Genomic DNA, 72,089 nt, shown 5'->3' with positions numbered 1-72,089 from the left:
CCCGTTTTGATTTTCCTTCCTACCCAAGTGAGGGGCCGGCCACATCCTTGCTTGGTGCCCAAGCAAGGGGTCGGCCAAGCCTTGCTTGGTATCCAAGATGTGGGTCGGCCAAGCCATGCTTGGTGCCCAAGCATGGGGCCGACCATAATAGAAGAGAAAAGGAAATTTTTATTTAAAACAAAATTTTGTTAAAATCTTTCATTTTATAGCTTTCTACAAAGGATTAAAAGAGAGATTTTAATTTTGTTAAAATCTTTCCTTTTTGTAGTTTTCTACAATGGTTTAAAAGAGAGATTTTAATTTTGTTAAAATCTTTCCTTTTTTGTAACCAACCATTATAGGAATAAAAGGAAGATTTTGTTTAAAACAAAGTTTTGTTATAATCTTTCCTTTTATAGCTATTTACAATGGTTTAAAAAGGAGTTTTTAATCTTTTCTTTTTTGTAACAATCCACAATAGCAAATAAAAGGAAAAATTTATTAAAACTTTCCTTTTTAGCCGCTAGCAAAGAATATAAAAGCTGAGGAGGGTGGTGCCCAAAAACATAACCTAAGCTCTCTCTCTTTTATTCTCTTGTGTAGCCGACCCTCTTCTATTGTTTTCTTTCTCTTGAGGCCGGTGACACCTTGCTTCAATCTTTGTGGCCGGCGATGCTTGGAGGAGAAGAAGAAAAGGTTCGGGTGCTTTGTCTTGGTAGATCATCGCCCACACGACGTCCAAGAGGAGGAGAGGAATACAGCAGAAGATCAAGAGGTCTTTGTCTACGAAGAAAGGTACAACTAGTTATTTATTTCGCAATGAAACTAATTTAGTTTTCCTTTGTATGGATCCTGAAATACTAACACAAGAGGCTATCGATTTTGTGCTTCAATTGAGTTCTCTGTAGTTAAACCTAGGGTTTACTGTAAGGAGTTTAAATATTCAAATTCTTTGAAAGACTTTGTCTAGGAAGTGGTGGATGATCCCATAACCAAGAAGGTCGAGTACCTCGCCAACGACTTGGAAGGCAATCCTTGAAATAGATATTTAATTAACTTTTGTAATATGGTTTAACTTATGAAGAACACATGAGTTAAACTTGGATTAATAATGTTAAGTTTCATTTGCAATCCATGTTTAACTTTTGAAGAACACATGGGTTGCTAGGAAAAGTTCTGTACTTGTACAAATTTTTGTTCAGGGGAAATAGAACGAAATTTCGAGTAGCACCAACAATTGGTATCAGAGCTAGTTTTCTGCCTCTGTGTGTTTGGTTTTCAGTTAAATTATGCACTTTTCATACATAAATTTAGGCAAGATAATAGTAGGATGTGCAAATAGATTAACTTTATGGTTGCAGGCATCCTAGTTCTAACTATTATGGCCCAATTGTGTTTGTGTGTGCTTGGACCCTCGGGTATGTCGAGGGCATTTTATGTGTGTGCATGATTGTAATTATTAAATATAGCAGGAGCTGTATTAGTTTTTAGAATTTTACTTCTGTTCGATCTAAATTACATGTACATTCTCTTGCGGAATATAGGATTGATAAATATAAAATTTTATTTTGTCTCGGATCATATCCTTGTGAGGCATGATTCTATTTGAGGACCAGAGGCATAGCAGAAAAGGAAGCAAGATAGACGCGATGACATGACCCGTTGGCGGCGACTAGGGTTAGTGGCACACGGAGGACAACTATGGATGATGTCATAATAGTTGAAAAATTATTTTTCATATTTATTGCCTTTTATGCTGTTTATATGTGCTCTGTGTGTGTACATGTTAAAATTCCTCACTTTAAATAACTAAGTAGGAGAGGAATTATTTAAATTCCACGGTCTCCATTACTGGTTTGTAAGTGATGCATTCAAACTTGTGCATTTGTTTTGAGTGTAATTCTCCACATCGAATGAGTTTGTTTGCGGATCACTAGATCAAACTTCCTTTATTGATGATTATAGGAAATTATTTAGGTTTGTGTGATCTTCTCCATCTGAAGGGGCACAATCTTATTTAATGGACTAAGTATCAAGTAATGGTATACACTAAGGCACATTTAATAGTATCCTCCCCATCGGAGTCATTGCTATTATTTGTGTGACCGAAGAAAAATCAACTATTAATTTTATTTGTCATAAAATTAGGTTGACAAGATAATAAAATTAATGGGTAAAACCCCCTCTTACAAATGTTTGAATTTGTATACATCCACACTATCGTGGCATACAAAATTCACGGTGTTTTGAGGTGTTGGTGAATTTAAATGATATTGTTTGAAGAATCAATATTATTTTAAATTCTAAATTTTTGACCAAATATTTTATGGTTCTTAGGATTTTAAATGGCTTTCAATCCTCTTGCTGATATATTGAAAGAGAACAAACTTACTAATCACAATTACATTGATTGGAAACAAAACTTGGACTATCCTCGCAAAAGGGAGAACAATAAAGGTGTATCTTATTCATTAGTTGTTAAAACATGTTTAGCGGTATTATCTACCAGTACCTGGTGTGTAGATACAGGAGTCACTGACCATGCCTGCAATTCATTGCAGGGGTTCCAAGAAACTCGACAACTATATGAAGGAGAAATCACCATCTACATGGGCAATGCTATAAAAGTGGCGATTGTTGCAGTGGGAGATACTTATTTATCCTTTGATAGGAATAAAACATTGATTTTGAGAAATTATCTTTATGTACCAAGTTTTAGAAAGAACTTTATTTCAATTTTCAAACTATTTATGAATGAATATTTTGTTTCTTTTGACGACAAAGTAGTTGTCAAGAAAAATAGGGTAGCTATCTGTTCTGGTACATTGATTGACAATTTGTATACTCTAAATCCAATAACTTCCACGATGCAACAAATGGAAATTAATAACACATCTTCTAATTCAAATAAGAGAAAGCAGCCTTCGAAAATGAACCAAACATATCTTTGGCATCTAAGGTTAGGTCATATTAACTTGAATAGGATTCAAAGGTTAATAGCTGATGAACTTTTGGGTTCATTGGTGGTGGAAAACTTTCCAACCTGCGAGTCTTGCTTGGAAGGAAAAAAAACCAAGAGGCCTTTTAAGGCAAAGGGGTATAGAGCCAAAGAAGTATGGAATTGGTTCATTCTGATTTGTGTGGGTCTATGACTATCCAGGCAAGAGGTGGTTTCGAATATTTTGTCTCTTTTATTGACGACTATTCGAGATACGGGTACATTTACTTGATGCACCGCAAGTCTGAGTGCTTTGATAAGTTCAAAGAATACAAGATTGATGTGGAAAAATGTTATCATAAAGGTATCAAGACACTACGGTCTGATCGTGGTGGCGAGTACCTCTTAGGAGAGTTTATGAGTTACTTATCAGAGGTCGGGATTCAATCCCTACGAAGGAATAGGATTCTTATGAAAATGGTTAGATCAATGATGACTTATTTAGAATTACCAAATTCATTTTGGGGATATGCTCTGGAAACAGCAGTGTACATTCTGAACTTGGTATCTTCTAAGTTAGTACCCTCTACTCCCACAAAATTATGGAATGGGCGTCAGCCTTGTCTGAAACATATTCAGATTTGGGGTAGTCCAGCACAGGTGCTGAAGGGAGACACTGATAAGTTTGAATCATGTACAGAAGTTCGCTTGTTTGCGGGTTATCCTAAAGGAATGAAAGGTGGTTTATTTTATAGTCCTAAAGATCAGAAGGTCATTGTTAGCATCAATGGCCGATTTTTAGAAGAGGACTATGTAATGAACCACAAGCCTATGAGTAAAATTGTTCTTGAATAAATAAGAGAAGGCACGTCTACTTTAGTACCAACGGTATAAGATGAGATACCACAAGAAACTGCAACATGTGTCACAAATGATGCACAATTACAAGCAGTGACACGTCGTAGTGGGAGGGTTGTTCGGTAACCTGATAGATTCATGTTTTTGGGAGAATCTTTGGACTTGATCCCTGGTGAACATGAACCTGATCCCTGGATATATGATGAAGCACTCCAAGATAAAGATGCAGCATCTTGGCAAAGTGCAATGAACTCTGAAATAGAATCTATGTACTCTAATCAGGTCTAGGAGCTTGTAGAACCACCAAATGGTGTAAAAGCCATTGGATGTAAATGAGTCTACAAAAGAAAAAGAGGGACAGACGGGAAGGTGGAAACCTTCAAAGCAAGGCTTGTTGCAAAAGGGTATACTCAGAAAGAGGGAATTGATTATGAGGAAACCTTTTCGTCGGTAACCATGCTTAATACTATCCGGATTCTTTTATCTATTACTGCTCATATAGATTATGAGATTTGACAAATGGATGTCAAGACAGCTTTCCTTAATAGAAGTCTTGAAAAAAATATCCATATGAAGCAACTAGAGGGATTCATTGTGAAGGGCAAAGAGTATCTTGTATGTAAGCTCAATCAGTCTATCTATGGACTGAAGCAAGCTTCGAGATCTTGGAACATTCAATTTAATGAAGTGATCCAGTCTTATGGATTTATTCAGTGTCCGGATGAGTCTTGTGTATACAAGAAGAGTGACGAAAACGTGGTGATATTTCTTGTACTATACGTAGATAACATTTTGCTCATTGGCAACAATGTCAAAGTGTTGTCAGACGTAAGGGAATGGTTGTCCAAACAGTTTGATATGAAGGATTTGGGAGAATGTGGACATATTCTTGGGATCAAAGTAATAAGGACAAGAAAAGAATGTTGTGCTTATCTCAAGCTTCATACATCGATATTATCCTAGCTCGTTTTAGCATGCATAACTCCAAGAAAGGTTTTCTACCTTTTCGGTATGGAGTACCTTTATCTAAAGAGATGTGTCCTAAAACATCAAAGGAGATAGAGGACATGAAGGCAGTTCCTTATGCTTCGGCAGTAGGAAGCCTAATGTAGGCAATGCTATGTACGAGACCGGATATCTGTTTTACCGTGGGTATTGTTAGCAGATATCAAAGTAATTCAGGACAGGGACATTGGATTGCCATAAAGCATATATTGAAGTACCTGAGAAGGACTAGAGATTATATGTTGGTTTACCAGGCAGATGATTTGCTCCCTATGGGCTACACGGATTCAGATTTCTAATTAGATAGGGACAATAGTAAGTCGACCTCAGGGTATGTGTTTACTTTGGGAGGTGGAGCCATAGCATGGAGGAGTGTTAAGTAGAAATGTGTTTCGGACTCCACCATGGAAGCTGAGTATGTGGCAACCTCTGAGGTAGCCAAAGAAGTTGTATGACTTAGAAACTTCTTGATGGACTTAGATGTGATTCTTGGTTTGCCCAAAATTATCACAATTTATTGTGATAATAGTGGTGCAGTAGCAAACTCGAAGGAACCACGAGCCCATAAGGCAAGTAAACACATTGAGCGCAAGTACCACCTGATACAAGACATCGTAAAGAGAGGAGAAGTTGTTGTCACCAAGATTGCATCAGAAGATAACCTGGCAGATCCTTTCACTAAGGCCCTTCCGGTGAGAGCTTTTGATGGGCATGTTGAGGGAATGGGGATCAGATGTATGGCAGCGTATATGGTAGCATAGTCTTTTAGTATAAGTGGGAGATTGTTAGAATGTATACTAAAAGTCTAGCTTTTTGTATAAATATTTATTTTGAAATAAGAATCACATTGGTCAAATGTCTGCATTTAGTTAAATGCAGTTGTCCATTTAATTTATATTGTCGATAACATGGTGTGTGGTGTCACACAGAAGATCATGTTATCAGTGTAAGGAAATAGGTTGCTAAACACGCAAACGCGCAGCGGAAAAACCTATTTCCTCCAGAAGATCCATGTGAAGGGAGAAGAAAATATATACTATGTTTACATAGGAACATAACATGAGAGATTTATACCTTTATAGCGTGCTCACGGACTCCCGACAGCTCGGATCACAGCACGATCTCACGTTCACGCCTCTACAGTATCCATACGAACAAGCGTTCGTTTGTCTCATAAACTCACAAGATGGAGAAAGGTTGTGCTAGCAACCTATAGAGTGGATTTCGACCAAGAGGAGAGGAGCAATGAGAATGAAGAGAAATTTTGCCAAAATGAAGAGAAAAATACTTAAGTATTTACATCCAATGAAAACACTTAATTAGCATTAATAGCCTTAATGAGCATTTACACTCCATTAAGGACCACACACTTGTAACTCCTCATTTCAATTTTGAAAATTGAATCAAATGTATCATTAAATTTCAAAATTCAATGAATGTCTCATTAATCCTCACTTGAGTCTAACTCAAGTCTCCTTGCTTGAGTCTAACTCAAGTCTAATTCACTTGAGTTTAACTCAAGTCTAATTCAATTGAGTCTAACTCAAGTCTAATTCAATCGAGTCTTACTCAATTAATCTCATACAATTCAAATTCAATTAATCACATTTCATTAATTTGAATTGACTCCTTGAGTCTAGTTTGAATTGGACTTAATCCAACAATTAGATCCAATTGAGTCTAACTCAATAAGTCCAATTCGAATAAGACTTAATCCAATGATTCATCATATGAACCCATCTCCAAATCTACTTGTTCTTTGTGTGAGACCCAATAGGTTCTCGTAACGTTGGCAATGTACCTAAATCAACATTTAGATACATAAGCAATGAGTGACATCTAGCAATGCATCATTGCTACCCAAGTGACGAGAAGGTCAAGATCTAACCTAACCTGTTCGTGGTTATTATCTTGTATGACTTGGTCCCTCTATCCTTGTTATCTAGATTGATCAATGAGGCATAGACCGTGTCATCCTCTTATCAACCTTTGTGTTTCTTGATCTCTAAGTAGACACACTCAATCAAATAAGCTCAATATCCCATATTGACTCATTTGAACATGGTCATGCTTTCTTTGTGTCCTACTAACCAAGGGGCCCACAGATATCGCTTCCGTCATATGGAAGGGATAGATCTCATCACATCACTCACATCCCTCCGCATAATTCATTGCATACCCAGTGATCGACTTTATTGTCCACCTTGTTACAGGTGACATTTGTCAATACCAAAGTACACAAGTCCTTATGTAGGGAACCGTAGTGACTTCAGGTCTAAGGACTATTCATACCAATAGTCATATGAGAATGTTTATGACACTCATATAACGATCCATGAAATATTCTTATGGCGGGTCATTCAGTATATATTCTCTAATATATACCCATGTGTCAACCTGATATCTCATATCCATGACTTGTGAGATCAAGTCATCCGTCGACCTACATGTTAGTCTCAATGTATTAATATTGTCCTTGTATATTAATGTTCGACTAGGAATAGTTAAGAGTAGTGTTCTCTACAATATCTCACTATCAATTCAACCAATTTATATACTGTAGATAAGAACCTACTACCCAAGGACATTATTATACTTATTCAATTGGCACTAAACTAAAATAAATATAATAACCAACTTTGTCTTTTATTAATAATGATATATGATACAAAATGAGCCCTTTACAATCATCTCATAATTGGTACTAGGGTTAATACTAACAATCAGTTCCTTATAAATTATAAATAGTAGCTCACAACCAAGATGGATTGAGACAAACCATTGGAATGGTTGTAGTGTAATTTGGTATTATTTTATCTTGGCTATAAAATTACACTAGTACACTATGTGTGTATTGAGCAGGACCATTTGAAGTTGTTCTTTTTATACTGGCTGCATAAAAGAACACAACCACTATTATTATGGATGTGCGTACTCTTAATCTCAATATAATAACAATCACATATACTTAGTATTTATTTCTTTAATTTATCAATGGGTGAGATTTATTCGTTAAATTAATAGACCCGATAAGTTAGAAAATAATATTATTTATATGGTGTGTTGTTGATTATAGAAGGAAACTATGTCCTATTTATTAGGATGATTATGTCCCCTTGAAGAGCTCATAAGAATTGTCATGTAAACCCTGTAGGTGGACTTAGTTCCGACATGACAATGAAGTTGAGTGGTACTACTCTTGGAGCTAGATATTAATTAAGTGAGTTATCAGTAACTCATTTAATTAATGGACATTCGATATCTTAAACACAGGGAGATTAATGCACTCATGATAAGAAGGATCCCATAATGTAATATGAGATTGGTGTGGTAGTTCAATAATAACTCTTTAGTGGTATGAATTATTATTGATTAACTTGAGTGTTCGGGTCAAACACAGGAAGCTCAAGCTCATCAAGAGGTCAAAACTAATTCCTTCTCTTGGTCCCTACTATAGCCTCTATAAAGCCTCGCATTCACCCGTTTTGATTTTCCTTCCTACCCAAGTGAGGGGCCGGCCACATCCTTGCTTGGTGCCCAAGCAAGGAGTCGGCCAAGCCTTGCTTGGTGCCCAAGATGTGGGTCAGCCAAGCCATGCTTGGTGCCCAAGCATGGGGCCGGCCATAATAGAAGAGAAAAGGAAGTTTTTATTTAAAATAAAATTTTGTTAAAATCTTTCCTTTTATAGCTTTCTACAAAGGATTAGAAGAGAGATTTTAATTTTGTCAAAATCTTTTCTTTTTTGTAGTTATCTACAATGGTTTAAAAGAGAGATTTAATTTTGTTAAATATTTCCTTTTTTTTAGTTATCTACAATGGTTTAAAAGAGAGATTTAATTTTGTTAAAATCTTTCCTTTTTTGTAACCAACCATTACAGGAATAAAAGGAAGATTTTGTTTAAAACAAAGTTTTGTTATAATCTTTCCTTTTATAGCTATTTACAATGGTTGAAAAAAGAGTTTTTAATCTTTTCTTTTTTGTAACCATCCACAATAGCAAATAAAAGGAAAATTTTGTTAAAACTTTTCTTTTTTAGCCTCTAGCAAAGAATATCAAAGAGGAGGGTGGTGCCTAAAAACATAGCCTAAGCTCTCTCTCTTTTATTCTCTTGTGTGGCCGACCCTCTTCTATTGTTTTCTTTCTCTTGAGACCAACGGCACCTTGCTTCAATCTTTGTGGCCGGCGGTGCTTGGAGGAGAAGAAGAAAAGGTTCGAGTGCTTTGTCTTGGTAGATCGTCGCCCACACGACAACCAGAGGAGGAGAGGAATACAGCAGAAGATCAAGAGGTCTTTGTCTACAAAGAAAGGTACAACTAGTTCTTTATTCCACAACGAAACTAGTTTAGTTTTTCTTTATATGGATCCTGAAATACTAACACAAGAGGCTATCGATTTTGTGCTTCAATTGAGTTCTCTGTAGTTAAACCTAGGATTTACTGTAAGGAGTTTAAATATTCAATTTCTTTGAAAGGATTTGTCTAGGAAATGGTGGATGACCTCATAACCAAGAAGGCCGAGTGCCTCGTCAATGACCTGGAAGTCAATCCTTGAAATAGATATTTAATCAACTTCTGTAATATGATTTAACTTATGAAGAACACATGAGTTGAATTTGGATTAATAATGTTAAGTTTCGTTTGCAATCCAAGTTTAACTTTTGAAGAACCCATGGGTTGCTAGGAAAAGTTCTGTACTTGTACAAATTTTTGTATCGGGGAAATAGAACGGAATTTCGAGTAGCGCCAACACAACTATAGCATCTACTCTGAAAGTGGAATAATTGAAGTAGAAGTAAAGATCACTCTTTCCACCTTATACTATTTGAAAGTTCTTCCGGAGGTTAGAGATGATTCAAGTGTAGTCTGAGCGTGGAATGCTTCTAGTTGAAATTCAAACGGTTCTCTTCATCATTTTTCCATTGAAGGTTCTTTCGAATGATTGGAGGGGGTTCAGTTGGAGTATCCACTTTGGAAGATTGATTATTGTATTTGATGTTAGAGAATGTTTGAGACTTTCTTCAACAAGAATGTTTGAGACTTCAACTTAAATGAGAGTGTCCAGTTTGGGGGCTTCTAGCTATTCTTCACTCGTGTGGGGATTAGTTCATCATATTTGCTTGCTACCACTATCCCACTTGACTTCTGGTCAGGTTTGATATTCTGAGCAATGATAACTAGAGATTGTTCATCCTTCTCTGAATATGCACACTTCAAATGAATAGGGAAGAGCTCGAATTATAGATCATGTGGTTGCCTAACCGAAGAAAATAATTCCTAGGGTACTATCTCCTCTACAAAATCATCTATAGCAAAACTGCAGGCAGGTTCAGTTGGCAACACACAAACATTCTCATCCATATCTAGTACAACAACAACATCAAAAATTATGCATGCAACATTCATATCATCAACTTTTGTAACAATAACAACTTCATCAAAAATTTTACATGCAACATCAACATTAATATCATCTGAATAGGCATCATCTACAACTTTATAATTGTAACACAAAGAAATAAAGGAGTCATGTAGAGTAGCAGAATTAAATACAAGATTATCACAAACTATATAATCCATCTTCTCAAGCACGTCGATACCAGTAGAATGGTCTATGAGGGAAACTGACTGGAGTCTCATGCTTGTAGTTGGCTGATGGATGATGGATGATGCAAGTTGATCCATATGAATCTATAAATTCTTTTTTTGATGCATCAGCTCATTGCTAGGACCGAAGAATATATGTTGCTTGTTGTTGCATTTGAAATATCATTTGTTGTGTTTGCAATGTTACTTGACGAACAAGCTCTTTTATTTCTTGTATTGAGATCTTTACTTGACTAAGAGTAAGAGTTTGCTCACTGAAATCTTGGAATGCCCTCCATGAAATTTGCTTGACTTGCTAGAACAACTCTAGTCCGTTAAGCATCAGGTCATTCTGAGTCCCAGTAGAATCTAATATGCTGAAAAAGATTGATTAATTTGTTATTGTGTATCCTTATACTCAAAATTTGGATAATCTTTCCAACTAGGAATATATGTATTAGGAACTGGATCATACACATTTTGTTGTTGTGTATTCTCATACCTGAAATTTAAATGATCTATCCAACCCAAATTATAGGTATTTGACAAGTGGGTTCGGAAGTATTGATGTTGCTCAAGAATTTATAAGGTTGATAGTACTCAGTTGGATGATCACTCCAATCAAGAATACAAGTATTGGCAATTGGACCACACATGTTTTGATGTTGGCTTTGGTAGTAATGAGGTTCTATGAAAAAAGTATAAGCTTGTTGTAGGATGGGGCATTCATCAGTTAGATGGAGTGGATTGGCACAAATAGTATAGGTGCTCATTACTTACACTGGTTGTATGGTCTAATTGAGCTGTTAAGATTGGTTCATTGTATACTTTCAGAAAAAACTTATCTCATACAATTGACTCTTCCTATTTTGTTACTCAACACCAAAATCATAAGCAATTTTAATGTCACGCCCCCAGAGGAGTCCCTGTCCGAGAAAATTTCGGCAACATCTCCCCTGTACGGCAGACAATCAAAAATCTTCTACAAGCACTAAATACCTCAGCCACAGGCGGCTGGAATAATAACAACAAAATAAAACATCACCACGCAGTTATATATAAGTATTCAGCCTCTGGCTGTCACAACCACGCAGTTAATAATAGTAAACAAAAACATTAATACTCTGACTCGAAATCCACCCTCCTCCACTACACACGTAAAACTCAAAACCGATGAACTCACCTCTTTTGTCGTCCAGGCAGGCATGTAGTAGAATAAAAACCAAATCCAAATCCATCGATATAATAAAATCTATACCATGTCCATAAGTAAATAAATCCAAAACATATCGAGTTCAAACAGTCTAGAACAGAAAAGGGAACCAAACGAAAAACCAATCACATCCTCGAGGTCTGCAGGGACCAGCAACTGGAACTCTCTCCTGACAGCATCAACCTGAAAATATCAACAATGGAGGCGGGGTGAGTCCAACACTCAGCAGGTACAATTGATATGCAAAGTAAAGAAATAACACCTAGCACTAATCATGCGTACAGTCTCCTGATAAAAGAAAGATAAAAATATGCATCTGAAGGAAACAGGAGAGTACTGTACTAACCAGGTCCTGAGTATAAGGTCAAACAGTCCGAGTGGTATAGGAATCCTGTATGCATGTCAAACATAGGTATCCAAACAATATGCAGCATACAAATGCAGCAACCACAAACACAAGCAATAAATGCATCATGCATATGATGCCAATGATGCGTCCTGGTCACCCCTGACTCCAATCGATCATCTCACACACAATAGTGAGGCCGAGTGGGTAGGGCTGTGACAACCGTGCACTCTGTCGTCACTACTCCTGATGAGTGACCGAGTGGACGAGATGCAGTCGGAGTACACCTATCCTCCTACCCCAAATTATAAATGAGGGAGCGCAATGCTCTCATCTCCCGATACTCAAAGACGGGGAGGAATCCCTGCCGGATAACAAGTTGTGTCACACTACCCATGAGCGGACCAACGGTGCCTAACAGAGTCCCTGCTGCAACACACTCAGCCTGAATCGACCACTAACCCATGAGTGGTGGTGTGTGCAGATCCATGTAACTGGCGATGTGCTCAACAATAATGGAGCGGACTATCGCTCAGCATGCAATCATGCAAATGGTGCATGACACTAACCACAAGAATATCCTGACCTAATCCACATATATATAAAAATGCATCATAGGTCAACGAATCCAAAACAATCCAAAGGTATACAGAAGGTATAAAACCTAGGTCCTGAACATGGTCAAGCATGGCATATCACTACCCCTATAAGTATGTATAAACAGGTAAAATATACCTGAGATGCAAAACTAATCAATCAATCAAGCATGTAAGATTTGGGTAGTGATTAACCGAAACAGATAAGAAACACAATTAATACAACATGTTAATTTAATTACTAAGCATATCAAATGACATAAGTCAAAAGTACCCGCCTCCAATCGAAATGGTCCAATACGCTAATCGAGATACCCATCGAGACACCGTCTCAAATCAAAGTCCTGTATCACCAATATATATATTTTTATTTAGCTAATATCCAAATGAAATAGCTAAATAAAAATCTTTAACACTTAAAATAGGGCAAACCCTAATTAACACATAATATAAACCTAATTCTATTTACACATATACAACTAATTACGAAATCCATTTTCTACACCTCACCTCAATTCACTGCCTCCTATTGATCAACAACAAGGATCGTGGGTGCAGGACACAGAATGTCTGCTGGACTAAAAATACTCCACAACAAGACCAAAAAAAAACCAAGTATTTTACCTTGATTTCTTAGCAACTGCTTGATGGATTTGTTGCCGGATCAAGCTGCCGGCTACTGCAAACCAATGGAGGTTGCTACAAGTTCGCGTCGAAGCAACCGAATACCCTCTGAAATCACAGATCATAACCTAGGGCACGACACTGGTGAGGAAGATCCCTGCAATCGCCGGCTGCTCAAACAAGGAACAAGACAGTGGTCGGCAGTGGCGTCGGAGCCGAGGGCAAAGGAAAGGAGAAGAGAAGAAAGTGGTCGGGCGGCGCCGGGTGGCTAGGGCACCGAGTGGTCCACGGTGGCGCTGTGATGGCGGCAGAGGAATTAAGGCCTCAGCGGCGGCTGTTGCGGCGCCGATTAGGGCAGGGAAAGGAGAAACGGCAGAAGGAAAACTCGGCAAGGCATGGGGTGGCCGGCACAGAGGAGGCGGCCGGCGCTCGGAAGAGAGAAACCGCCGGCCGGCGGTTAGGGCAGAGAGAGGGAGAAGGCTCGGGCGGCGTCGGGGAGAAAAGAGAGAACGGCGAGAATGAGAGGAAATAAAAGAAAATAAGATAATAAATAAGAAAAGGAAAAAGAGATAAATAAATAAATCTTTTCCTCTCTTAAATGGGTAGCCCAAACAGGTTTTCTCGGGCCCCCGTTTTTATCCCCGTGAACTCGTCCGTACGAGCTCCGAAAAATTCCCGAAAAATGTCCAAAAATTTCGAAAAATTCCCTTATTAATATTCCCCTATTTTTCGGTATTTTACATTCTCCCCCACTAATAAAAATTTGGTCCCCAAATTTCAGTATCTACCATCAGCAAGTACTAATAACAAATAATATAGTATAAATGCTGAACGATAAATAAATCACATACCTCATGTGAAAAGATGGGGATATCGAGCTCGGATAGTATCCTCGAGCTCCCAAGTAGCCTCCTCGTCTGAATGATGCTGCCATCCGACTTTAACCAGCCGGATGGTCTTGTTCCGCAACTGACGTAGAATCCGTATCGGAACCTCCTCATAGGTAATGTCGCTGAATCGGAATATCTGCCGACATGCGTCGGATCAGTGCGTATCTCCTCGATCGATCGTGGAATACATCATGAGCGCTGACGGTGGTAGTGCCGGTCGGTAGCTACTACTCCGATCCTCTCCAATATCTCGAAAGGACCAATATACTGCGGAGCTACCCCCGAGGCCAAATCTCTTCACCCCTTTCGTGGGTGAAACTCGTGAAATACATGGTCGCCAACAGAGAACTCTAGTGGTGCGTCTCCGATCGGCATAACTCTTCGGCGATCCTGCGCCTCGACATCCTCCGTGATAGTACGGACCAACTCGCATCCTGCTGAACTCTATGAGGTCCCAACAACTGGGCCTCTCCAACCTCATCCCAAAGGACGGGTGTCAGACAAGGTTTACCATAGCGCCTCAAGCGGTGCCATCTGGATAGCCGAATGAGAGGTTGTTGTAGGCAAACTCTACCAGCGGCAGATGCTCCCAAGCGCCTCCGAAATCCATAACACATGACCTCGGCGGGTCCTCTAAAGTCTGAATGTTCCGCTCATTGTCCATACATGCTGTGGATGGAAAGTCTTGAAACGGGTGTGTGCCCAAGGCTGCTGCGGACTGAAACGAGACGTGAACCGTGGATCTTTATCCGAAATGATACTCAATGGAACACCATGTAGTCTGATAATCTCTCGACAATACAGATCTGCCAATCGATCCAGGGAATCAATCCTCCGGATCGCTAAGAAGTGCGCTGATTTGGTTAATCGATCAACGATTACCCAAATCGCGTCATGGCTTCGTCGTGTCCTCGGCAACCCTACCACAAAATCCATGGTAATGTGATCCCACTTCCACTCAGGAATAGGAATCCGCTGAAGTAATCCTGCAGGTCTCTGGTGTTCAGCCTTCACCTGCTGACAAACAAGACATCTAGCTACAAAATCCGCGATGTCCTTCTTCATACCGTTCCACCAGTAAGAACGCCTCAAGTCTCGATACATACGGGTCCCGCCTGGATGGATCGCAAATCGAGAACGGTGTGCCTCCTGAAGTAGCTCCTGTAAGACCGGATGAGACTGAGGTACGCACAATCTGCCTCGGAAGTATATGATACCCTCCTCGTCTCGTGTAAACTCGGTCTGCTGCCCGGAAGCTATCTGACTGCTAATAAACTGCAAATGCTGATCACCAGCCTGGGCCTCTCGGATCCTCGTCCTGATCGACGACTGTAAAGCCCGAAAATTCTCAAAACTGTTTTAGAAATATAGTATGATTTTTCTGGAATTTTTAGATATTTTTTCCGGAATTTTCCGAGTAGCGGAAGTAACAAAAATAATTAGAACCGCAAAATAGCTTAGGCGGGAATCGAACCCGAGACCTATGGTTTCGGGATAATGTCAGTAACCGGTTGAACCCAGCAGGGCCGTGCTGAAAGGAAAGGGAATCAGGTACATTTATAGTTGGGTTGGCTGAATTAATCACTTGATTTAAATAGGAAGATTAATAGGGTGAAGAGTTATTGGGTTTTATTTTCACCGTGACCTATTCCTCTTCCAAAACTTCACCGCCGCCCACACCTCCTCTTCCTCCTCTCTCGGCGCCCAAGCCCAAGGACCATCGGGTCATCTTCCGGCGACGACTCCAACACGAAAGAGGTTCTTCTCCGCGAGAGGAACGCGAAGACGTGATCGGATCGTCGAGAAGGTCATCTCCACCGGAATTCTAGCGAAAGGAATTGTAAGAAAATTAGCGTACGAGGTAAGAAACCCCTCACCTGCAGTATAATAGCTCCGGTTGGTTTCCTATGCATTAGTTTTAGCTATATGCAGGTTTTTCCGGCACATAGGGTATGTTAAACCCTCCTCGAGGATTTAGGGATTTAGTTGAACACCTCTGGACGGGCCGGACACGTCGTTCTCCTTTAGTTGGAGATTCTAGACGTTGTCGGGTGCCTAGAGGTGATCTCCCTATTAGAGGAGAGAGTTGAAGCACACCAAGTGTTCGGTAAAATGTTAGTGTAGCTAAATACCACCTCAGTTATGTTTAATAGCTCAATTAAAGGCATTAGAGGCATTTAAACCAGCACATTAGTTTAGTTCAGTTTTATGGGACTACGGTCCAATGGGTGGGCTCCCACAGTCGCCTCTAGGTTCAGATAACCTAGCTCTAGGTTCAGATAACCTAGAAACAACATGTTATATCAGTTAGCTATGGATATCAGTATTTTATTTTCAGTGGCACTGTACTGGATTAGATATCCATTGGGTTGGACTCCCACAGTCGTCCCTAGGTTCAGATAGCCTAGACAACCCTGCTAAATTCGGGACTTGCAACCCGGGTCTAGTAGGGATGCGCGCACAGCAAGTACAGTTGCCGGGCCCAACAGCATGTTTAGTATTTTCACTTATTACGTATTAAATTTCAAAACTCAAAATCAGTTATGCTAGTTGAGTTTGTTTCCAGTTACAGATTCAGTTCAGTTAGTTTAGCCTATATTCAGTTCAGTGTTCTTTGGGTTGCTTTGCCATGATTCAGTGCTTATGCCATGCTTATATGTTATGCCTTATGATTTCAGTATACCATGTCTTAGTAAGTTCAGTGCATATTTTCAAATAGCATGATTTAAAAGCATACTGCATCGAATGCATGATTTTGTGAGGTAGATGGTTTCTTACTAAGCTTTAAGCTTACAGATTCTATTTTTCCTTATACTGCAGATAAAGGTAAAGGAAAGATGGACTAGCGGAGGCTGGAGGTCAATGCATTGATAAGGATGTGTGTGGATGGAACCTGGAAGAAGATCTTAGGGAACCTTAGCAAGCTTTATTTCAAACATTAGAACTTTTCAGTGTTTTAGTGAAATTTTAATTAGTACAGCTTTTCATTATGAATTAGTTAACCATGCACCTTATTATGCTTAGAACACCTCTTTTATGTTGTTAGAATGTTAGTTATTATCATTAGAGTGTTTCTTAGTCATTTTAGTACTTGTAATGTGATTGAGGCACGAAACAGTGCTGAAATCAGACCTTTGGCACGGAATCAGAAACTCGAATCGATCAGCTGATCGATTCGAGAGTTTCCAATCGATCGAAGGATCGACTGGGCACCTGGTTTCGCGAACAGTAGGCTTCTGGATCGATCGGTCGATCGATCCAGCCAATTCCGTCGCGAACAGAAGGCTCTGGGATCGATCACTGGATCGATTGATCAGTCTGGATCGATCAGCCGATCGATCCAGAATATTGCCCGAGCACAGTAGCGTGCTGGATCGATCACTGGATCGATCCAACCTATGTCCCGCATACAGTAGCCGGCTGGATCGATCACTGGATCGATCCGACTATTCCAATCGATCCGTGGATCGATTGGGAGGTCTGGTATCAGTGGGGGAGTGTCTAAGTTCAGTTCCTTGGCCATGAGGAAGGTAAAACATGTTATGAGTAGTTAGTTTACCTCCCTTAGTATGTATAGAACCAAGAAATGTCAGTAGTTTAGTAAAATTTTAATTAGCACAGCTTTCGCATTTAGATTTAGTAATGGACAGGGAATATTTTAGCACAGCCTAATGTGACGATCGGCCTTACAGCTTAGTAGTAGAAGGCGGGTCGTTACAGAGTGGTATCAGAGCAGTTCCCATATTTCCTACACACACATCAGCAATGAACCTGCAGCTTCCAAGTAAGAATACCACTACTTTATTTATGCTTCTTGTTTATTATTACAGCTCATGTTTATATACCTACGCTTGTTAGCATGTGATAGTTTAACCATGATATCAGTAGTTAGATAACCGTGATAGTGTTAGTTATACTGTGTTCTCTATGTCTTTAGAAATGGCACGAGGACGCCCAGCTAGAAGGGCACTAGCTACTGAGCCCCGCAAGAGGCAGGCGGTTCAGTGCCTCCTCCCACCTTAAAGGCTAATCAGCAGAATACCCCCACAGTCACCCGGAACCGAACTCGACGACTCCGGTAGTCTTAGAGGTTCCACCAGCTCAGCCTACAGCACCAGCACTAGTAGCCCCAGCTGCTGAGCCAAGAAAGGAAGCCTATCTGATCCAGTGGCGGCGAGTCAAGCCAGAGAACTTCTCAGGCGCTAGTGAACCATGGGATGCACAAGCCTGGTTCAAACTGGCCAGAGCACGAAAAGGTGAAGTGTGCCTCCTACGACAGGAGACGCACGCATGTGGTGGGAAAGAATCGAACAAGCGCCCAGTGAACCAGATGACATGGGCCGACTTTGAGAAAGAATTCTTTGAGGAGTTCTTTCATATCGGGTTACAAACCGCCACTATGACGAGTTCATCGAGTTTCGGCAACCTCTCGATTGAGGAAGCCGTGAAGAAATTCAACGAGGTTGGCTCGTCATGCCCGAGCTAGTCGGCACGGAAAGGAGCGGATCGGTTGATGCTCAAGATCCGAGGCCGAGATAGCGATGAGCGTGGTGGTGGCATACATAGGCCCAAACCACGAGGAGTTAGTGAGCGGTGCCTTGACCACGAGCATTACGAGCGATGAAGCGGTGACAAGCCTCCTCGAGTCCAAGGGCCAAAAACTCTCACACTCAAAAGCAGCAAGGCCACGGCTCTAATCGGAAAGGGAACTCCAGCAAGCGCAAATCGGGGAGTGACTCAAAGGAGGACCATCTAGCAAGCGACCCGGTTATCCAAAGTGTGCCACTTGTGGGAAATTCCACCGAGGGGTTTGTCGCAGCACGAGGATGCTTGAATGTGGACAAGAAGGGCACATGGCCAGGGTGCCGAACAAGACCGGTCTTCCTCGGCCAGATCCGGTGTCACGGGCGGTCGGCTCGATTACATCGGCAGCCGCTCTAGAAGGTCCACTTATCGGCGGGGCGATTGAAGCCCCTCGGCTATGGCGAGCGAGGATCTACTCACTCACGGAGAGGACGTAGCAAATGCCTCGATAGTCGTCACAGGTCAGATTAGCATTTTTCAAGATAGTGCTATTGTTCTATGATACTGGGGCAACCCATTCATATATAGCCGGGTGTTCTCCGAGAAATTAGAAATACCCCGAGGTACTCGGTGGTCAGTTTTACCTTCGAGGAGGTCATGGCATCCACGCAGGCTCGAGGCGGTGCCGGTCATTATAGCGAGGGAACTCTTACGTGATCGATCCTGCTGGAAATGACCGACTCTGACGTCATCCTTGGGATGGACTTTCCGATCAAATACGGTGCTTCCATAGAGTGCAGTAAGCGAAAGTCGTATTCCAACCCGAAGCATAAGCATAGTTCGAGAACCAAAGAGAAAAGCGAAAATTTCTCTCAGCTATGAAGGCACGTAGTTGATGGATTCGGGATGTATGGGGTACCTAGCACATGTAGTCAATACCGGCCATGACGAGGACCAACAGCTAGCAGAGGTCCGTAAGTAGTCTTCCCTGAAGAGTTACCGGGCCTAGCACCAGCGGTGAGATTGAATTTGAGATAGAGCTCTTTCGGCACCATCCTATATCCAGCGCCTACCGCATGGCTCAGAGATCAAGGAACTTCGAGGACAGAGCTACTTGACAAGGCTTCATCGCCTAGTCACTCACCATGGGGAGCGCCTGTGCTATTCGTGAAGAAGAAGGATGGAAGCATGCGGCTATGTATAGACTACAGAGCACTGAATCAGGTCACGATCAAGAACAGGTATCCTCTTCCCAGAATAGATGACCTATTCGACCAATTAAAGGGAGCAGCAGTGTTCTCAAAAATTGACCTCAGATCAGGATATCACCAAGTCCGAGTCAAGGAGGGTGATATATCGAAGACGGCATTCAGGACCAGATACGGACATTACGAGTTCGTAGTTATGCCTTTTGGCGTGACAAATGCTCCAGCTACATTCATGGATCTCATGAACAGGGTATTCAGGGAGTATTTGGATAAGTTTGTTATTGTGTTTATCGATGACATTCTTATCTACTCAGGAACTCAGGAAGAACACTCAGAGCACCTGAGACTAGTATTGCAGACCCTTCAGCAGAACTAGCTATACGCCAAGTTCACGAAATGTGAGTTTTGGCTAAATCAGGTGTCCTTCCTGGGTCACGTAATCTCAAAGGATGGTATTATGGTAGATCCGGCAAGATAGAAGCGATAAATGAGGAGACCTAGGAGCCGAGATCGGGAGCTTTACGGGATTAGCGGATATTACAAAAAGTTTGTAGAGGACTTCTCCGGGATAGCCTCCCAGCTCTCACCGGGAAGAACAAGAAATTTCAGTGGACGGAGAACAGCTTCAGTGAACTCAAGAGGAGATTGACTAGTGCACCTATTCGACCTATCAGAGGCTTTGATATATATAGTGGCGCCTCTAAATTGGGATTAGGAGCGGTCTTGATGCAAGATGGCAAGGTAATCGCTATGCCTCCGGACAACTCAAGGATTATGAGAAGAACTACCCTACTCATGATCTTGAGCTTGCAGTAGTGTTCGCTCTCAAAATTTGGAGACATTATTTGTATGGAGCTCGGTGCAGAGTGTATACAGATCATCAGAGTCAAGTACTTCTTCACTCGGAAGGATCCGAATATGCGACAGTGCTAGAGCTAGTCAAAGATTATGACATAGATATCCTCTACCACCGTGGAAAGCCAATAGGGTAGCGGATGCACTTAGCAGAAATCCAGGCTACCTTATTATCTCTAGCAGCCATGTCACCACCCCTACAGAAGGAGATCGCGGATTTTGGTCTCGAACTCATCGTCGGACAGCTCTCTACTATGACCTTAGAGTCTACCTTGCTTGGTGATATTCAGTCGGCTCGGGACCGGGACCCCGAAATTCAGAAAATCAAGCAAGGGCTACAGAATCAGAAAGTAGAGAATTCAGAGTGGCGGGGTGTTGTATTTTGGTGATAGACTAGTGTTCCGGATCGGGAGGAGCTACGGAGACAGATTTTAGATGAGGCTCACAGGACTCCTATGCGATGCATCCGGGCTCCACCAAAATGTATCAAGACACGAAGAAACATTTTTGGTGGCCCGGGATGAAGCGAGACATCGCCAGATATGTTAGCATCTGCCTCACCTGTCAGAGGGTCAAGGCAGAACATCAGCGACCAGGAGGAGTTCTGCGGCCTATACAGATTCCAGAATGGAAGTGGGAGGATATCTCGATGGACTTCATAGTGCTACCAGAACCACAAATGGTTTTGATGCCATCCGGGTAATAATCGACAGGTTGACTAAATCAGCCCACTTTTTAGCTATCAAGATATCCTACTCCATGGAGAAGCTAGCTCAGTTGTATCTTGAGGAGATCGTCGGACTACATGGAGTCCCACGAACCATCATTTCAGACAGAGGCACATCACACTTCGGGAGTGTGTACAGTCAACATTGGGCACCAAATGAAATTGACCTGACCTTCCATCCTCGAGACGGATGGTCGGGCGAGTAAATCAGTACTCGAAGATATGCTCGGCGTGTGCCCTAGACTTCAAGGAAGTTGGTGCAAATATCCGAGCTTAGCAGAACAACAGTTATCGAGCCACTATCGGCATGGCACCTTATGAGGCACTCTATGGGCGGAGGTGCAGATCACCAATCTGTTGGTATGAGAGTGGTGAACAGAAGGAGCTAGAGCTTCAGACAGATCTAGTGGCAGAATACAGCAGATTCGCCAGAGGATAGAGACAGCACAGAGCCGCCAGAAAAGCTATGCTGATACACGACGCAGACCCCTAGAGTTTTCAGTTGGGGATACAGTTTTCCTCAGAGTAGCTCCCATGAAGGGAGTCATGCGTTTTGGGAAGAAGGGCAAGCTAGCTCCCGGATATGTGGGACCATACCCTATCACGAAGAGAGTGGGCAAGGTAGCATATGAGCTAGAGCTACCTCAGGAGATGTCAGTTTCCACAACGTATTTCATGTCTCCATCTGAAGAAGCATATCCCAGACGCCACCAGGTGATTGAGCCCCAGTTAGTACAGGTCCGTGATGATCTCAGCTATAGTCGGCCTATTCGGATAATAGACCGAGCAGAAAATACGGAACAAGGAAGTACCATTAGTCAAAGTCACCTGGCAAAATCAGAGGCGACTTGGGAGGCAGAGGCCAGCATGAGACAGAAGTACCCAGTTTTAAGTTCGAGGACGAACTTTTATAAGGTATGGGGATTGTAAAGCCGAAAATTCTCAAACTCTTTTAGAAATATAGTATGATTTTTCTGAATTTTTAGATATTTTCGGAATTTTCCGAGTAGCGGAAGTAACAAAAATAATTAGAACCGCAAAATAGCTTAGGCGGGAATCGAACCCGAGACCTATGGTTTCGGGATAATGTCAGTAACCGGTTGAACCCAGCAGGGCCGTGCTGAAAGGAAAGGGAATCAGGTACATTTATAGTTGGGTTGGCTGAATTAATCACTTGATTTAAATAGGAAGATTAATAGGGTGAAGAGTTATTGGGTTTTATTTTCACCGTGACCTATTCCTCTTCCAAAACTTCACCGCCGCCCACACCTCCTCTTCCTCCTCTCTCGGCGCCCAAGCCCAAGGACCATCGGGTCATCTTCCGGCGACGACTCCAACACGAAAGAGGTTCTTCTCCGCGAGAGGAACGCGAAGACGTGATCGGATCGTCGAGAAGGTCATCTCCACCGGAATTCTAGCGAAAGGAATTGTAAGAAAATTAGCGTATGAGGTAAGAAACCCCTCACCTGCAGTATAATAGCTCCGGTTGGTTTCCTATGCATTAGTTTTAGCTATATGCAGGTTTTTCCGGCACATAGGGTATGTTAAACCCTCCTCGAGGATTTAGGGATTTAGTTGAACACCTCTGGACGGGCCGGACACGTCGTTCTCCTTTAGTTGGAGATTCTAGACGTTGTCGGGTGCCTAGAGGTGATCTCCCTATTAGAGGAGAGAGTTGAAGCACACCAAGTGTTCGGTAAAATGTTAGTGTAGCTAAATACCACCTCAGTTATGTTTAATAGCTCAATTAAAGGCATTAGAGGCATTTAAACCAGCACATTAGTTTAGTTCAGTTTTATGGGACTACGGTCCAATGGGTGGGCTCCCATCGCCTCTAGGTTCAGATAACCTAGCTCTAGGTTCGGATAACCTAGAAACAGCAATTTATATCAGTTATAGATATGTATTTTATTTTCAGTGGCACTGTATTGGATTAGATATCCATTGGGTTGGACTCCACAGTCGTCCCTAGGTTGAGATAGCCTAGAAACCCTCCTAAATTCGGGACTTGCAACCCGGGTCTAGTAGGGATGCACACAGCATGTTTAGTATTTTCACTTATTACGTATTAAATTTCAAAACTCAAAATCAGTTATGCTAGTTGAGTTTGTTTCCAGTTACAGATTCAGTTTCAGTTAGTTTAGCCTATATTCAGTTCAGTGTTCTTTGGGTTGCTTTGCCATGATTCAGTGCTTATGCCATGCTTATATGTTATGCCTTATGATTTCAGTATACCATGTCTTAGTAAGTTCAGTGCATATTTTCAAATAGCATGATTTAAAAGCATACTGCATCGAATGCATGATTTTGTGAGGTAGATGGTTTCTTACTAAGCTTTAAGCTTACAGATTCTATTTTTCCTTATACTGCAGATAAAGGTAAAGGAAAGATGGACTAGCGGAGGCTGGAGGTCAATGCATTGATAAGGATGTGTGTGGATGGAACCTACAAGAAGATCTTAGGGAACCTTAGCAAGCTTTATTTCAAACATTAGAACTTTTCAGTGTTTCTTTTTATCATCTTGCACTTTAGTATGTTATTCATTACGAATTAGTTAACCATGCACTTTATTATGCTTAGAACACCTCTTTTATGTTGTTAGAATGTTAGTTGTTGTCATTAGAGTGTTTCTTAGTCATTTTGGTACTTGTAATGTGGTTGAGGCACGAAACAGTGTTGGCACAGTAGCATGCTGAATCGATCACTGATCGATTCAGAGTTCAATCGATCGGTGATCGATTGGAGTTCGGGGAGGCTTTGGATCGATCGATCGATCCGACCATTCGATCGCGAACGAGAGCCGGATCGATCGGATCGATTGATCAACTGGATCGATCGGCCGATCGATCAATAGTTCTGTGCGAAGCACGGATCGATCACTGGATCGATCCAACTTATGTCCCGCATACAGTAGCCCCGGATCGATCCGACTATTCCAATCGATCCGTGGATCGATTGGGAGGTCTGGTATCAGCATGGAAGTGTCTAAGTCCAGTTCCTTGGCCATGGGGAAGGTAAGACATGTTATGAGTAGTTAGTTACCTTCCTTAGCATGTATAGAACCAAGAAATGTCAGTGTTTTAGTGAAATTTTAATTAGTACAGCTTCCGCATCTAGACTTACTAAATGGTCAGGGAATAGTTTAGCACAGCATAATGTGACGATCAGCCTTACAGCCTAGTGGTAGAAGGCGGGTCGTTACAACGACTGAGCAACCATGGTAACCAGAATACCCTGCTCTGTCGGTTCCTGCTCCTCAAGATCTAACTCTGAGAAAGCCTGAATCAAGTCCGTGACTGAAGTCCGGTGACTAGCCAAAGTCCCTCTGGACTTCCTGCTGAGTGCATCTGCAACCACATTAGCTTTTCCAGGGTGGTAGCTAATGGTACAATCGTAGTCCTTCAGGAACTCCATCCATCTCCTCTGTCGAAGATTTAGCTCCTTCTGAGTGAAAATATATTTGAGACTCTTATGATCAGTGAGAATCTCAAATGCGATACCGTATAAATGATGTCGCCATAGCTTCAGAGCAAAGATGATGGCAGCTAACTCCAGGTCATGAACTGGGTAGTTCTTCTCATGCTCCTTCAGCTGACGAGAAGCATAAGAGACTACTCTGCCGTGCTGCATCAGAACAGCGCCCAAACCCTGAAGAGATGTGTCGGTGTAAAGTACAAATCCATCCTCTCCAGAAGGTAAAACCAAAACTGGAGCCGACACCAATCTCCGCTTCAGCTCCTGGAAGCTAGTCTCACAATCCTCGGACCATATGAACTTCACGCCTTTCCGGGTAAGACGTGTCAGTGGCATAGCAATACGCGAGAAGCCCTCGACAAAACGTCGGTAATATCCGGCCAATCCCAGAAAACTGCGAATCTCCTGAACTAACTTCGGCTGCTCCCAACTGGTGTCCCAGAAAACCAACTGAGGATAGCCAGAATGCACACTTGCTGAACTTCGCGTACAGCTGATGTCGTCGAAGAATCTCCAAGACTGTGCGAAGATGTTGTGCATGCTCCTCCTCGGAACGAGAGTAGACCAATATGTCATCAATGAAAACGATAACAAACTGATCCAGATACTCCAGAAAGATGCGGTTCATCAAATCCATAAACACCGCTGGAGCATTGGTAAGCCCAAATGGCATTACCAAAAACTCATAATGACCGTATCTGGTACGGAAAGCTGTCTTCTGGATATCAGAATCTCTGACTCTCAACTGATGATATCCGGATCGCAGATCAATCTTAGAATACACTGATGTACCTCTGAGCTGATCAAACAAATCCTCGATCCGTGGTAATGGATATTTATTTCTGATGGTCACTGCATTCAGCTGCCTGTAGTCAATACACAACCTCATAGTACCATCCTTTTTCTTGACAAACAGAACTGGAGAACCCCATGGTGAAACACTAGGGCGAATAAATCCCCTGTCTAAAAGCTCCTGGAGTTGAACCTTCAGCTCGTTCAACTCTTTTGGTGCCATACGATACGGAGCTTTCGATGTCGGCGCGGTTCCCGGAATCAGCTCAATAGCGAACTCCACTGGCCTTCTGGGAGGCAAACCAGGTAGCTCCTCTGGAAATACATCTGGGTACTCCCGGACTACAGGAACGTCGGAAAGCTGCGAACTACTACTGTCCTCAGTACTGATCAACGACAACAGAAAACCATGACAGTCGTGAGACAGCAGCTTCTGCGCCTGAATCGCCGAAACTCCACGAGGGTTGGTTCGGAGGCCGGAAGGTGACCACCCTCGTCTGGCAATCAACGGTAGCATGATACACTGACAGCCAATCCATGCCAAGAATGACATCAAACTCGACCATCTCCAATACTAGAAGATCTACCGTAAGTATCATGTTGCCAAAGTCTAACGGGCAACCTCTGATCTCCTGGGTGACTTCTAAAGTATCACCGGACGGTAGCGAGATAGTCAATCGCCGTAACCTAACAGTAGGTAATCTACCAATCTCCCGCATAAAAGTACGGGATATAAAAGAGTGCGAACTACCAGTATCAATCAAAATATCAGCAGTAAATGCATAAATGGAAATCGTACCGCGGAAAACGGATCTGTCGGCCCGCTGAGCATCCTCTCTGGTAATTGCATGAACACGACCAGTCTCTGGCGGAGGAGGAGGTGGTAACACTGCCAGCGGTAGAAGCACGCTGAACTATGTGCGATAAGGCGAGAGGATGGTGGCGATCTTGTTGGTGGGTGAGTCCGACATCGCCTCGGATAATAAGGTCCGGAGCAAAACTGCGGGGTGCTAAGCTGAGTACTCATGTCCAAGCATGCCAAATGCTGCCTGACGCTGTGAAGATTGGGCTTTGCCCTCCTCGATATGCCCCTAATCGACTAGGCCCCTCGGCTGACCCTCCTGCTGTGTGAGCCTTGGTGACACTCTCGGCTCTGGTGCCTGGCGGTTGCAATAAAGCAAACTATCCCGAGAGCAAGCTGGGTGAGGTGATCTCGATCCACATAAACAATGAGTATCACGGAAGGTGGTTGCCGGTTCTGTGAGAAAACCGAGGCGTCTGAAGAAGACCGCCTGATTTAGGGCCTACGAGACACCCAGTACCTGACCATGGACTACTCGAGGCTGTCACATGCGCTAGACATGCCACGATGTCGACCGTATGCTTTCTTTTCTGTCGGATATCTTTGTCTGCCGAGCTAACTCTATCATCAAAGCTCGATTCAATGCATCGAGTAAGATGAAATCCCTAATCCGGCAAGCTGTACATGCAGATAACCATCCAATCCCAGTATAAACTGCATCATGCGAGTTCTGTCCTCTGCAAGCATTATACTCAGTCACTGTCCGATTATTCTGTCACAGACTCAGGAAATCCTGCCGGCGAGTCATCTGATAAGCTCGTGGAAAGAAGCGGCTCTCAAAAGCCTCTCTGAATCTGGCCCAAGTGATGTTCTGCTAACCGATGATGGAACACTGAGTAATCCACCAAGTGTTAACTTCATCCCGTAAATGAGTAGCCAGCTCTGCTTTTCCCACTCGGAGCAAGCCATATAGAAGAAAGTCCGCTCCATAGTCTCTATCCATGACAGAGCCATACTCGGATCGAGATCTCCAAAAGAGTGAAATGAGTCTTCATCGACTTAGCCGTCTTGGAATCCTAGCTCGTGCGACAATGTCGATGGTATCGGAGCTCGATACTACAGGTGGTGCTGGAATAAACCGGAGGAGGAACTCCGGTGTTGTATATCTGAGCATAAGTCGCTTGGTACCGCTGGGGAACAAAAGTGGTGGCAAGGAGTGCAGTGGGAAAAGGTACGGATGTGGAGCAAGCCTTTGAGAGGGGTGCAGTATAGGATACAGATCCAAGTGGTGGTGGCCTGAATCTGTAAGTTTGTTGAGCATATGTCGGGTACACCAATGGTACCCCTGATGGTACCGGAGGGCGTGGATACCGTCGGTGTGGCCAAAATAGGTATCTCTCTGAGCTATCGGAATTTGAGGCACGATGCTCGGCTGCATCTGAGTCATCACGGTGATGGGCTCACTAACGGTGGGCATCTCGGCATATCCGAGATCCGTGGTCCTCGCGTGGTCGTCCGGCACGCCTCGCGAATACGTGTGGATCATCTAATATCGTTAAATTAAATTACGAGATATCACTACAAGTATAAAAATCATAAAATAACAACATACCTATTTGTCGTCTGGAGATGTTGTCCAGTCCTCAATTTGACCTCAAAATTCCGAACGTACATATCGCCGGAAATCCAAATAAATCCGAAACGGAAATCCGAAACATAACCATATCGAAAATCCGATAATGCCCAGTTTGACTCGCAAACCTGGCTAACCCAAATATCCAGAATACCAACAACAGGTATCCGATAAATCTCCAGAACACCAAAAGCAGGTATCATAACCCGCTCTGATACCAAATAAATTGGTATCAGATAAATCCCGAAAATCCAAAATACGAAACAAAAGATCGTAAAACTGTGCTCTGATACCACTAAATTGTCACGCCCCCAGAGGAGTCCCTGTCCGAGAAAATTTCGGCAACATCTCCCTTGTACGGCGGACAATCAAAAATTTTCTACAAGCACTAAATACCTCAGCCACAGGCGGCTGGAATAATAACAACAAAATAAAACATCACCACGCAGTTATATATAAGTATTCAGCCTCTGGCTGTCACAACCACGCAGTTAATAATAGTAAACAAAAACATTAATACTCTGACTCGAAATCCACCCTCCTCCACTACACACGTAAAACTCAAAACCGATGAACTCACCTCTTCTGCCGTCCAGGCAGGCATGTAGTAGAATAAAAACCAAATCCAAATCCATCGATATAATAAAATCTATACCATGTCCATAAGTAAATAAATCCAAAACATAACGAGTTCAAACAGTCTAGAACAGAAAAGGGAACCAAACGAAAAACCAATCACATCCTCGAGGTCTGCAGGGACCAGCAACTGGAACTCTCTCCTGACAGCATCAACCTGAAAATATCAACAATGGAGGCGGGGTGAGTCCAACACTCAGCAGGTACAATTGATATGCAAAGTAAAGAAATAACACCTAGCACTAATCATGCGTACAGTCTCCTGATAAGAAAGATAAGAATGCATCTGAAATAAACAAGAGAATACTGTACTAACCAGGTCCTGAGTATAAGGTCAAACAGTCCGAGTGGTATAGGAATCCTGTATGCATGTCAAACATAGGTATCCAAACAATATGCAGCATACAAATGCAGCAACCACAAACACAAGCAATAAATGCATCATGCATATGATGCCAATGATGCGTCCTGGTCACCCCTGACGCCAATCGATCATCTCACACACAATAGTGAGGCCGAGTGGGTAGGGCTGTGACAACCGTGCACTCTGTCGTCACTACTCCTGATGAGTGACCGAGTGGACGGGATGCTGTCGGAGTACACCTATCCTCCTACCCCAAATCATAAATGAGGGAGCGCAATGCTCTCATCTCCCGATACTCAAAGACGGGGAGGAATCCCTGCCGGATAACACGTTGTGTCACACTACCCATGAGCGGACCAACGGTGCCTAACAGAGTCCCTGCTGCAACACACTCAGCCTGAATCGACCACTAACCCATGAGTGGTGGTGTGTGCAGATCCATGTAACTGGCGATGTGCTCAACAATAATAGAGCGGACTATCGCTCAGCATGCAATCATGCAAATGGTGCATGACACTAACCACAAGAATATCCTGACCTAATCCACATATATATAAAAATGCATCATAGGTCAACGAATCCAAAACAATCCAAAGGTATACAGAAGGTATAAAACCTAGGTCCTGAACATGGTCAAGCATGGCATATCACTACCCCTATAAGCATGTATAAACAGGTAAAATATACCTGAGATGCAAAACCAATCAATCAATCAAGCATGTAAGATTTGGGTAGTGATTAACCGAAACAGATAAGAAACACAATTAATACAACATGTTAATTTAATTACTAAGCATATCAAATGACATAAGTCAAAAGTACCCGCCTCCAATCGAAATAGTCCAATACGCTAATCGAGATACCCATCGAGACACCGTCTCAAATCAAAGTCCTGTATCATCAATATATACATTTTTATTTAGCTAATATCCAAATGAAATAGCTAAATAAAAATCTTTAACACTTAAAATAGGGCAAACCCTAATTAACACATAATATAAACCTAATTCTATTTACACATATACAACTAATTACGAAATCCATTTTCTACACCTCACCTCAATTCACTGCCTCCTATTGATCAACAACAAGGATCGTGGGTGCAGGACACAGAATGTCTGCTGGACTAAAAATACTCCACAACAAGACCAAAAAAAAACCAAGTATTTTACCTTGATTTCTTAGCAACTGCTGGATGGATTTGTTGCCGGATCAGGCTGCCGGCTACTGCAAACCAATGGAGGTTGCTACAAGTTCGCGTCGAAGCAACCGAATACCCTCTGAAATCACAGATCATAACCTAGGGCACGACACTGGTGAGGAAGATCCCTGCAATCGCCGGCTGCTCAAACAAGGAACAAGACAGTGGTCGGCAGTGGCGTCGGAGCCGAGGGCAAAGGAAAGGAGAAGAGAAGAAAGTGGTCGGGCGGCGCCGGGTGGCTAGGGCACCGAGTGGTCCACGGTGGCGCTGTGATGGCGGCAGAGGAATTAAGGCCTCAGCGGCGGCTGTTGCGGCGCCGATTAGGGCAGGGAAAGGAGAAACGGCAGAAGGAAAACTCGGCAAGGCATGGGGTGGTCGGCACAGAGGAGGCGGCCGGCGCTCGGAAGAGAGAAACCGCCGGCCGGCGGTTAGGGCAGAGAGAGGGAGAAGGCTCGGGCGGCGTCGGGGAGAAAAGAGAGAACGGCGAGAATGAGAGGAAATAAAAGAAAATAAGATAATAAATAAGAAAAGGAAAAAGAGATAAATAAATAAATCTTTTCCTCTCTTAAATGGGTAGCCGAAACAGGTTTTCTCGGGCCCCCGTTTTTATCCCCGTGAACTCGTCCGTACGAGCTCCGAAAAATTCCCGAAAAATGTCCAAAAATTCCGAAAAATTCCCTTATTAATATTCGCCTATTTTTCGGTATTTTACATTTAAAGCCTCCAAATTGTTGAGAATAAGAATTTATGTTGTTCATAGAATAAGTTCCCTGATCTTACTCTGAAATAGTAAAACAAACAAGGTCAAAAGATACATAAAATATACAAGACACAACACATAGATACAAGAAAATAAAAGAATTAAGGCCTTAAATAATTTTTAAATTTTTATGACCACCAATAGCTATGGAATAATTTTTTTTTTGAAAAATTAAAAATGGTTTAAACATTGGAATTTGGCCGAAATAGGTAGTTAGTCACAACAATGCGGTGAATATTGATCCTTGCACCAAATTCATCAACCTGAAAATTTTTAGGACAATTGGAGATATTAAAATTTCATCGATCATAAAAATAAAATAGAAAATAAAAAACAAGCAAAAATAATCTTATTATCAAACACCGCTAACACTCCTCAGCAACAATGCCATTTTGATATAAATCTGTTTTGTGTTGCATTACAATATCAAATAAATTACCGAACTCCTCCACACTAATATAACATAGGGAATGAGCCGAAGCGTCTCTCATAAGGAATGTAATGGGATTGATAAATCTTAAGACCAAATTATTTTGGATTTTTGCTATTGAAATGGGGGGTTTGTATTGGATGCTAAACCTAACTAATAAAAAGCACTGCACGTAATTAAAACTCTAAACTAGTTAAACTACAATTGTGGGAGAATTAAAGGAAACATAAAGTAAAGCATACATAATCTAACCTAACCTAATTGCAATCTAAATTAATGACAAGAACTTAAAGCATTCAATGAAACAACCATGCAAGTAATTAAATGAATTGAAATGAATTAACAAAAGTAAACAAAATGTAAGGGGCAATTAAACAAAAACATAACAAGCATGCAAACTAAACCAATCTAAATCTTTAAAATATAGTGGAGATCTCTCCCTCCAATGGATGAATGGTTGTGGAATGAACCAAGCTTCAATACAACAAAACTTGTGGACGAAAGTGGAAGCACCTCTCCTAACTTGGATGAGTGCTCATCGATGACAAATTCCAGCAATGAATACGGTAATGCCTCTCCTAACAAGGATGAGTAATTCATGCGGAATAGACTTAAGCTTCGAGAACACAAAGCTTGTGGATGAAGATGAGCTTTTCCCTAACTCGGTTGAGCTCATCAATGGAGGTAGATGCAGGATGGATGAGAGCGACTCTCGTAACCTAGATGAGTGCTTGTAGATGATGGTGGCCGCTAGAGATGGGAATGGAAGAGGAAGAAGACTCTCTTCCGGATCTGGATTTGGTGTCTCAAAATGGGGAATCTTTCGTTCAATGAACTGGTGTTTGTTTTTATATCTCATGTGACACGGCCATGTCAAAAAGCACAGCCTGCTCACAGCTATGTTCTGCCGGTGAAGCGAGGAACAATGGAAAGCACAGTTGTGTTTGATGCAAGAGGTTGGCCTTGACTATGTTGTGACCAAAGGATATTCATATATCTCTATAATGATATGATCATTGTTCACTTTGGGCCTAAATCCTCATAATTTTACTCTTGTACTCTACCTAAAAGGTCACATGTCAATGAAGATATCATACATCCTTTTAAACTCATGATCTTTTCCATATTTTTTCAATGTGAGACTTTGATTGAATTCCCAACAATCCTCCCCTCAAACGAAAGACCAACTCTCATGGTCTGGGCTTCTCCTCGAGCATCTGATCACTCTTGACTTGCTTCAGGCCTCACAGTGAGCATCCGACCACCCTGACTTGCTCCAGGTCTTCCCCGCAAGTATCCGGTCATCCTAACCTACTCCGGGCCTCCTTACAAATATCTGAATCTGATCACTCTTGACCTGATTAAGGCCTCTCCACGAGCATAGAATCACCTTGACTTGCTTCGAGTCTCCCCACGAGCATTCCGTCACCTTAACCTGCTTCAGGTCTTCTCCGTAAGCATATGATCATCTTGACCTCCTTCAGGCCTCCCCATAACTTCGTTTAAGGTCACTCATATGACATCAGATCTAGATCATGACTCTGATATCATTTGTTGTGGCCAAAGGATATTCAATCAAATCTCCATAATATTATGATATTATCCACTTTGGACCTAAGACCTCATAATTTTACTCTTGGGCTCTACCTAAAAGATTTTATGTCAATAGAGATATCATACATCCTTTTAAACCCATAATTTTTTTTATAATTTTTTTAATGTGAAGCTTTCATTGAATTCTCAATAGACTCTAAATTGTGGGGAGCAATAAGGGACATGGCTAGGTTGTGTCAGGGGGTACAACTAGGTCATGTTAGAAGACATGGCTAGACTATGTTGGCTTCTATTTTATACGTTCAAGGCTTCCTTCGATGCCTACAAAATAAGATACATTCATATTTCAGTAAAAAGACAATTAATTAGGACGGATTTGAAATAAAGCTAAGAAAAAAAAATCCATATTTGTGAAGAACGATATAAACACAGACTTAAATATATAGGAGATAATTAAAAATATTAAATATAAAAGTTAAAATGATATATCAATATTGTTATTATTATCAACTGTCACAATATCAAAAAATTTACAATGACCAATTTAAATCATCTCAAACTTACAACTACAATCAGTGTTGCAGCTGCATCGCATAGGCAATGGAATTCTACACAAAAAGTTATTATTGTAAATTTAAAAAAAATTCCTATCATAGAACGCAAGTTGATATTCTTTGTATCAAATAACTCTCAGAGATATCCTCCTAGTTGTAGGATTGACATCGATCTTGGAATACATATCAATATAAGATAATTAAAAAACAAAATGATAATCGCGTTGCAAAAAAATATGATATGATAATCGTGTTGCGGAAACACTTTCGTGCAACTCACCACTGTTTTTAAAATAATAAATAATGTTGATGTCTCGCTAAAGGCCAATCAAGACTTTATATTCCTAAATCGAAGAGGGATCTTCACATAGGGTGGTTACATGGTTGCTCGACACAATGGGATAATAGGATGGAAATGGAGACATCCCCTCCGATTTATTTATAATTGTCTTTCCCAAATCAATAACCTTACCTACTTAAATTCATTCGAAGACCAAATGAATCTTCAATATTTTAGAACTCTTAGAGTAGTGTAGAGAAGTAAACTTTAAAGGTGATGAATTACTTAAGTTTGAAGTCAAATTAACAACACAAACTCAAGCCAAAGATGGAGAATTAAACTGAGAATCAGATTTATAGCGTGAGTAAACTAATATGAATCAAAGAAAAAACAGAGCCAAATTTCTCTATTTTGTGTACAATACAAATTTATATTTGAGTTATTTCCCAAGCCCAGCTTGCTCATTCACAAGATAACTCACTGATCAAAATCAGCCATTTGCACAATATCCTTCAAATGAAAAGCGAGCCCTGCCCATGGGAGCTCCCCTCACAGCTGACAGTCCCTGGTTCAGCCTTCTCGCCTGTTGCACCATCTCTTTCATCCTCTGCGATGATCACACAACAAACCTTTTACGATCCATCAAAAAACTTAATTGTCATCTGCAACCGCAAACAAATTGATAAACAGTGCCTGCCTTGTCATCTGCATAGATCTTGAACTGGATCTTCTGTTTCTGCAGTTGTTTCTGGTGCTGTCGGCCACTGCCGCCGAATATGAAGATACAAACAGTAGCAGCAACTGCTGCCCCAATACCTGTCAATCTCCAGTTACAACCAAAGTCCTTACCTTTCAGTTCAGATCCTGTGTGATCCTTCTTTTCCTCCTCCTCCTCCATGGCTTTGTATTCAGCTTCTTCATCTGTGTGCATCTCCTCTGCTGGAATTACTGCAGGATTCTCCACCTTCATTGAGAAGTAGCCAGTATTGGCTACAGGTTGATTGAGAAGCTCAGGCTGTTTGGTGCCATGGCTGCTCGGTTCTTGCAACAAGCTGTTGCTGTCTGGGAGAATCTCCCAGTCTTGCAGGTCAACCTCTGGGCATGTCTTTTCCATTTGAGAAGAATACTAGGGAGGATAAGAGGCCTGTGTCAGAATTAGGGGAAGTTTTGGTGATGTCTGATGGCCAGAGGCTGAATTGGGGACTTATCCTTTCAGTTCTAATCAGTGGAGAACTGGAGAAAGGGACTGTGCTGGTCTGGACCACCTGTGAAAAAAATTATATCTTGTTAATCCACTGCTTTTCTAGGTGACTTTCATCGAGACATGAGTTGTCCACGAAGATCAACTATTCTCGGTGCATGATTGATTAGAGAAATCAAATCGCCAGGGAAACAATCCTAAAACCCCTCATTTTAGATATGTCATTTAGTCTTTACTTCTCCTTCAAATGTCTTGGGATGAATGTCAAGGGAGAATGAGTGCATCATCTTTTCCCACATGATTGATTAGAGGAAGGCCACTATAATTTAATAAGGTGACAATATTTTTTTTCTTTGAATCGTGTCATTGGGTTGAATGGACGACTCGAGTGGCTCATATCGGTTGAGTCATTGGTCCAATCAACTCAGGCATCAAGTCGGTATGCGAAGCTAAATATAGACAACCAAGCTGATTCGGAGCTAAAGTGAACCAAATCTGGTCAACTGAAAAACAAGTTGCCTTGAATCTGAGTGCAATCAAGAGATCCAATCCGATCATACTTGGCAGTGGCCTTCTTTACGTATTGGGTAGCTTCATATTTATAAAACTGTCAAGAATACACAAGAAGACTACTTTATTGACAATTATCATTTTATCACATCGTCGCATAGAAAATTCATGTACATAGAAAGCGAACTGCAAAGCAGCGAACAATGCGTCTCTTATTATCAGTCCTAAACTAGCTTCTTAAATTAATTGTAACAGCGGGAAACTAAATTGGTGTATGTTTGATACACAGCAGAAGATTAAGCTAATGAGAAAGAAACACACAAATTTGTTTAGGTAATTTAGTTACAACCTCTCCCTCGCAGAAGAGCTGATTGCAATCACACCATTTGCTGTAACAAGGGCATCAACTGGAATGTCGGTCGGGGACATTGGTATCACGTTCTCCTCGAGAATTTGCACGGAGTATGCAAGTGCAACTGCAAGGAGCCAAGTAAGAAATAATAAAAATCAATAGAACACTTTAATGGGTATCAATATAACTATACTATGAAGAGGTGTTTTGAGTAGTCCATGTTTAGGGATGACACAATCAACCTGTGCTTTAGGGTAGATCTGCGTATAATTTTAATTGGGTAGAATATCAGTAAGATTGGACTTAAATACCCATCTCGGAGCTAAACCAGAAGAACAAGAACTTCAATCACATTCGTGTTCCGAGATGCTCGTCAGTTTGGTTAGCTACATCATGGTCAGACTCAGATAGTGAGTACTTTACACAATTAGTGAGTACTTTACATAATGCAATCCCTATCCGTGCAACTTGACCTTTGCCGTAGATCAGTTCGCAGTGCAAAGCAATAATAAGGGAAAAAAAATCCACATTGATAAATTATACCAGGTTATTTCATCTTGTCAATAATATTGGGCACATTTACAACAAGATGGAAATGCAATGGTGTCTTTTACCAGAATTGATGGCAAACATGATATGAGGTTACCTCGAAGTGGCTGTTTCCATTTTCGCAGATTAGCGAGCTCTTCATATTTCTTCAGGAAAACATCATAGTATCTGCAGCATGCACAAAATGTAGATCATGCCATACAAATAAAAGTAAGTAGTATATCGTATGCTGAGAATATAGTTCTTAAGATAGACTTCATGATTGATCTGGTGAGAAAAGAAGGTATGGAAGGATTTGGCTTCTGACTTAATGTGATGTTAAGGTGGCAAACAATAACTTAAATAGAACAGTTAGAATAAAAAGTTCGTGACTGGTAAGGGAAATCTCACACGAAGAATAATGGAGTATTACCCCTATGGAGAGTTATATCCTAAGAAATATAATTAATTGAGCAAAAATAAAAAAGGGCTCCCGTTTTTTCATTATCATCAAAGGGCGCTCCATGTTGTGGAAATATTAAAAAGGACATCACATCCCTAAATTTCTTCCCCAATTGCCCCTCTTTACCTGGCCGGTCCAACATTTGTAACACAAGCCGGCTGCCCAGAAAAACCAACCCAAAGCTGCTACATTTTTCAACTCTTATATGATGCAAATCTGATCATCCCTAGGGTTCATGGAACACAAAGCCAGATCAATCTAGGTCCATGTAGCATTTTTGGCCTAAACTGCTACATGATGCAAATCTAATCAGGTGTGAAAGACGAATGCATCTTACAACTCTCTATGGTCCAAAAAACACAATTCAATGATCAAACAAGCATCCAGATTGGTGTAAATCCATGTAGCAGTTCTAATCAAAAGTGCTACATGACATATCAATTTGGTTAAAAGTGTTGCATCATGAAGACCATTTAGTTTATATGAGAGGCAGACACGTAAGTTACAAGTGTTGGACTGACCGGATAAAAGGGGCAATTGGGGAAGAAATTTAGGGATGAGATGTCTTTTTGATATTTCCACTTGGGGTGCCTTTTGATTTTTGCCCTAATTAACTTGCATTCTATAAACTTCATAGAAAATTTTAAAAAAGATTAATTGCTATAGCATCCCAGCCTTTACTACTATAAAATCTATCCTCCCTTTTTAATTTCAACAAATCTATGTTAACCTGTTAATGTCACAACAAATATATCTCAGAGTCAGATTTTCCATCCATTTACTTTTGCCTGCTGAAGCTCCCGTTCATCCTCTTGAGCAAGATTTATACGGATGCATTCTGTTCTAATAAGATCAAGGGTGTAGTTTGTCCAAATTGATATCGTCTTCTGTCGCCAACAAACTCAGGATTACAGATGCAAAGATTTCAAAACTCTCTCATATGCTTCAGTTCAATATGTAGCATTCACTACCGCACTTAATTCATCAAGTGTGAAGTTGATGTTGCCATATCGAAAAATTGTTCTAAGTCTTTGACTGCTAAAGATCAAAGAACCTTGAGAAATATGCTTCAAATTGGATTGGTGAGTGTTAGAGTAGGTGCCTTGCAAAATCAACTGTTGGCTAAAGTTTGATTGACTCTTGTAAATAAACAACCTTTATTTTAATATAATTCAATTCAGTTTGACATTTACTTTATCTTTATACTCATGCTAGATGCATAGAAAAAGTCCTTGATATTATAGTGAGCCACATATATGATGACCATCATGAAATACATCAATATTTACTATATATTCTAAATTTGTTCATAGTCAATTGGGTCACCTGATAAACAAGGATAAAAGGCCGCTCAAGCTAGAGATTAACATTTGTGATGTAGTGTACCACATTTCATTGATAAAGACATAGAGATGTTCAAATATACAGATGGGTGATCATATGATGAGTTTATCGAACATCCCTCACACAAACTTTCTAAATGGTTATCATTTATCAAGTGAATAAGTCATTAGTTGTGGTTGTACATTAATTGTAACACCCATAGGGTGCTTAGCAAGATTTTAGATATTTTTTTTATCATGAATAGAAATAGGCCTTATGTGAAGATTTGCAAAAATAATAATAAAAAAAAAAAATATAGAACCAAAAAGAGATGACCAAGGTTTGAACCTTGGATCTTTTACTAGATACATGTATGTGTTAACCAATAGACCAAGAGAAGTTATTGTTAGAGAGAAAAGTGACAATATAGTTAAGAGTAAGAAAAGAGCTTCTTAGAAGGAGAAGTTAGAGTAGCCTTCTTCCTCTCAAAAGAAAAGAGGATTCTTGCTTCCTCTTTTCATTAAAGGAGGAGTAAAAGAAAGGAGAAGGAAAAGTGCATTTTCCCTTCCTCCTCTCATGTAGAATAAAAGGGGAAATTAAAGAAGAGATTTCATTTTCTCCTCTTCCTTCTCCCTCCTTCTCTTCACCGTGACCACACCTTCTCGCCACCTCCATTGCCGAAACCCAAAAACAAAGGAGGACTCCTCTTTAGGAAGGCTCCACAATCAAGATTACTTCCCTAAGGAAATCAAACACAAGGATGTAAGTATCCCCTCACCTGTGGTACAAGTCGCTTACGAAATTTCCGTGAGGATTAGAATGCTTAAAAATAAAAATAAAAGAAAGAAACCCATGCTCATGGATCTCATTATGTTATGATATGAACTTAGTTAAAGATTTATGTTGGATGTTGTTTAAAGCATGATCTTCTTCTTTATATGTTTCGGCCATGAATGTTTTAGGGCCTTAAGAAGCGTAAAAATCTAATCTAACATGCTTATAGACTCCCTTGTGATATGATAAGAACTTGGCTAGGTATTCATGTCTATATGTTGCTTGGAAATTTTATTTTCCTTTATGTAAAGTTTCGGCCATGATAGATTCTAGGGCTTCAAGAAGCTCAAAACCTAATTTAACATGCTTATAGATTCCTTTATGATATGATATGAACTTGACTAAATATCCATGTTTGTATGTTGCTTGGAAATTTTATTTTCCTTTATGTAAAGGTTCGGCCATGATGGATCTAGGGTTTCAAGAAGCTCAAAACCTAATCTAACATACTTATAGATTCCTTATGATAAGATATGAACTTGACTAAGTATTCATGTTTGTATGTTGCTTGGAATTTTATTTCCTTTATTGTGAAGTTTCGGCCATGCTGGATCTAGGGTTTCAAGAAGCTCAAAACCTAATCTAATATGCTTATAGATTCCTTTATGATAAGATATGAACTTGACTAAGTCTTCATGTTTGTATGTTGCTTGGAAATTTAATTTCTTTTCCTTGAAGTTTCGGCCATGATGGATCTAGGGTTTCAAGAAGCTCAAAACCTAATCTAATATGCTTATAGATTCCTTTATGATAAGATATGAACTTGACTAAGTATTCATGTTTGTATGTTGCTTGGAAGTTTTATTTCCTTTCCTTGAAGTTTCGGCCATGATAGGGTATAGGGTTTCAAGAAGCTTAAAACCTAATTTAACATGCTCATAGACTTCTTTATGATATGATATGAACTTGGCTAGGTATTCATGTTTGTATGTTGCTTGGAATTTAATTTCCTTTCCTTGAAGTTTCGGCCATGATAGATTTTAGGGTTCCAAGAAGTTTAAATTTAAAGCCTAGCATGCACATGAATCTTCTTATGATATGATATGAATGCAATTCAATATTCATGCTTGTATGTTGTTAGAGCTTACTTTTTCCTTTCATGAAACTTTCGGCCATGACTATATTCTAGGGTTCAAGGAAGTTTAAATTTAAACTTAGAAAGCTCATGGATCCCCTTATGATATGATATGGAGTTAGTTTGGTATTCTTATGCTTGTATAAAACTTAGTTCATGTTCTTAAAAGGTTCGGCCACAACTAAGTTAAAAGACCTAGGGAGCTTAGAACCTAAACCTCTTATGTTCATGATATTTTGTAGTTTATGTTCTGAGATTCATCTAAGGTTCACAAGCTTATATGATGTCGTAATCTAGAACCAAGCATGGTGACTTTCGGCCACTATATGGAGGGTTAGAGACCCAATTATGATTTTTCTTCTAAGTGTCTCACCTACTAGTATATGAATTAGGAGATGCTAGTAAATGTTTCTCCATGTATGATTATGTTTCTATGATGCATTATATGCTCATTTAAGTATGCTTATGAACCATGCATGATGATGACTTTGATGATGTGTTTTATGCTTAGGTATGCATGCTTTATGATAAGACAAGTAACATGCCTATTTGTGTATGCTTATGAACCATGCATGAAATGATTCCTATGATGGCTATGTTGGTATCAAGTATGTATGATTTCATATATGTTGCATGCTCAATTATGTAAGCTTATGAATCAGGCATGAAAATGATTTTTATGATGGCTATGTGCCCAAGTATGCATGCCTTATGATATGGTAAGAAAATGACTAAGAGTTGCTTCCCTTAAGTTGGGATTAAGAGCACTCTTCATGTTAAGACAAGAGCATGACATTTATGTTGATATGATATGACAGTTATGATGATATGATATGCATGACAAGTATTTTACTTTGTATGGCTTGTACCAAGGGTGGGCTCCATAAGCGCCCCTAGGCCGACGGACTATGAACGGGTCTAGTAAAAAGGGATGGGCTCCTTAGTACGCCCCCCTAGGCCGACGAACTATGAACGGGTCTAGATCCCTAGTAGGTTCGGGGCTAGCTACCCTGTCCTAGGGATTGCGCGCATTTATGTATGTATGTGGTACAAGTCGGGCCCTCATGATGATGATATTATGTTTAAGTATTAAAAAAAAAGATATGTTTAAAGACATCTTGCACTTGACATGGCATATGTTTTTAAAAGACATTCTGCATGATACACCCATTCATGATATGATATGTTTCGTTTTTATGAATTATATGACATGATGTTATGCCATACTCTTATGACTTATAGGACATGATGTTATAAGATGTTTTGTTTAGGATTTATACGACCTGATGATATGTTATGCTTCTATGATTCACACTACATGATTCCTTTATTTATGACATGTTAGAGTATGATGTTTCTTAATGATATGATATGATAGGAGGCTATGTTCACATGATATAATGTTAGATGATTATGTCTCCATTGATTGTATGCTTATATGACTATGCTATGAGATATGGTTTTTGTGAGTAGGAAAGGATCTTACTGAGCTTGTGTGCTCATAGCTTACTTTCCTTGTACCACATATAAAGGCAAGGAATGGATGATCTAAGGGAGCTGCAGGAGAGGCAAGCAGATGTGTGTGGCAGTGGCTCGGCTAAGACAAATAAAGACCTGCTATGTTATTTTTGTTATGTCTGACATGAACCCAGTGTATTATGCTACATTCCAGTATAACTTCATGACATTTCCGCTGCTTTATGTTACTAAAAATAAATTTTAAATATGCATGTGTATCCTGGAATAGTTAAGTAAGTAAGTAGCCCCATCCCTTTTAGTAGCAGGGAGGGCGGGCGTTACATTAATAGTCCTTACGACCTGAGACAACATTGAGACTCTATATGCTAGAGCTGCACTTTAACTTATTTATCGACTCTATTAGGGTCATCAGGTGGTGATATTGAGTGTAATAACAAAATATATAGGAGTCAATGTATTGTAATCGGGGATTCACTACACACTCACGGGTGTAGATATCCTATATAATATATTGTTCTATAGTGTATAAAGTCTCTAATCAGAGTTGAAAGAATTATTTTAAGAAATGAGTTTCCTAGTTATACATGTGATATCACTATAAGATATATCACGTGGTTATCGAATCAATATACAATCCTCGATGGACGAATGGTTATAGATTCAACCGAGATATATGAGATAAAGGGATCGGACTGTACATTAATCATAATCGACCAGTTCTTATAGGCAAATGATACGTAGGGAATCATGGGGCGGTGTTGCTAGACGCTCTTACCATAATTCATTGAGTGTTAATTAGAATTAGATCTGACGTCCTATGATCAAAGAGTTGATCATTGGATGGGGCTATTAAGGGTATGCCCGGATAAAAGGAAGAGTATAGTCCTGAATTACAAAGAGTTGTGGACCCACGACTATTTATATCCGTGAACCATTGAAGGTTACACAAGTATTGGTTTCACTATTTCTCATTGAGAAAGTCAAATTCAAAGTAGTTGAATTTAGCGAACAAAGTTTGATATAATCAAACAGTGAATTCACAACTAAAGTTTGATATGATCAAATGTTATGATTCATAAAAGAGTTTGAGTGATTTCCAATTAATGGAAACAAGGAGAGTGGAAGAGTTCCACACATAGTCTACAAATCGGATTTAAGTTATCATAATGGTAAGCAAGTGTCCTCGCCACACTGGTAATTTTGGATCGTTGATATGATTATGATGGACTCACATAATTGGATTCTAAAAAAGGTTCTACATCCAATGGATTAAGATGGAAGAGATACAATGGGTTTTGAAAGCTCAAGCCCAAGAGGAAATGCAATCACATTAAGTTTTGCATCATGGGAAGAAAATAAAAAAAAAAAGGAGAAAGAAAAATATAAAAATATTTTTGTTTTAGTTTTTCCACCATCTCCCCCACGTTCTCCACCTTTCCCACTTCCACCACATCCTATTCTCCTCACTTCCACGTTTTATCCATCAAGAGAAAAGAGATGTGACTTCTTAAAAAAGAAGTTTTTTTCTTGGAAGTATTAAAAGAGAATCGTAGTATCGTCTTGGAGTTTTCAAGAGAAGAAAAATTCTTTTGGAGTTTTCAAGGGAAGAAAATTATGTGCCTTGGAGAATTTTCAGCAGCCCTCTTCTTGAAAATTCTGGATCGTTGTTGGGAGAAATTTGGCAGCCCATCTCCCATTGTTGCCGCTACCTCTCAAAGGAAGAAGAGAGATCTTCTTCCCTCTCTTCCATCAAGACAGATTCCATCTCCTTGTCATTGCTTCTCCTATTTGAGATGCCAATTGTTGCCGCCTAGCACCTAGCAATTGTTGGAAGATGCATCCCTTTTGAGAGCACTTTGGATAGCCTCTTGTGAAGGGAAATTAGGTGGCTGGTCCCTCATCTTTGAGGAATATTCTTCAATCGTCTCAATGTAAAACGACACTTGATCACTAGTGTGATCAAACGTTGGAAAGGGGATTCCGATCGTGGACCAAATTAGGCATTGGAAGTACAAGTTCAATACATCGCAAAACCAAGGTAGTTTGAAAGGTATGTTTTTACTTATGTTTTGATTCATATGTTTATTGATGCTTATATTAATAGTTTTATTTAGGTTATGCTTAAATGATCTGTATGTTTGAATTAGATATTTTGCATTTCTAAATAAAATAATTAAATGAGCATTAGATGAATCAATCACATGATAGTTTATCTTTATTATGCTTTTAGGATCTTACTTGAATGATTAGATTGTAATGCATGCTTAGATTAAAGATCATGCTTATATTTGTTTTAAAAATCCATACGAACATTCCTGTGATTTAATAATTAAATCATAAAATAAAATTTTAAATTTTCGCTACACATAAGGGTGTAGAAACACAATATCCGAATTTTGAATTCGGTTCCAACAGAGAGCCCATAGGTGTGTGATGGCCCTATTCATTAAAAATTAAGACCTAAAGATGGTGAATGGGTGACACAGAAAATTATGGCATCCACTTTTTCAAAAACATCCAAGTATTGAAGATGAATCATTACCAGGGACGTGAAGATTTTGAGCACCTGAAACTAGAACAGGGAAAACTCTTCATGCATGTAAGCAGGTTGTGAATGATAGACAACTATGGATCATCTCCAAAGACATGAAGAAAGAGTGCACAAATTCCAAGAGGTCCAAAGGTGCACAACTAGGCAGAACAAGACAGGAGTTCCTAATTTCAATCACCTAGCGCTCAAATATACAGTTTCAGCAATTTTTTTAAGTCTCCATGATCTCCATTCACTTAAGGTTAACTCTTCAAAGCATTATGCATTTAGGCATAACAAGTAACAAACCTGGTCTTCCCAGCATATTGTGCATGCAATAAAACTGAATTATTAAAACAGAAAACTTAAAAATGTGGAGCATGACAAGCAAGTTATTCAGCAACCATTCTGATTAAGTTGAGTCAATTAATAGTAAATTAAAATGACAAACGTTGGAATCATACCCTCCACCACGACCTAGACGTCTTCCTTGTCTATCAAATGCAAGTCCTGCATATTGAAATTGAAAAGATGAAACTGAAACATATTTTAGATGTTAGAAAAATATGACATGCAGGTTTACCAGGTAAAAGTAAGAGATCAACTGGTTGATTTGCCAGCATAACTGCAATGAAAAGTAGTGAAAGCATTGTCAACTATCTACATTGAGTCTGAATTTCTGACATATTTCATGATGCAGTATCAATGAGACATTAGTTGAAAAAAACTTTTTTGATTCTCATACTTAGACATGAATATCCAAAATATCCTTTGTCCACAGGAGGCAACATAAAGTATGCAATTTGGCTACCAAAGATAATAGCTTCTCAAACAATTGTCTAAAACAAGGCAAATATGCCTTACTAGCTTCATATGAAATGCAAGCTGGTAGAAGCTGAGCCAAAAAAACACAGGCACTATCTGAGAACTACTCATAAATTACATTGGATCCTTTCTCAAGGTGTGACCCACTACAACTACATGTTACCCTTGCATTAAAATAACATGGACGTAGTATTACCTATTTCCATCTCTAGAAGTATAAAAGAAACATTTCTAAGCTATTTATTTGTTTAAATCAACTAAAGACAGCTTTGATCTGCTTCAGACACTACTGCCTATTTCTAGATGAATTTTTTTATTAAACATTGAATACTATTGGAGTATTTTTACGTGTTAAATATTAAAATTTATTAGTTATACAACAGCCATGTTAATTTAGATTGAGTAGCCGCATGATTGAATACAAAATAGTTTAAATGGAGCAGACTATTGCCTTGATCATTTTATATTTATCAAGCAGACTATTGTGCTTGTTGTGCTTCATATCCAAAACAATGTGGATTTTAATCTTTGACAAATAGAATGTTTAGTCGGCACTGCCAACATTTGAAAACATCACTATAATCACTAAAGTGGGCTCTGATTCTAGATTAAGTTTGAGATCAACAGGTAGAAACTTGGCATGCAGCAGAGCTTCAAATTCCAATAAAAACAAGTGCTTTGGGTTATTAATTGGTCGGACGGATTTACTTAGATTGTTCCAGAAAGACCAGTTCATTACTATAACTACAAGCGCACACCAGAAAAAAGTTATTTCAACTTAGCATGCAAAACTTTGTACTGATGTACAACACAGACAGTCAATTTTGTAACCAAGTTATCAATGCTGATAAGGCATTACATGTGAAAAAAACAATATTGGAATTAATAACATAATCAATAATAATTTTAAAACAAGCAAGTAAACCAAGAAAGAGTGTGTGATATTAGAAAGTTTACCATCTTCACGTGCATTTTGAGCAGCATCAATAGGCGATGGTTCCAATATATTCATTGAATTTGCTACCAAGTCATTAATAGTTGAGATTTTGAGCATCCTCATATGGCTATTTTTATCCTCCACCCTTGGAACATATAGGCTTTTCTTTATCTGCATGTCAAGTTCTTGATTTGAAAATGGACAGTAAGCACACGTGTATACTTTATACCCTAAATGATGGAAATGATGAACATAATTCTCCAATCAAGAATGGCATAAGTATCTTGGAGATTCACAAAAGAATGGTTTCTTGATGTTATTTAGTTGTCTTCAATAAATGATTTATATTACATATGTGGATTATACTGAAAGAATATTTATCACTTTTGTTGACAGCATTCACAATACTGCCAATGAGAAAATGCACAAGTTGAAAAATACCACATAATACATCAAATTAGTCAATTTAAACAATCCATATAAAAAGATTTTACTTTTACCACTTCACAAAGCAAAATAATCAACATAACCAATTCAAAATTCCATATAAAATATTTGCATATGAACCTAAACAACCTATAAAAACACAAAACATATAGTAACCATCTAACTTTGCATAAGTGAGTACCTAAGAATTTTGTAAACATCTCATTTGCCACACTTATGCACACTTACCCTTTGGCAACTTAGGTTTTGACATGAAATTTAGGAAACAATATTGGAAAAGTGTATGTAGAATAAGCTCGAAGTCGTATTGTAGCCAAGGCAAATGCATTATATTAGCCATGGTTTAGAAGAAACTAGTAGTCAGTGCATACTTAAATCACCATCAGAATTTGTGCATATACTCTAGTTTTAAAAAATAACTGAAATGTCTGATGGTACAGTGAATACATGTGCTGAGAATTAAACATAACTAAAAAACAAGAATAAAACAGAAGTGGTTGAGATAATTACCAGCATCTGACATCTTCAGAACTTCTGCTATAATTCTTGATGTATCAACTTCACGAAGTGTCTCACAACTTAAGTAAGCACATAACCCTTTACTAGACTGAAACCAAGAAGAATCAAGTACAAAATTTTGAATTGCTGAATCTGAAATCAAACAGAATTCTCTAATTAGATGCCTAACCAATTGTGAAGCATTATCAGTATCAGAGTGTTAAAGAGTGTTAAGAATGTCTGAGGAGATCAAAAGAAAATTATAAGTGCGTGAAGAGAAGCACAAGTACTTAAATAAATAATAAACAGCAAGCTTCCTAACATTATAACAAAGGCATAATTCACTTGAAGTTGACCAAGTATTTTATTGCAAAATCTTGCACTGATGTTCAATCTCAAGGCGAAAAGCCCAGGATGCTTAATAGTCTTTGGATTCATAGGCCTAGATGCACTGTAGGGTTGGTTATGGTGCTGATTAATCATGTCAACTGATTGTGCCATAAGGTTTGAAGACTATGCTGGGCGAAAGATAGGATGTTTAACGATAGTCAATCAAGTACAGGTTGACAAACAAGATAACATAACTTAGTGGCTACAATGAAACTGGTTCCACTATCAAAAATCAAAACCAGATAGTTAAAACTTATGTGCGATGTATTAAGTAGTTTGTCTACCAACTTGTTCATGCTTTTTGTTAATATTTGTACTAGTCCACAGGTTTAACATCCTCAACAGCTGTGGAGACATATAACTACCATATAGGATTTCACCCATAATTATATTATCAATTCTATGTATTTTCCAAACACAGTCTTTCCAATTTGTTCTTGTACAAACTTGTGTATAAAGGACCTTCATTGCCAATGAGAAATATTTCTTCCACATCCTTCACCATCCACTTGCTGCATCGCTCGATGTTCTCTCTTCAGTGCCATCGGTTGATCCATCATCATGAAGCACACCTGTGTTCTAGGGAAAGATCCACAAAACATCTAAGACTAAACACCCCCTCATCGCTTCAACTAGTAGTTCATCCATCTGTCTTATTTCCTAAGTTGCAGATCCTATTTTTGTTTGGTGGTTATGGTAAGCAAGATGCCCCAGCTGATTCTGATCAAACTTGATGGTACAAACTACAGGCAATGGTCTTATCTAATGAGTATATTCCTCAAGGGTAAAGGATTATGGCAATTTTTTGTTGGCAATGTCCAATCTTTTGTAAAAGATAATGGAGAATGAGAAATCAATGATTATAGAATTATGACATGCATCGTCAACACCATCAGTCCATCTATCAAGATACAATTAAATAAATTTGGAAGTTAAAAAAAAAAAGAAATTTCCTTAAGCTTACATATGATCAAACAAACTTTGCCCTAAAATACTAATTTATATTCATAGTTTGAAGCAGGAACTAGAATAGTTTACTGTCGAGTTCTATTCTCAAATGTTTTTCATTTGAAATTAACCTGAACTCATAGAGCCTAAATAGATAGCTGACACAGAATCTGCTACAAATATCATGAAGAATCACATATAATCTAATTTCTCATGCCTCTTCAATATCACTGTGACTTGGTACGTGGATCCATGCTTTACAAGTCTCTTCCTAATGTAGATGTTGCACTAGCAGATTACTAGGTAAGGAGACTAGAAAGAAATCACTTGTGTGGATATTTGATTCAGTGGTCCTTGGTGCACCACACATATCACAAGATATCTCTCGGATCCAGTGCCACAATTGCAGCAAATAGGGCATTTCACTCATAATAATACTATTGCCCAATGCAACTATTGTAAAGAGTTTGGACACACTTCAGAATTGTCCCTCTTGAACATGCAGTCTAAAAGGGCATCTGCAAGCTCAAGCTCAAACTTTTCTACTGTTGCTGCTGCACCAAACATCCTACTAGAACTCCTTCCACTATTGATGCATAAGAAATGATTCACCAAGCAATCTCCATTAATAATACTTCTAATCCTCATACTGCTGCTAGTATAACCATGACAGATAATTGATACTTTGATTATGATGCTTTGAATCAAAGACTTGTTGAAAATAATTTAATTTTTGGTTTGAAGAATGCCCTGAGAATCATTGTCCATGATAGCCATGTCATTGAAATAAAGAACAAGAATTATCCACATGATGAGGTCATTTTCCAAATGGTGAAACAAACGTCATATGATTCAAAAGCACCATAATCAAGTACCGCTTGCCTGTCATGATGGGTTGGGCAGCAACATCAGCAGAAATATTTTTGTTTGCAAATGCCCTCTAGCTTCACCGGACACTAGTATAATTGTAAGCAAAATATTTTTGCAATTGTAAGAGATAATCCTACAATTTCGGTGGAAGAGCAAGCACCATTGAATCATACATTTTCTAGTCCCCTTGACTAGTAATTCTGCTAATGCAGCATCTACAGTAGGAAGAGGAGACATGTAAAGGATGGAGGCATGTCCAAACTCAAAGTGGTCTTGAAGAGCCATGAGAAATTGAACCAAATGTGATTTTTTTTATGATATTTGTAGTATACTTCGGTATCAGGTGTCCATGTAGGCTCTATAGTGCAAGTTCATCCCAAATGACAAACATTTGAGAATGTAACTCGACGATGGATTGTTTCAATTCCAAGTTCATCCCAAATGACAAACATTTGAGAATGTAACTCGACGATGGATTATTTCAATTCCTACTCCAAGTTGTGAATGTTTATTTCTAACTTATATTTCAAAGCAATGTTTGTTTGATAATATCTTAGTGCAAGCAAATCCTAAATTCCTATGGCACTTTCAAATTTATAACACTGTTTTCGATGAACTGACAGATGCTGTCGATCTATGTTATTGATAGTTGTTGATTTTCGATTCTTCATTATCTTTTGCTGAAGAATGGATATTGCCAAAAAAACATAAAGCCATAATTCTTTGTCATCTATAGTTGTTGATTTCTCGTTCTTCATTATCTTGTGCTAAAGAATGGATATTGCCAACAAAATAAAGTCATAGTTCTTTGCCCTTAAAGAATATTCTTGTCACGTAAGACCGTTGACTATAGTTTGTGTTATCATCTTTGATTAAAATATTATCTTTGATTAAAATAGGATGGGATGCCTTGCTTTCCATAACTACCAAACAAATTAGATCAGCAACTTAAGGAAATAAGGTCAATGAGAAACTACTAGATGAACTGATGAGTTAATGTCTGATCTTAGATGTTTCATAGATTGTCTCTAAGAACACTCAAGGGTGCTTCATGGTGACTAATCAGTCAATGGTGTTGAAGGGAGAATTTTAATAGATACAGCAGGTGGATGACGTCATGCCTTGCTTGATCTCGTGGCACTGGGTGGTGCTACAAGTCTAACGTGATTTGTGCGGGAGGTGATGCAATAGGTGACTGGATGGAAATCAGTAGAGTGGGGCACATGGTGATGACCTAGGGTTTAGCACATGGTAGAGATAAGGAGTCGACAAAGCAATAGTGCATGGATGAGAGAGCAGGACACCTGAAGTGTGACAGTAGGACATAAAATTGACAAAGAGGTGACATGAGTTTGCAGATAGGAGGGGCAACATCAGATCAAAAAAAGGGTGGGGGTAACTATGATGACTATATATCTCCATAGTTGTGGAGAATATTGCAATTATGCTATAATATCCAAAGTTATGGAATGCTATAACTATAAACACCATGACAAGTAGCTAGTCTTGATTTCTTGGAAAAGCAAGAAACAAAGTTGTTTTGCAATCTAGCACGGAGGTAGAATATCTAGCACACCTATCCAGATATTGTCTAAGTTCGATCATTTTTAGCTTGCAATATCTGCCCCTCTTTAAGATAACAACAAATGTGCAATCCGGATAGTACATAATGAAGTACTTCATAAAAAAAATAATAAATAAAAAAAATTGAGTCAGATTCTCACTTGTGAGTCATCATCACCAACAAAAGATCATACATTGCTCAAATGTACTACAAGGATCAAGTTGCTGATATAGTTGCATATATATACACTAAATACCATAGCAAAAAGTGCATGAGGTCGTTAATAGTTCTTCCACAGCAATGGAGAATTTAGTAATATTCTCCGCAGGTGATGGAGATTTATAATAATAAATTGAAGAAATTAAGTGATGTGGAGGTTAGTAAGGGTTCACGTGGCTGGCCCTTGACTCGAGTCCATGTGCTCGAACATGCCTCGACTTCTCTCATTCTCGAGTATTTAGTGACCCATTCAGATTTAGATGGTCGAGCGATTACTCTCTCGGCTCGGCACAGCAACAACACGCTCGAACTCGGGCGACAGTTGACTTCCCGACTTAGCATCACTCTCCTAACTCGGCGCTCCGTTTCCCACTCGGGCTCGGGAAGCACTTGGCAATATTCATCATTCGATCTACTTGGAGCATGGACCTCGCGACACTCGTCTTCCCAACCAAACTCGGAGAGAATTCGGGAGCAACTTGACTTCCCACTCGAGCTCCGAAAGTGTTCAGAGCAGCTTGGCCCAGCCCAGACCATCTCGTAGATAAAGATCTCAAGTGATTATTGCCAAAATGAAAGCATAAGCTGAGCGGAGATTTCAAATGATTGTTGCCAAAATGTAAGGATAAGTATGGTGGTCAAGGCTGCTGAAAAAGGAAGGTTTTAAATGTCATGAAGAATGCTCTAAATGGGAAAAAGACAATCATCACATTGGAAAAAGCTATAAAAGGAGGTTCACTTTTTCATACATTTCATATTATATTCTCTACATCATTTTCTTCTATATTATTCTCTGCTCACCGTCTAACTTACGCATCGGAGGGCCCTTGCCGGGACTAGACTAACACCTAAATTTGTGTTGACTTTGGGCAAGGAAGCTTCTCTTATTGTGATATGACAAAAGGAAGGAGTGTCCCGCCATCATCATCCCAGGAGTACTCGACTGGAGCTTGCAGATTTTTGTTGTATCATAATTCACGCTGTCTATGGGAAACATGGGCGAAGGTGTTGACGAAAAAGCAACAAATCTATTTTCATTCCCTCGTTTCTTCCTTCCCGACTCGAGACTCAACTTCCCGAGTACTCGACCTTCCTTCTCGACCAACAACTCAACTTCGAGCACTCGAAGTCTCCTCCGAGCATTTGACGACCCACTCAGACTCGAGAAGCACTTGAGCTGCTCGGACTTCGCATCATTTGGGACCACTAGGAGTGTTCGATGCTCTACACGGCAGTCGAGCAATCGATTTCCTAACTAGACACTTGACGTCCCAACTCAACAGTAAAGAGACTCAGCCGACTCGGCGTACGGCTTCACACTCGGCTTGGGAAGCACCCAAGCCACATAGCCTTTTAAGTACCTCCAAGCAACGGAGATTCTTTCCTAAAAACAGATTGGTGGTGGACAAACGAAGGAAACCTTTTCCTTGTTGGCTTGTACCTTATTTGCGGATTTAGATCCCATAGACTTTAGGGTCTTCCCTTGTGTTTGTGATTTCAGATTTTGCCTCTTCTACCACAAGAGGATTCTTGAGGACGAGGCACATTGCCCCAATTATAGGAGAGCTGAGCACCACTACCCCTTTTTCTCTTGCATCACTTTCCTATTGTTCTTGGTAGAAGAAAAGGGAATGATTTATATTACAAAAGTGGGAGAGGCAACAGTTGAAGGAGGGCCACGCATCAAGCCTTATTCATTGAAAAACAAAGATAGAAGGAGAGCAACTCTATAAAGATCACTCAGCTATCTTGGTATTCTATTTGAGGGTTTTAATGCGCTACTTTTGAGTTCTACAATTACTATGGGAGTTCCATGATATACAAGGAGAGGAGTTAATTGGGTTTTCATGAAGTACACCAATTTCTGCAATGCTGGAGCTGAATTCTGGTTCTCAGGTGCCATTGATTTTGCTGATTTTATTCTCAAGTCATGATTCTCTTTTAGTGGCTAAATCACATTGCAAGTTGCCCTTATGCCAAAAGAATTAGAACTAGAATGAAGGAAAATGGTGCTATGCAGTTTTGCCTTTCTTGACCAAGCGAGGGCAATTATTAGATAAGGATTACAACCGTAAAGCTTACTATTTCACATCTCTAGAGATTTTGAACCTATTGTTGAGTGTTTTGATCAGTTTGGGAAGTGATAGGCAAGCCATGGATATACTCACAAAGGAAAACTGGCTCCCTAGTGCTGAATCAGTTGGTTGTGCTAGATTTTGTTTTATCATCAGTGACATTGGAGAGGTTTTCTTCCTAAAAAGCACTCATTTATGTTTCTAATGGTCTCGATGTTATTACCTTAGCAGCGAAGGATTGGAAGCAATGATTGTTCTATGGCAGCACATAACCGCCACCTTCACTTTCCATGACTGATGTTGTAACCGCCGCCTTCATAACTTGAGGTAACTTGTTACCTTTTGTAGATCTAACAAGCTTGACTTGCATACATCAAGCAATAGATTCTTATACAATGCCCAATTGACTTAGCCGGATAGTTAAAATATGTTTATCATCAATAATTTTAAATCGTAGAATATCCATGGACAAATTCTATAGATGCCCATTAAAATATCACTATTCAACGAATTAAATTCTACTAAGATCCAATAAGGCAAATAGGATTTCCATGAGAGAGTAAAGTAACTAATGTTTAAGATTCTTGTGATTCATTATTAGCATTTCACATTGTCTTATCTCCTGGCATAATAATAGTGTCCCAGAGCCTTGTAAATGTTTTTGTAGGATCAAACTAGACGCTAGAGAGGGGTGAATAGCGTTACAAATTTTATGAACTAATAATTAAAGAAATAATAGATAAATAGAGCAATGACACAGTGGAAATAAATATCTATCTACCAGTTTATCAATTTAAATCAGGAATGCAGATTAAGCATGGTTAAAACAAAGCAGAAATAGACACATGCAACAATAATAAAAAAAATATGATTTTTATTTCTAATTTATCCTAGGTGGAGAAACCTTACAAAAAAATGAAAATTAAGCACAATTATAAAATGAGGCAACACAATAGAAATGAAAATGTACTCTAGATGTTGCTGATCAGAACTTAATAGCGAAGTTGCAGTGTGTCGCAGCACAAAAAACATAGGAGAGCACAAGAACAGAGAAGAATGATCATGAATTGGTGAGTTTCAAGCTCTGCCTTGAATCTCCTTTTAGAGCACTCTCTAGGTCGTCTACAGGCTCTCCGAGTGCCTGTATTCGTGTTGGCGTGGCTACAACTTCTATTTGTTAGATAACATTAATGAAGCTCCCCGATCGCTCGTTAACTCTCCGGTCGCTTAGAGAGGGATCAAATTTGATCTTGACTCGACTCGCTCGTATTGTTGATAAACGCCATCTCCTGGTCGCCAGGAAGCCGCTCTGGTCGCCGTACGCTCCGGTCACCCTGACCCAACAACGGTTGTCTGGACCCTCCGAAATCCTTTATAGAGAGTTATCACTAGGCCCCGAACTTCCTTCGGTCGTCTGGATCCGTCGAACCACTTCTATTACATCATGGGAAAAAAATTTAAGAAAGAGGGCTTAATTATAAATTATAAAACTTGTTGGACTTTTTCGCAAAAAATCCAATTAAAAAGAAACAGCCAAACTTTTCCCCCCGTGCCATGACTTTTCCCCCTCTTCCTCATATCCTCTCAAAACCTAACCTTAAATCTCCCAAAACAAAATCTCATCTTTTTCTCACCCACGCCGTCGTTGTCGTTGTCGTCATCGTCACCACCGCTTGTCGATGTCGTTGCTCGGCTGCTCGTTGACGTCGTTGCTCCGCCGCTCGTTGACCCCGTTGCTCCCACGCCACTCGTTGTGGGGAGCTAGTGTCACGATTAGTGCTCCACAACTAGGATTTTTCGATTTGAGGTGGAGTGTTCTTGCTTGACTTTTTTTATTACCTTTCGTGCATGATTCCACATACATTTCATCAAATTTGGATCTTTATCTTGACACCTTTTGCTATTTTGAAACTTAATCGACAATTGGAAAATCTGTGGAGTCATCTGCTTGTTTTTTTTTATAATGACCTTGAGCATGATTAGACTTGCCATCTTAATCGAGCAAGAAGATAAAGAAAAAAAAATAGTTAATGGTCATTTGGGGAATAGAGTAAACGGTCTGTTTAGATTCCTTAGTTGATGAATCACATGGGTATTAGAAAGTTAATAATATTTTCCTTGAGAATGTAAGTATATCTCGGTTAGAAGAGGTTTTAGGATATATTTTGTGAGGTTACATTTCTTCTTGAAGAAACTTAATCAATCATATTTATTGCTTGATTACCTCTAATGCTTGATAATGCCTTGTCCTTCGTCACACTCTAGCTATTGTTTTTCCATTAATACTCTATTAGAATGTATTAAATAATTCTAGATATTAGAAGACCATGCAAAAACTGTAGTGTTAAAGGTAAGAAGAATTCGAACAGTCTAGATGATAAATCAACGCACTTGCTAAATACTATGAGAAGACTCTAGTAGGTTCACATCTTATAATTGAGTTAATTGGGAAAGAATGATACCTTTTATGTCATGAGCTTTAGTTATATAATGTTCAAAAAGATGAAAAATTGGGAGATTAATTATATTGCATTAAGGATATAATGAATCTTAGGACGAAATACAACGCATTAGCTCCACACTTTAAACCATGGCCCATGGCTTTCGAGCCGTCGTTTTCGGTGTGTTCATCGGCTTCGGCCCAAAATGGAGATAACTTACCTCATGAGATCGATTGCAGGTTGTTCATCCCATTTTTATGTGAGACACTTGTGGGTGGATTGCGAGTCATTCATCATATATATGTGATTGTATATGTGCATTCACATGATGTATTTCGTATGAGGTGGATTGCGGGTCGTTCACTCTGTGTATATATGATGCATCTCTTTCGGGTGGATTGTGAGTCGTTCACCCTATCCATGTATGTATATGTGCATACATACGATGTTCTTCGTTATGAGTGGATTGCGGGTCCTTCACTCTTATATACGAGGCATCTTTCTCGGGTGGTTGCAGGTCACTCACCCTTAAATTACATTTATATATGATGTGTTCATATTAGTGGATTGCAGGTCGTTCACCTTTACTTATATGATACATCCGTGATAGGTGTATTGCATATCGTCACCCACTAAATAAATTATGTCGAGTTGTCGAATAAAGAAAGACTATAATGTATGTAATGTTGAAGATGAAAAATTAAAGAAAACAAATGAAATTTATTAAGAAGAGAATAAAGGATGAATGACATGAAAATATAAAGTGTAAACTATATTGTTGCTGTCTTGATTTTATTTTCATGCACGTCTCATCTATCTCCACTTTGCACTTTGTGCTCAGTCTTTTTCCCCTTTGACCTCTAGATTCGTAGACTTGAGGTGATTTTCGAGGTTGGTCATTATAGCAGATGATTACTTAGAGATGCTCAACGATGGTTTTGGAGACAGTCTACAAAGTCCATTCAATTCAGTTTATTTCTTTATTGCACTCATGCATTTTGTTATTTCGACAATTTCTATTTTCATTGTCTGCACGAGGTTAGTTATCAGTCATGTCATGGTATAGTAGAGTCAGTAATTTGGTTCAAACATTTGTTTACATTCTTTTACATCATTAAGTATTGCAAATTCATGTTCGTACCGCCTGTGTACCTTCTTGGGAATTATTTATGGATTTTGATATAAGGATGAATATTGTGCAAGTAGGAAGGTTATCTCTCATATAGGGATGAAGTCTTCGGGTCATGATAGCTTCCTTGCAGTTGTTACATGTAATTTGTAGAATATAGAATCTAAAATTACTCGTACTTACTAGACTAGATTTTGACCCATCAAGTTTGAGTGGTCAAGCAATCAGCTCCCAGAACTTGTTTGCCAAGCAATCAACCCCCAGCTAATTCCATACACTTGGACTTGTGTCAATCAATCAGTTCCTAGCTAATAACACAAACTTGGACTTGTGTCAAGCGATCAACTCATAGCTCATTCCACACACTTAGACTTGGTTCACCTAGTTCCCAGCCAGGATTTCTTGCTTGGCTCCCAACAAAGACTTAGCTCCTACCTGACTAAGTTCACTGACTTGGGCTTTTCACTGCTTAACTTCACTGACTAGAGCTTTTCACTGCCTAGCTTCACTCATCAGGACTTTGCAACTGTCAAGTAACTTGCATCTGCATACTTACACTAAGTTGTTAGATCACTAATAAATCTAACTTTAACCTTAGTCATATATCAAAATTCTGGGTTAAATGTTACGCACCTAGCACCAACAACTTTCTCATACTTTGTCATACATGTTTACAATAATTCTTTTAATCATCTCTCCGATCAATTTTCATTATTAAATCATAGTAGTACATGACGAAGTTAAGTTTCTTGCACTGCATTGACATACCAGACGCATGTATTAGAGGGCATACATCAAGATGATTATAAAAATTACCTTCTCTACCATTAAATCATAGAAGTCAAGCGAATATTCTAAAATACTTCGTGACGCGGTAAAAACATTTTTTGGAAGAAATCTTCAGGATCCCACTACAATCGTTAATAAACTATGTAAGCCAACTAGAAGCATAGAATTGACACCTAATGCCCAAACATTACTTACTTTGAGTGACAAATCTTCTAGTACATATATTGCAGCCTTTGAATCCTTTAGTAGCAGTTCAATTTCATCTTTATTAGGTGAATCTTTTTATGCTTCTAGAAACTCTAAGGTAAAATCAATAGTGGAAGACTCCAAAAATGAAGATCCATGTTATGTGCGAGATTCGATATCCTTACTTGAGCCAGTTTCTTAGGAACTTGATAGTTTTTCATTGGCTCTAGATCCACGTTATGTGCCAGATTCGATATCCTTACTTGAGACAATTTCTGAGGAACTCGATAGCTTTTCATTGGCTCTAGGAGACAACTTTCTTTTATAATGATAAGACATGGGTCTTAAAGAGTTCATGTGCTCCTAGAAACATAGTCAAGTCTTCTCCAATTAAGTCTCCTATCTCCATGAAAAGCATGCTTCTTTTGGCAAAATTCCATCTTCATCACTGGATTCAAATGCTTTAAAATTAGATGAGTCACAAGAGAGACACCCAACTTCATCAGTTCCTTTTACCCTAAGACTAATAAGACCTTGAACATGATATTTAGTTAGCTTGAAAGTACTAAAAGAGTATTTTTGATGTGAACGCGTATGTCACAAAAGACAAATGTGTAACCAATATTGATCTATATGTGTCTAAAAATATGGGGAGGTGTTATTTAGCACATTTTACCATTGGAGATTTGATCAAATCAGTGACTACTTAGGATTTTTATCTTGCAATCGATCCATGATTATCTGATGCAATTGCACTATTATTAGTCTTAGTTTAGAACATGATGCATCGATAATGCTAGTTTCTATGCTTTGACCTCCTCAATGTTTGAGGATTTATCTATAGCCTTAAGATCATCTTACCAATTATATTGATGCAAAATGATTTAAAACTTTGATTTTCCTTGTCTTCTAAACCCAATACCTATTATCTGTTACTTTAGCTAAAAAGCGAAAAATAAGTTTGGTTTTAGAAAATTTTGACATACCATAAACTACCTCTATTTGCTGAGGATGTATGTTTCCATGGACACATGCTTATTTTTGTAACGTTCACATAATGTTCTTTACCTTGTATTTTATCTTCTTTCATCATAAGTAAGTTTTGGAGTCACTATTTCTTGTACTCCGTCTCCTCATGCCTTCTATCATTTTGATCTATAGTCTTAACATTTACTTGGGCTCCAACTCCATGTTAAACATTCTTTAGATATTAGATACAAACAACAATAGGTGTTGCCAATTTATTATGTGAGGAGTTGTTTCCTTTACTTTTTACCCATTCATAACTTCATCCCTGATTCCAAAGGGCAACCTACAATTGACTGAAAATTTGGTCACCCAAGATTGAAATGTCGAATCAGCCCACATTAGACAAGAACAGGACCATTATGGACCATTGTGTTGCCAATTGTATTAGTTCAATTTATTAAATGCTAAATATTCTTAAGAATAACGATATGTTTTCTTTAGCAAGTCTCCATTCTAGGAAGAATTCAAGAAAGGAAGAGCCCTCCTCAAAAAGCCTACCCCGAGTTGGCAAATTTCTAAGTCCTTGACTCGGTTGTGCAAGATAAAACCCAACTCCAAGTCGGCAATCTTCTGAGTCCTTGACTTGGTTGCGTCATAAAGCCCAACTCCGAGTCGACAACCCTCTGAGTCATTGACTCAATTGCGTCATAAAGCCCAACCCCAAGTTGGCAGCCTTCCAAGTCCATGACTTGGTTGTGCAGGATAAAGCTTGACTTCGAGTCGGTAACCTTCCGAGTCCTTGACTCAGTTGCGTCATTAAGCCCGACTCCGAGTCGGCAACTTTTTGAGTCCTAGACTCGGTTGCATCATAAAGCCCGACTCCGAGTCGACAACCTTCCGAGTCTTGACTCGATTGCATCATAAAGTCCAACCTCAAGTTGGCAGCCTTCCGAGTCTTTTAGTAGATGTTGGACTTTTAGTACGAAGGTGCTCAGGAGACAAATAGTACGATATTCGAAAAGTCAGGTCAGAATCTCATGCTGCTCAAGATCAAAAAAGAATTAGGAGCTAAATTCAAGACTCAATAACACTCGGATTTAAAAGCCTACATTCAGAAAAATATCTTCAGATTTAATGATATCGGATGTGGAGCTCGAGGATGTAGTCGATCCATTGAAGGGGAGAATTCGAATGTAGTCAGTTTAAAAGGTGGTGATATTGCACCCATAAACATTCAAAAGCTCGGGTTACTCTGGCATCCTTTCGAGTCCTTGGCTCTAGTTACTTCAGGATGTCTCTTAAGTGCTCGACTAGATTGCACATCTATAAACCCGAAATAAGCTAACAGCTTAAGCTTGAGATAATAAGGCGACCTTCCAAAGGGTAATTAAAGAAGGACGAGTGCCGCTTTTGAGACTTTACGGTCATACTCGATTTACCACACTCTGTCTGACTCGGTAGGGGGTGACTAATGATACTCCATGATAAATTGAGGATATTAAGTGTTGTGGAGGTAAGGGTCCACGTGGTAGGCCCTTGACTCCCTTGACTAGACTCCATGTGGTCGAATACAGGCCTCTCATCCCCGAGTATTCAGTGACCTATTCGGATTCGAGAGGATTTCTCTCCCGACTCAGCACATCAGCGACACGCACGGACTCAAGCGACAGTCAGCAGTTGGGTACATGACTTCTCGACTCGGCATCATTATCCTAACTCGGTGTTCCGTTTCCCACTAGGACTTGGGAAGCATTTGGCAATGATCTTCGTTTGGTCTACTTGGAGCTCGGATCTCACGACACTCGTCTTCCAAACCAAACTTTGGGAGAATTCAAGAGCAACTCAGCAACTTCCCAATCGGGCTCGGGAGAGTATCTCGGCCAGCCCTGGCAACTTGAGATTATCAACCCAAGTCATCTTGTAGATAAAGATCTCATATGATTATTGCCAAAACAAAAGGATAAGATAGGTGGAGATTTCAGGCGATTGTTGTCAAAATGAAAGGATAAGGATGGTGTCCAAGGTTGTTGAAATGCAAGGTTTTAAATGCCATAAAGAACGCTCCAAATGGGAAAAATTGTCATTAGAAAAAGCTATAAAAGAAGGGTAATTATTCGGAGAAAGGAGGTTCACTTTTTCATACATTTCATACTAGATTCTCTACATCATTATCTTCGATATTATTCTCTGCTCACCATCTAACTTAAGCATCGGAAGGTCATTGCCAATATTAGATCGGTACCCTGACTTCATGTTGACTTTGGGCCGGGAAGTTTATCTTATTGTGATACAATGTAAGGAAGGAGTGTCCGGCCATCATCATCCCAGGAGTACTCAGCTGGAGCTTGCGGATTTTTGACATATCAATAATTACCATAGTATGGAAGTTTACCCATAATTACATTCCATATTCTACGTATTTCCAAATAACTCATTCCAAATTGCTCTTGTACAAACTAGAACAGTATATAAATGGTGTTCATTTCCCTTGAGAAATCTTTCTTGCAAATCCTCTTAACACTTTTCTGATGTTTGGGCAATCAGTGATTCAACCGAGGATGAGCTGAAATTGGACTTAAATCTGCTATAATCAGACTTCAGAGAAAAAAAAAAAACATAATATGGATGAAATGGCCTGCATTTTATTCTATTCTTTTAGCTCTTGTGTGAACTGAGTTATAGTTGACAAATGAAGGCACGAACGCCGTCTATCAAAGCCGATCCATGGTAGAGCGGAGAAAAGATAAAAGCGTGAACCTTCTTGGGCTCTCTGAGCAGGGGAGACAGCTTTGAGCGCTCTCCGGATCTGGGTCCGCAGGGCCCGCTTCTGCGGCTGCATCTCTGCGTCCGCCATGGCCACGGATGGGTTGGGAATAGAAGAGCTAGCGACGCGGCGGAGCGGAACGGCGGCGGATGGGGGAAGCGAACTGGAGAAGAGGAGGAAGGCGAGATCGGTGGTCATCAATAGACAGGCAGCTTTTTTTAATACTCCGCCTCCCTCGCCTCTCATCCCCTGTCGATCCGCTTGAACAAGCATGCGCAAAAATAATTATTTTTCTACTTATAATAGTAATTTTGGTCTTTAAAATTATTAAATTATTTTAGTTAAACCTAATTTAATTAAATAATTTAGATTGGAATTATCAGTTTTATTAAAACTGCTATAATATTATAAAGCGGTATAATTTTAAAAGCACAAAAACAAAAACAAAAAAGAATACCCGTTTTATTTAATTCATTAAAAGTATTTATCTTTTAATTTTTCATTAAAAGATATTATTATTTTTAAATTATCTTTGGTGATTTCCTAAACCGCGTGGTGGATTTTGCGATTTACCCAAATCGCATAGGTGGTTTTGGAATTGTCTAAATCGATAGCCTCAGTGGATTCATTTTCCATTTTAATCTTCCCAAAATCGCATGTGTGGTTGTGTGATCATCCGAAGTAAGGATGGTTTAAACGATAGTTCGAGATATCTCACTGAATTACTCATGCATTTTTTTGTAAAAAAAAATTCAACACCGCCTGGCCCCCACTTCATGGCAAAATTGGAAACCCTAGTTCTTACCGACGAAATCTACCTAAATCCCTACTTTTACTTCACCAACCCTCCTTCATTTAGTGTTCACTAGTACTTTCACTAGCCTCACTCATGCCTCATCGGTGAAACCGAGAACGATAGCTCTTAGCGCTTTACCACGATTGCATGATCTCTCTTCGGTACAAGGCATTCATCCCTTTAGTTAGTGATTGTTCCCTGAAGAATTAGGTCTGAGTGAAAGTTAACCTCAAGATTACAGAATTATTAATATTCGAAATGTCGAAGAATCTATCATTTTCTCATGTGAAATTATTTTTGATTATATGTTTTAAAAAAATTTAAGTAAAATATGTATACTTTAGTTTAACTTAGTTTCATAAAAGTTATGGTGATTGAATTGGCTTAAGCAATATTATATAGGTAGGTTATTGAACTTAGTTAAAAACAAATGTAATATCTCAATATCATCGTTAACTAGAAATAATGTTTACAAATAGTTTGATTTGTATAATCAATTACTAAGACTTCTATTATCTTATTTAGCTTGTATTTAAGTTTGTTAATTATATCCCGTTGAATTGACTAAAAAGTATAATTTATTTGACTTTTATGTTATACTTATTTCCATTGAAGAATTATCTAACAGAGTGCTGCTAGTCGTCTAAATAATTTAACGAAAGCTATGTTATTTGATTTATTATTTACAAAGCTCGAATGTTATATTTGTATATGGTAGGAAATGCAAATATCTACATTTGCAAAAAAACTAAAGAATGATTTATCACATATGAAGCAGAAATTACATTGGATGAGTAGGTCATTTTATAGAATTCTTTTATCAAACTTCCTCAAAGAGTAAGGACAAGAGAAAGGGGCATTCAGGAGTGAATCTCCATAGAAAACATATTAGCATTATAAGTAATAGTCCCTTTGTGTCTTTTCTTACCATACTAAAAAGGATTACTAGTTAACATATTTACGAATTGGGATCCAAAAGGCAAAATTTTTAAATTTTGTAATGTGGTTGTAGCCTTCATAACCAAAGATGTAGCACTATAGTTCAGAATCCTAGATAGAGACATACATATAGAGATGTGTTCTCAATGTTGATTCTGGAGAATTGCATAAAAGATATTTTGCAAGGAAAGAGCTAGATCAATCCAAATTAGAATACCTAATGAAGAAATATTATCTCTGCGTAGAATCAGATGAGCATATTAGGTTATTTTGTAAATTTTATATTTTGTATATTTTTTTCTTATGTTTTATTTGCCTCTTTTACTTATCAGTTACATATTGAATTATAGATATTGACAATGACATTAACAACCTAGGAAATTATAATTGGGTTGATGTAATATATAATTATATAACACCTCAACTCTTGATATTTAGAGAAGTGTTTACCGCAAAGACTCTGACACCAGACAAGATCGTGATTATCGCATGGGCTGATGAAAAGGGGAAATTAAAGAGAAGGCATGTCACGCCCTAAAGGAGTCCTTACTCGACAAATGGGCAACATCTCCCCTATAACGGTGACAAATGAAACCTAGATACATAGCCACATGGTTGTACAATAATAATATCTACAATCCACATGACTGGAAAACAAACTAAATCACATAGTTGTATATATAGTCCACACGACTGAAAATAATCACAAACACGTAGTTATATAAGCAGCTCATACGACTGGACGAAAAACACAGCGGATGACAAAAGGAAACCCCATAAACAAAAAATGGCAGACTACTAGTTGGTTAGACTTTACACAACCATAACAAGGCAAAATACAAGACACCATATAGAAAAACTCTAAAACAAAGTTGAATTATACAATGCCAAGTTCATAAATTCGTAATACCAGTAAAGCAGGAAACAAAATCATAAACTATCCTCGGATGTGACGTGGGACCAATAGACATGATACTCCAAGCGACTCCACAATCATCTACTTGTTACCTGACAAGAAAGATAATACACAAATGGGTTGGTAAGTGCAAGTCACTCGGCGGGTAATATATAAAATAGTGCATGACCTATAAAACATGGAGATCAAAGTATACAACATCAGTAGAGAAATAAGAACATGATTATATACGACATAATCAATGCGCATAACCATAATTGACATAATAAATACATAGAACCATATCTGATATAATAAATGCACATACCCAGTTAGGAACCAACACATACGGTATAGTGATCAGTAAACTCACTAGGGATCAGTAACAGATTTGCTAGAACACTTGAGCAATATAATTGACAATATATATATGTATGATAAATGAACATGTATGATAAATGAACATGTATGAAGCATGACAATCATATGAAATAATCATATCTCAAGCAAATGCAACAATCACAAGCAAATATAGATATACCGTGCATTATATGCAAAATGCACTTGCATGCACTATGGTCACTCTTGTCTATTAGTGCAGGGAGCACCTGTAACACCCCACCCTCCTCACTACTAGTCTGTGAGGGCGGAGCGCTACTGGACTACTAACTTATCTTAACTAACATTGCACACATGTGAATATCAATACATAAAACTCTCTAAACATGCAATTAATGACAACGGAAACATGAATAACTTATCCCTACATTCTACTCCATCACATATACATAACTAAAACTATACATCAATCTAAACATGCTGAAATATATGTATTAATCTGAAAATACATGCAACCATTGTACAACTCAGATAATAGGTCTAATGTGCATAACAATTTAAATGAAAGAATTCTAAATACATGACAATCTTAATAAATTCTTATACTAAATTCCAAGGCTTCTATAGTCCAGGCATCACACATCCATCCGCACCTCCTTGTCGCCTTCCTTTGCTATAACTTTTCCTTTCCTTTATCTGCAGTAAGAGAAAATGCAACTATAAGCAAAATTGTTTAGTAAGCGCTATCTAACTCACAAAACTCGAATATGCATGCGAATAAAATAAATCTAAAACTGAATGCTTTAAAGGAAATACTACACATGCTCATCTAAAAGCAAAAGAAACAAGACATGCTGAAATGCTAAACATGTAAATCTTATTTCACTTGTTCAAAACTTATACTTTTATACTTCAGAATAATAAGTTTAACTGAACTGATACATAAGCTGAGCTAAACTGATACTAGGCTAATGCTGAATCTGAACTGTATTCACGTAACTGATTTGTGAAGTTTTGAAAATTATTTTCATAATAGATAAAAATAATAATCATGCTACTGATGGACCCGACAACTGTACTTGCTATGCGCGCATTCCTAACTAGACCCAAGGTAGCTAGTCCCGAATCTAGTAGGGTTACTAGGTTATCTAAACCTAGGGACGACTATGGGAGCCCAACCTAAGGACAACTAAGAGTCCAGCACAGTGCCACTGATAAAAGTAAAATACTGATTCATAAGCTGATTTATCTTATCTCGCTCTTACTAGGTTATCTGAACCTAGAGCTAGGTTATCTGAACCTAGGGGCGATTATGGGAGCCCACCCATTGGACCGTAGTCCCATATAAACTAAAGCAAGACTAAGCATGCTATTTATAAGAATTGTAGAATGAAATACTAACTATAAGGATTGTTCTTTATGTTCAGTAACAAAGCATGATCCATTCTGCAGTAAGCTACAAAAAAAATAAACCTACAGGCTTTAGAAGAAAACTAAACTCTTTCTTGTTCCTTGCCCAGCGGCAGGAAGTCTGAAATCCCCAAAGGTCGTTCATGCTTAATTATTCAACACAAAACTGAATCTATTTGAGGTCACAAGCAATCTATGTAGGGTTCGGATTATAAATCTATGTGAAACCTATGCAAAGCTTATACCTTTAAAGAGCAATAGAGGTCTTTAAGCATGTTACAACATGATCTGAATTGGAATACTAATCCATAATCACAAACTGAAAACTAAATCTGCATACTATACTAATCAAGATTCTGCATTCTATGCTACACAATTTCTGTAATACTATGCAAACATAAATTCTGCACTATAATACTTAACCAAACTACACTATAATCTTTTAAAAAAAACTGCACTATAAGTTCCACCAAAAATCTGCACTACAAGTTCTACCAAAAATCTGCACTATAAATTTCACCAAAAATCTGCACTACAAGTTCCACTAAAAATCTGCACTATAAATTCCACCAAAAATCTGCACAACAAACTTCACAAAAACTGTTCGTGCCCATATACATAGTATCAACCAGAATTGCACTACAAGCTCAAGAGGGTTGTTCATGTCCCCTTCATAGCACAACTAAAACCAAGCAGTGGCAATGAACTAAACTACATGCTCAAAATTAATCTAACTCATTCTATGTTCATTGCCTTAGCAACAAAATCTGAGACTTGTCGTTCTCTGTATAAACCGAACATGCCAAATAAGGTAACAACCAGGAAATCCAAACCAAAAGTTGAATTACTAATTTCAAAGCTTGAAGGAAACAACCCACATGCTTAACCTATACCAATCATTCTCTTCCTTTCTTTGAGGTTCATGGCAGCAAGCACAAAACAATCCTACTTACAAACATGCTTCGAAAATCAAGAAGAAGAAGCTAACATAAATCCGAAACTACTCTACTGCAGGTGAGGAAGCACTTAATTTGCTTCTTGAACTCACAACCGAGAAGAAGAGCTCTAGGGTTTCCGGTTAGCTCGAGCCTTCCGGCCTCCTCTTGTGCCTACGCGATCACCTTGCCGAGAGAGTCACAACCACGTGAAGAATCCCTCGGATTGAACCTTGGCCGACCACCTGAGACGATGCCTTAACTCCTCCTTGCGCTTTCGCCCGAGCTGAGACCGACGCCGCGCGAGAGGAAGATTGGGAAAAGGTTTAGGCCACGACAACATCACCCCAACTTATCCCCTTTTTATAACTCCCATATTCTGTAAACTAACTATCCTTTAAATTATTTCCGCTCGATATTTGCTCAGCACTGCCCGCTTGGGAGCTTGGTCATTGCCCTTTGCTTAAGGCGTGGACCGGGTCGGAGGTTGCGGGTTCGAATCTTGGCCGCAACTCTTTTATACTTAATATTTTCTGTTTAACTACTATTACTTAAAATATTTCCGTTATCTTTTCTAAACAGCACCGCCTGCTTGGGCACTTGGTTATCACGCTCCGCTTAAGATTCGGGTCGGAGGTCGCGGGTTCGAATCTCAGCCGAAACCTTTTTATTCCTAATTATTTTCTATTTACTACTACTACTTAAAATATTTCCACTCCTACTTTAATAAGCACAGCCCTGCTCGGTTCCTGGTCAGCCGAGACAACTAAAGGCTTTGCATAACCGGAGGTCTTCGGTTCGAACCTCGGCTTAATTTCTTTAATTTTTTGCAACTTGTTTCATTTGGTAAAAATACCAAACGAACTCCAAAAATTACATAAAAATACTCTAAAAATTTCTAAAAATCTCTAGAATATTTCTAAAGAATTTCTAAATATTTCTAATTACTATTAGGATCCGAAATGAGGAAATTGGGTTGTTACAATTCCCCATACCTTATAAAAAGTTCGTCCTCGAATTTAAAATAATTCTGGATATTTCTGCATCATGTTGTCCTCACGCTCCCAAGTAATTTCCTCGTGCTTCTGGTTCTTTCAGATGACCTTTACTAGTGGCACTTTTTTGTTCCTTAGTCTCTTAACTCCTTTGTCCACTATCACTCATATCGCATCATACCCACTAGTGGCCCTTAGAAGACCTGTTATAATGTTTCTGGAGACCGTAGGTGCATTAGTCACACCAAATGGCATGACTACAAACTCGTAGTGTCCACATCTGGTCCTAGAAGTTGTCCTGGGCGTATCACTTCCTTTCACTTTCAGCTAATGGTACCCAGAGCGCAGGTCTATTTTAGAGAACAATATTGCTCTCTTTAGCTGATCAAATAGATCATCTATTCTGGGAAGAGGGTACTTGTCCTTAACTGTTTCTTGTTCAGCGTTCTAAAATCCATCCACATCCGCATAGATCTGTCTTTCTCCTTAACGAACAACATTGGAGCTCCTCGGGGTGAATGACTAGGGCAGATGAAACCCTTGTCAAGCAGCTCCTGAAGTTGTTCTTGTAACTCTTTTAGCTCTGCTGGAGACATTCGGTACGGAGCTTTTGAAATTGGACTGGTACCAGGAACCAACTCAATTTCAAACTCCGCTTCTCTGTTGGGAGGTAGTCCAGGTAGCTCTTCTGGGAATACCTCTGGGTACTCATAAACTACCCGAACATCCTCCAGCTTGAATCCTTTTTGTTCTCCTGTACTTGGTCCTCAGTACGAGCGGTACGGGGACGTCCTCTTCTTGCCATCTTTATGCAGAAAGAGAAAACTAAGCATAATTCTTGACTTTGTCCCTATACTCTCTAGACATATATACATAAACATAGGAAGAAAAACAAAACAAGAACTTTTTATCTCACTTAAGCACATAAGCAAATATCACTAAGAATTTCTCTATACTACAAATAATAAGGAAAGCATACTAAATAAAAGAATTTTTAAATACTTTCTTACTTGAAGATGACAAGATTGGTGCTGATGTGTGATGCTGGAGAATAGGAACTGCTCTGATACCAACTTGTAACACCCCTCCCTTCTCACTACTAGTTTGTGAGGGCGGAGCGCTACTAGACTACTAACTTATCTTAACTAACATTGCACACATGTGAATATCAATACATAAAACTCTCTAAACATGCAATTAATGACAGCGGAAACATGAATATCTTATCCCTACATTCTACTCCATCACGTATACATAACTAAAACTATACATCAATCTAAACATGCTGAAATATATGTATTAATCTGAACATGCATGCAACCATTGCACAACTCAGATAATAGGTCTAATGTGCATAACAATTTAAATGAAAGAATTCTAAATACATGGCAATCTTAATAAATTCTTATGCTAAATCCCAAGGCTTCTATAGTCCAGGCATCACACATCCATCCGCACCTCCTTGTCGCCTTCCTTTGCTATAACTTTTCCTTTCCTTTATATGCAGTAAGAGGAAATGCAACTATAAGCAAAATTGCTTAGTAAACATATCTAACTCACAAAACTCGAATATGCATGTGAATAAAATAAATCTAAAACTGAATGCTTTAAAGGAAATACTACACATGCTCATCTAATAGCAAAAGAAACAAGACATGCTGAAATGCTAAACATGTAAATCTTATTTCACTTGTTCAAAAATTATACTTTTATACTTCAGAATAATAAGTTTAACTGAAATCTAACTGAGCAAAAGCGAATATGCATGTGAATAAAATGAATCTAAAACCGATTTGTGAAGTTTTGAAAACTATTTTCATAATAGATAAAAATAATAATCATACTGCTGACTTGCTATGCGCGCATCCCTAACTAGACCCGAGGTAGCTAGTTCCGAATCTAGTAGGGTTTACTAGGTTATCTAAACCTAGGGATGACTATGGGAGCCCAACCCAAGGACAACTAAGAGTCCAACATAGTGCCACTGATAAAAGTAAAATACTAATTCATAAGCTGATTTATCTTATCTCGCTCTTACTAGGTTATCTGAACATAGAGCTAGGTTATCTGAACCTAGGGGCGACTATGGGAGTCCACCCATTGGATCGTAGTCTCATATAAACTGAAGCAAGACTAAGCATGCTATTTATAAGAATTGTAGAATGAAATGCTAACTATAAGGATTATTCTTTATATTCAGTAACAAAGCATGATCCATTCTGCAGTAAGCTACAAAAAAACAAACCTACAGGTTTTAGAAGAAAACTAAATTCTTTCTTGTTCCTTGCTCAACGGCAAGAAATCTGAAATCCCCAAAGGTCGTTCATGCTTAATTATTCAACACAAAACTGAATCTATTTGAGGTCACAAGCAATCTATGTAGGGTTCGGATTATAAATCTATGTGAAACCTATGCAAAGCTTATACCTTTAAAGAGCAATAGAGGTCTTTAAGCATGTTACAACATGATCTGAACTGGAATACTAAACCATAATCACAAACTGAAAACTAAATCTGCATACTATACTAATCAAGATTTTGCATTCTATGCTATACAATTTCTGCAATACTATGCAAACATAAATTCTGCATTATAATACTTAACCAAACTGCACTATAATCTTTTTTAAAAAAATTGCACTATAAGTTCCACCAAAAATCTGCACTACAATTTCTATCAAAAATCTGCACTATAAATTCCACCAAAAATCTACACTACAAGTTCCACAAAAAATCTGCACAACAAACTTCACAAAAACTGTTCGTGCCCATATACATAGTATCAACCAAAATTGCACTACAAGCTCAAGAGGGTTGTTCATGTCCCCTTTATAGCACAACCGAAACCAAGCAGTGGCAATGAACTAAACTACATGCTCAAAATTAATCTAACTCATTCTATGTTCATTGCCTTAGCAACAAAATCTGAGACTTGCCATTCTCTGTATTAACCGAACATGCCAAATAAGGTAACAACCAGGAAATCCAAACCAAAAGTTGAATTACTAATTTCAAAGCTTGAAGGAAACAACCCACATGCTTAACCTATACCAATCATTCTCTTCCTTTCTTTGAGGTTCATGGCAGCAAGCACAAAACAATCCTCCTTACAAACATGCTTCGAAAATCAAGAAGAAGAAGCTAACATAAATCCGAAACTACTCTACTGCAGGTGAGGAAGCACTTACTTTGCTTCTTGGACTCACAATCGAGAAGAAGAGCTCTAGGGTTTCCGGTTAGCTCGAGCCTTCCGGCCTCCTCTTGTGCCTACGCAATCACCTTGCCGAGAGAGTCACAATCGTGTGAAGAATCCCTCGGATTGAACCTTGGCCGACCACCGGAGACGATGCCTTAACTCCTCCTTGCGCTTTCGCCCGAGCTGAGACCGACGCCGCGCGAGAGGAAGATTGGGAAAAGGTTTAGGTCACGGCAACATCACCCCAACTTATCCCCTTTTTATAACTCCCATATTCTGTTAACTAACTATCCTTTAAATTATTTCCGCTCGATATTTGCTCAGCACCGCCCGCTTGGGCGCTTGGTCATTGCGCTTTGCTTAAGGCGTGGACTGAGTCGGAGGTTGCGGGTTCGAATCTCAGCCGCAACTCTTTTATACTTAATATTTTCTGTTTAACTACTATTACTTAAAATATTTCCGCTATCTTTTCTAAACAGCACCGCCCGCTTAGGCACTTGGCTATCGCGCTCCGCTTAAGATTCGGGTCGGGTCGGAGGTCGCGGGTTCGAATCTCAGCCGAAACCTTTTTATTCCTAATTATTTTCTATTTACTACTACTACTTAAAATATTTCCACTCCTTCTTTAATAAGCACGACCCTGCTGGGTTCCTAGTCAGCCGAGACAGCTAAAGGCTTTCCTTAACCGGAGGTCTCCGGTTCGAACCTCGGCTTAATTTTTTTATTTTTTTACAACTTGTTTCGTTTGGTAAAAATACCAAACGAACTCCAAAAATTACATAAAAATACTCTAAAAATTTCTAAAAATCTCTGGAATATTTCTAAAGCATTTTTAAATATTTCTAATTACTATTAGGACCTAAAATGAGGAAATTGGGTTGTTACAGCACCAAACGATTGAACCTATGTTTTAACAATGATAAAGTAGTTCAAAAGTTAAGCTATCTTGTGATCTAATAAATGTGACTTAGTTTGTAGGAAAGTGCTAAGTGATGTTAGGTAAAGGAAAAGTCCTAGTTGAGACTAGGCAGGTGGAAAGTCCTAGTTGATGTTAGGTAACGAAGTTCTGATCTAGGGGACTAGGTAAAGTCTTGGAGGGTCAAGGACATTGGGCGAAATCCTAGAGTCGAGGATACTAGGTGAAAATCTTAGTGGTCACGGACACTAGGTGGAAGACTACACGGGTTGGAGATTAGACATCTAGCATGAAGTCTTGATGTCTCGGATGCTGAGCAAAAGTCCAGACAGTCTGGAGGACCAGTCTAACAAAAGATAATCTCTCCTGAGAGGTGTAGGTGAGGACGCATTTCCTGAAAAGGGAACAGCAAGCATCGGTTTGACCTAGAGTTTCAGCAAAACTCAAAGTTAGGATCGGATAGTCTAGATGCTGTCAAAATTATACTTTATATATA

General features: G+C 39.2%; 2 protein-coding genes across 2 annotated transcripts; both read right to left on the bottom strand.

The window, feature by feature from the left end:
- Positions 1-34,154: 34,154 nt before the first annotated feature.
- Positions 34,155-35,086, bottom strand: LOC122019836. The gene is made up of 2 exons (XM_042577396.1): positions 34,524-35,086; positions 34,155-34,433 (listed from the first exon to the last, which is right to left on the bottom strand). Exons 1-2 carry the CDS (start codon positions 34,938-34,940, stop codon positions 34,317-34,319), a joined length of 534 nt encoding a protein of 177 aa, XP_042433330.1. The 5' UTR covers positions 34,941-35,086; the 3' UTR covers positions 34,155-34,316.
- A 661-nt stretch (positions 35,087-35,747) lies between these two features.
- LOC122019835 (5-formyltetrahydrofolate cyclo-ligase, mitochondrial-like) lies at positions 35,748-61,444 on the bottom strand. Its single transcript, XM_042577395.1, has 7 exons — positions 61,166-61,444; positions 46,841-46,981; positions 45,904-46,068; positions 44,705-44,746; positions 44,586-44,631; positions 36,536-36,606; positions 35,748-36,013 (listed from the first exon to the last, which is right to left on the bottom strand). The coding sequence occupies exons 1-7, from the start codon at positions 61,416-61,418 to the stop codon at positions 35,880-35,882; spliced, it is 852 nt and encodes a 283-aa protein (XP_042433329.1). The 5' UTR covers positions 61,419-61,444; the 3' UTR covers positions 35,748-35,879.
- Positions 61,445-72,089: the final 10,645 nt, after the last annotated feature.

Source organism: Zingiber officinale, chromosome 9A (assembly GCF_018446385.1).
Source record: "Zingiber officinale cultivar Zhangliang chromosome 9A, Zo_v1.1, whole genome shotgun sequence".
In the NCBI taxonomy this organism is placed as follows: Eukaryota; Viridiplantae; Streptophyta; class Magnoliopsida; order Zingiberales; family Zingiberaceae; genus Zingiber; species Zingiber officinale.
Note: the sequence above shows the minus strand (reverse complement) of the source record. Positions and strands in the feature narration are given on the sequence as shown.

Excerpts from the sequence above, each read along its gene's own strand:
- LOC122019836 (XM_042577396.1), bottom strand. The coding sequence starts at position 34,940 with ATGGAAAAGACATGCCCAGAGGTTGACCTGCAAGACTGGGAGATTCTC. Across the intron at positions 34,434-34,523 it reads AGATCTATGCAGATGACAAG|AGGATGAAAGAGATGGTGCA; the intron begins GCAGGCACTGTT and ends TGATCATCGCAG.
- LOC122019835 (XM_042577395.1), bottom strand. The coding sequence starts at position 61,418 with ATGAGAGGCGAGGGAGGCGGAGTATTAAAAAAAGCTGCCTGTCTATTG. Across the intron at positions 46,982-61,165 it reads TGCTCAGAGAGCCCAAGAAG|ATTCAGCAATTCAAAATTTT; the intron begins GTTCACGCTTTT and ends GTTTGATTTCAG. Across the intron at positions 46,069-46,840 it reads TCTGAAGATGTCAGATGCTG|AACTTGACATGCAGATAAAG; the intron begins GTAATTATCTCA and ends TTTCAAATCAAG.